General features: G+C 39.1%; 1 protein-coding gene across 3 annotated transcripts; it reads right to left on the reverse strand.

Moving 5' to 3' along the window:
* Window positions 1–4,323: 4,323 nt before the first annotated feature.
* On the reverse strand, window positions 4,324–29,701 carry nr4a3 (nuclear receptor subfamily 4, group A, member 3). 3 transcript variants are annotated; one of them, XM_038291054.1, is made up of 9 exons: window positions 29,339–29,701; window positions 26,621–26,791; window positions 25,884–25,965; window positions 21,909–22,744; window positions 15,709–15,838; window positions 14,340–14,503; window positions 14,055–14,254; window positions 9,794–9,972; window positions 4,324–5,843 (listed from the first exon to the last, which is right to left on the reverse strand). In XM_038291054.1, exons 3-9 carry the CDS (start codon window positions 25,945–25,947, stop codon window positions 5,581–5,583), a joined length of 1,836 nt encoding a protein of 611 aa, XP_038146982.1. In that variant the 5' UTR covers window positions 25,948–25,965; window positions 26,621–26,791; window positions 29,339–29,701; the 3' UTR covers window positions 4,324–5,580. The 3 variants fall into 3 exon arrangements, with proteins under 3 accessions (XP_038146982.1, XP_038146983.1, XP_038146981.1); XM_038291055.1 differs by lacking the exon at window positions 29,339–29,701 and adding an exon at window positions 27,420–27,599; XM_038291053.1 differs by lacking the exons at window positions 25,884–25,965; window positions 29,339–29,701.
* Window positions 29,702–72,089: the final 42,388 nt, after the last annotated feature.

Here is a 72,089-nt window from a genome sequence, read left to right on the forward strand (position 1 = left end):
TTTCCACATGAGGTGTTCAGAATAGACTATTGACAGACGAAAAACTTTTTTTATCTTAAAAAAAAATGTATATATATATATATATATATATATATATATATATATATATATATATATATATATATATATATATATATATATATAATATATATATATATATATATATAAAATATTAAATAATATAAATATATAAAAATAAATATAAACAAATATATATATATATATATATATATATATATATATATATATATTTGTTTATTTTTATTTTTTACAATTTTGATATAATTACTGCTCTAAGTAGGTTGCTCTGTCAGCTAGAGGCATGTCTTACAGTCTCTACACTCCATTAATAATCAATCTATATATATATATATATATATATATATATATATATATATATATGTAAAACAATAATTAGATTAATCGGGATTAATCGATTATACTAATATGGGTGTGGGAGTGCATTAGGCTCCAAGGGACTCAGGTGTAGTTTGCTTTAGGCTAATCTGGGAGGTTCATCAGCAGGAGAGAAAGCCAGCAGGGAGTTCTGCTCACTTTGTACCTCCTGAATCTCTCTGTTTTTATGGAAAGGTGTTATTAGCACACCCTTAGAGGGTGCAGGCCTTTTTCACAGCAAAGGCATTGACATGTCGTCGTAGGGGAAACGCAGGTGTTACTAATGAAATTAGAGAGGCATACTTAATACGCAGGTGCTCCTATGTCTAAGTGAGCCTGCAGCACCAGGGACCTGAATCAGTAGTGTCCAATATGTTTCACTCTTGGTCCAGCACAGAGACTTCGATACCCTCTGAAAGAACTTAGCTCCTTTACAGTCAAAGTATTCAACTGGATGAATGCTGTTAAAGACTAAAAATGGAGCTCGCATAATCTCAGTCTGTAGATGAGAAGTTTGTATGCTTTAAAAATTGTTTTAATTTGAGGCTCACGATTTTCTTTCACTCTAATTTCAAATATTTCTCTTTGCATCTTTGTTCTGTTTCATTATCATAATCAATGCTCTCTTATGTCAGATGCTTGCATTGAATTTAGATTTTAGTGCATATTAGGTATTTAGATCTTTTTTAAATGTCTAGGTATCTTTATGTTTAGGGATGTTGATATCACATTTTTTATGTGTTTTGGTCCTTCTTTAATTTTTATTCCCTCCAGTTTTATCTGGTGTTAATCTTTCTGTGCCGTCTGTCTTGTGTATGAAATTTGCTGTGTTGGTTGATTACGCTAGTTGTTTATATCTGCATGTGATTTCAGATAAAAGTGTTTTCCCAACACACAGCCTTACATGTCTGTACTTCTATATGTGTGCAATAAAATCTGCTCTGGGATGTTTATGATGGAGATTTAATTCAAGCTTTTCCCCATTCATAAAACTTCAGATTAAAAGAAAAAAACTTAAACATTATTTTATTTTTTAATTTTTGATTATTGAATTTTGGGTATCTCCTCTGTGACCTAAATCTATAAACGGATTATCTATTTCACATATATTTTCTTTTTTTCTAATGTTGCTGATGTACTCTTGACGTTTATCTCTTTACTCTTCCTCTCACATCTAGACATTTTAGTACTTTGTATAGAAGGTGCAAAAAGCTTTGGGTTAATGTTATAGTAACATAATCTAACCATTTGTGAAAAACCCAACCTTTAGTTTGAACTTGTTTATTTATTGGGAAATTCCCATGTTAAGAAGCAACGACTGTCCTACTGTATTAAGAAATATGTCTTGTAGGACTTTTTACACATCTCTACCAGAAGTGCCAACATTTGATCATACATTGTAAGTCTTTATTCAGTCTGTGACATATCATTTTTCTTTATAAAGCAATAAAAGCTGCATTTGATATCAGGATGGTTTTATTCCAAGGATAATATTACAAATTATGGATACAGGATTAGAGATCCTGCTCTGAATGTGTGTTTGTATGCATAATTATTATGTATCTTTGATAGGAGCTCTAATTAGGGCTCTAGGTATCTGCTACCTGTCAGCACGGATCGATCGGCTGGAAGACTGACGGCTTACGCTCTGTGTGTACGTGTGTGTGCATCAGGCCAATTTCAGGGGGAATTTTGTGCTTCATGTCATCTGATTCTGCCGTAAACTTTAGCAATATAATCCCAAACCGAAGAACATTGTCAGTCCTTTTTCCACAAGAATAATTTAACAAGATAATGCAGAAATTGTTTTGGTCTTATTGCTTTTTTTTTGGGGGGGGGGGGGGGGGGGGGGGGGGGAGGATTTTTAAAGTGCAAAGACAATGAAAATCAGAATAAATATAAAACCTTCCCAGTATTTCTACATAACCTACAAAAAAGATTACTAGGATGGTGTATGATTTTACATCATTTGTTGCATGTTTTGCACCAACAGATAGGGCTCTTCAATTTGAAGCCTAATGCATTTCCTTTTTACCCACTCTAGCTCAGACACACTCATACTGATAGATCTGTTCACTATTTCCCCACCAGCTGTTATCCATCAACGAGCTGTTTGAGTGAGAAAGAGAAAGAGAGAGCATGGTTGATTCTGTGTAGGTGCTCCTGGTGCTGCCAGTGAGTGATGGCAGTGACAGTATAGACGGCATGTGCTGTGAAATGTCACAGTGCCGATCGATGTTGTTTAACGAGGCTAGAGGCTGATCTGGACCTCATGCTAACATAAAGCTCTCCTCTCCTCACTCTTCCTTCCACTCTTCCCTCTCCTAATCCCCGCTCTACTCTCTGTGAGAGCCCAAGAGCCCCTTGGGGGGAAAGGCGAGGCCTTTTAACTGTCAAGAGGATTTTGTCTGCGACAGGAGACGCACATAAACATACAGTGTTTTGCCAAAGTGAAACTCTCTCTTTTTTAGCAAACAAACAAATAAAATAATGTGAAACTGTGAAATAAATAGAAAAATACACTATGTTTTACTTTTCTTTAAACATTAAAAATGCAAAGAATGTGGGGTGCATTTTTGCCCCTCCTCCATCCCTCTACCCATGAATGAAAATCTGTTGCAATCAGAGTAGAATTTAATCTTGGTATAAATACAGCTATAAATCTCAGAGTCTGAAAGGTTTGTTAAAGAACATCCGTTAATCAACAGCATTATTGAAACCAGGGAACAATAACTGCTACGAGATCTTGGTTCTTATTTTTAGCGGTTATCATGATGAAGCAGGCATTTCAAATTTTTAAAATCTACACAAGCTTCTTCAACAGTGACTCAAAATCATCTTTCAAAATATCTTTGAATTCTATAGATGTACTGATATATAGGTAATATTATTATTTTTTGTACGGCACTTTGACCTGTCTTAAAAGTGTTTGATAAATAAGTTCATGCGTATCCCTTTTTCCTAATTAATAATCCCCCAACCTTAACCAAAAGGTCTTTGATCTCCAAGGCTGGGCGTGGAGAGGATTAAACCAGAGAAGAGACCTATTGGAAGAGACCCAGAGATTTACAGTTTATGAATCTGTTGACCAGATTACCAATCTGTCTAAAGTCTGCTCTCAGTGGAAAGTGGTGAGAAAAAAAGCTGATATTGCAGAGAAGTTTTAAGAAGTCCCTTTTAAAGTCCACCACATGTTATAGAGCAGCTCTGGTCAGAGCCAAACCTATTGTCAAACCTGCAAATCTCTACAAGCAATAGAAAACATACACTTCACATAACTGAATCGGCATACAAATGATGAAACACAGAGGTGGCAGCATCATTCCATTTGCCCAGAAACTTAAACTTGTCTGAGATTAAAACTTAACTGCAGAAAGCTTTATTGTATCAGAGACACTGATTACAACTATGTCCAACAATTTTTAGACCTTTATTTGTAATAAATGTTGAAAATTATTTATCCTTCCCAGGACATAATTACACATTAGCTTGTGTCTATGATAACGGAAACAGGCACATGGGTGTGTTGGAGGAAATGCAAATAGTTGAATTATTTTCTATTTGATAAGAAGTTGAAAAGGAATCAAAACACAAGACGCAGTGGGTCAGAATAATCAGAACTAGTTTATGATTTCAAAGTGCTGAACAGAAAATCCAGTGAACAAAAGAGGGGAGAAAATATATATAATATATATATATATATATATATATATATATATATATATATATATATATATATATATATATATATATATATATATATTGAACAGGAAACTCAAACCAAAGAAGTACATTGAAAAAACAGCAAGTCTTTTTCTTTTTCATTTCTCTTTTTTTTTTAAAAAAAGGAAAAAGAAAATCCACGAGTCGTACCACAATATTTGAAAAAGCTAAAAACACTTCAAAATATTAGTTTTTTTCATATATATATATATATATATATATATATTTATATTATATTTATATATCTAGAATTTGCTTCGATCGTTTGAAAACTGCTGCTGTGAGGGTGTGAGTGGGAGGTGGAGGCCTGGGGAGATCCCCGTGCAGCACACACAGCTAGAGCCATTTTTTTGAAATGCGATGGCAGCTCTCGGCAGCTTGCACCATGATCCAGACCTCTTATGCTAACAGGCACCGGTGCAGCCTCCATGACAGAAATAAAAGAAAAAAAAAAGAACGAACGTGGAATGTTTAACCCCCCCCTTCCCATTGATCGAACACCCCTGGCCCAAGCAGGCAGGGCGTGTGTCTGAGCTTGTAGCCCTTCTTTGTAAGCACTTTAAAAGCCAATCTGTGACCATGTTCATTCCTCCACAGTTTTACCCCAACCTGTGATTTCAAAATGACAAAATAAAAAAAAATAAAAAAAACTGACACAGAGAAGTGGGTTCAAGTCAGGGTGACTCGGTCATGGGCCGCTTAGTGCACAGGTTCTCCTCCGTTGCCACATGGAGACAGCACAGAAAAAAGTCTGTATTAAAATAATTTAGAGTTTGAGATTAAACCTTCCCTCCTCCGTGTCTTCCTTTTTGTGGTGAAATTGCACTTTGAAATTAAGAGCCCGCCTTGTTAGCCACTTCCACATGTATGTGAAATATTTTTTACATGTTTCTGTCTGACCTCTGACATTTCATTACACTTCAGTATGAAAACAACCCTCTTCCTCTTATCATCAGGAGCTAACTTGAGTCTCACTGTGACATCGAAACTTTCTGTCCCACTGAGACATGACCTTTTCTTAAAAAAAAAAGACGTCCTGAAGGAGTGAGGCCACAACTCAGCTCTAAAGTACTCATAAACCGTGTTCTCTTTTTGCAAATCGAGCTGCCACCCAGATGGAGAAAGGAAAGGAGCGAATCATTTGCTGTCCAACTCAGCCCTCATCCTCCCTCCGTAAGAGAAAGAGTGGAGCATCAAATAAAAGGCTGCAAAGTATTTTTGAGTTATTGTCTTTTTCTTTTTTTGTTTGTTTGTTTTTACAGGTGAAAAGCATTTTCGTTCGTTGTCCGATTGGTGGACCCCCACTGAGTGAGATGCTTTCCATTTGCTCTCTCATCTCTGAATTGGTCAGAAGGGAGAGTCTCTTTCTCTCTCGCTCTCTCCTCCATTGTGGAGGCGGGGGTTAAAAGGCCTGAACAGGACGTTGACATGGGCTTCTTGCTACACAGTCAGTCCAAGTCATCAGTAGGGCAAGGTTTCCAGGAATCTGTCGATTGACGGCGGGGGTGGGACGAGGTCTTCCAGCTTCAGGTAGAAGATCCGCTGCAGGCCCTGGGTCCTCTGGGAGCGGAGCTCTGTCCTCAAGCCCAGCACACGGCTCAGAGGAGGCGCAGCTTTGGTGGAGGAGGAGGAGGCGCCACAGCCCAGGTGGTCTCTGAGACAGCAGATGACTTTATTCTGCAGCTCCTCAACACGCTTGGAGTCCTTCAGACCTGTGACTTGATCTGCAAAGCAAATACAGGAGCATTAGAGCTGTAATTTCCTGTCTCTTTACAAATATTATGCTGATAATGGTTTACTAAGACTTTCTACAAACTTTCAATCCACGGGTAACATGACATCTGCACAACTTTACCCCTTTAGTTTTTATCATTTGAAGCCTTTAACAAACTTTAAAAGGTTTTGTTTGAGGAGATCAGACTAAATAGAGCTGAAAAAAAAAAACATTTTGAAGCATTTCTTGATTTTATTCCACTTCATAATTATTTACAATTAAATTAATGATTTACTGCCAACAACGTTCATTTGAAGCTTTTGGTTTAAATGTGACAAAATAAGGGAGTTGAAACGATCCCATTAAAAAAACAAAACAAAAAACTAACAAAAAAAACAGGGGAAAATGGCAAAAATTAAGTCAGCAGAAAAAAGCCCAAACCCACACATATACATACATCAGAGCTAATTTAGGTAAAATAACATTAGCCTCATCTTGTTTTATATTGAATTGCACCTCATTAGCCCGTATGGCTCATGTCCTTAACAGCCTTACGCTGTCTCAGTTGTTGCAGATCAATACCTCGTCTAACCTAATAAGCCTCGCTCCACAAACACAAACACTCACATACCATAGAAATATAGATAACCTTGGAAATAGACACATGCTGTGCATTTGTCATTCATAAAAACTTAAATGAATGCAGGCAGATGCTCAAATAGGCCCTACAGTTTAGAGAATTTAAGACACAACAGTGTTCAACAATTAGCTGATTATTTGGCCTTGTGAGCAGCCAAATTTAATTAGGAAAACACACGGACTCACTGATGCAGGCCGCAGACTCCTGCTGCCCATAGCAACTCCAGTGGCACTCGTATTAGACTTAATGTGACACTAACTCATTCTGTAGAGAACAGGGTGTCCAGCCTGCCCCCCCACCAACACCCTAACACACACACAAACATGGTGCTGCAGGGAGGCTGCCTCTGAGACCAGTCTCACTTAGAGGTATCCATTATTGGAAGTGTATTTATTGTTTGTTTATGTGACTCTTTTGTTTGCAGTATTTGAGGCTGCAGAGTTACTCCAGCAAACCTTCCACTGCGCCTTTCAGACCTCTTGCACTCTTTTTCCCCCCTTTCATTATTTTGCTTCTCTGCTTTTCTCTCGTTCGCCCATTCCTTCTTTCTCTATGTGCGGCAGTTCCCGGGGAGAAATCGATGAGGGCCCTTTCTGCACAGGCCACTCCAAAGTGGTCGATCGCCCGGTGGCCCTGGTGGCTCTGCCGTGGGTATGCGCTGTGTGCTTTACCGAGGTGGTGGAGTGCCACTGCGAACGCCGCGGACGGCGTTCCAGAGCCGTGTCCCATGGTGGGCTGGTCGATTGGGAACAGAGCTAAGTGCTCCCCCAGAGAGAGTGAGAAGGAGAGGGGCAGGGTAGGGTTGTATGGCTGAGGTGGAGGGGGATTTTAGCCACTGCACATTAACATCTCACTCAAAATTTGAGCTTTAAAGAATAGAATCTCAGCACATAATTTCTGTGCATCTTTTGAAGACTTGAAGCCTGAGGTTACATTTCAAATGCATTCTACAGACAACATGATAGTTGTGTGTTTAAGAGGTGCTTCCGTGGAGAAAGGCTCGATTTTTCACCAGTGGACACTAATTAGAGGGGCCAGGTGTGTGGCAGGTGTAGCAGGTGCTTCTGGGTATCGGGTTCTTGTTTCAGGCAGAGTTGCGTGAGAAGACATGCTCACATGTGTGTCTCTGAGCATTTGTGTGACATCAGCAGATACACTATATTGCCAAAAGTATTTGCTCACCTGCCTTGACTCACATATGAGCTTAAGTGACATCCCGTTCCTAATCCATAGGGTTCAATATGACGTCGGTCCACCCTTTGCAGCTAGAACAGCTTCAACTCTTCTGGGAAGGCTGTCCACAAGGTTTAGGAGTGTGTTTATGGGAATTTTTGACCATTCTTCCAGAAGCGCATTTGTGAGGTCGCACACTGATGTTGGACGAGAAGGCCTGGCTCTCAGTCTCCGCTCTAATTCATCCCAAAGGTGTTCTATCGGGTTGAGGTCAGGACTCTGTGCAGGCCAGTCAAGTTCATCCACACCAGACTCTGTCATCCATGTCTTTATGGACCTTGCTTTGTGCACTGGTGCACAGTCATGTTGGAAGAGGAAGGGGCCAGCTCCAAACTGTTCCCACAAAGTTGGGAGCATGGAATTGTCCAAAATGTCTTGGTATGCTGAAGCATTCAGAGTTCCTTTCACTGGAACTAAGGGGCCAAGCCCAGCTCCTGAAAAACAACCCCACACCATAATCCCCCCTCCACCAAACTTTACACTTGGCACAATGCAGTCAGACAAGTACCGTTCTCCTGGCAACCGCCAAACCCAGACCCGTCCATCAGATTGCCAGATGGAGAAGCGCGATTCGTCACTCCAGAGAACGCGTCTCCACTGCTCTAGAGTCCAGTGGCGGCGTGCTTTACACCACCGCATCCGACGCTTTGCATTGCACTTGGTGATGTATGGCTTGGATGCAGCTGCTCGACCATGGAAACCCATTCAATGAAGCTCTCTGCGCACTGTTCTTGAGCTAATCTGAAGGCCACATGAAGTTTGGAGGTCTGTAGTGATTGACTCTGCAGAAAGTTGGCGACCTCTTCGCACTATGCGCTTCAGCATCCGCTGACCCCGCTCCGTCAGTTTACGTGGCCTACCACTTCGTGGCTGAGTTGCTGTCGTTCCCAAACACTTCCATTTTCTTATAATACAGCTGACAGTTGACTGTGGAATATTTAGGAGCGAGGAAATTTCACGACTGGATTTGTTGCACAGGTGGCATCCTATCACAGTTCCACGCTGGAATTCACTGAGCTCCTGAGAGCGACCCATTCTTTCACAAATGTTTGTAAAAACAGTCTGCATGCCTAGGTGCTTGAATTTATACACCTGTGGCCATGGAAGTGATTGGAACACCTGATTCCAATAATTTGGATGGGTGAGCAAATACTTTTGGCAATATAGTGTATATCCACCTGATTGGTGACAAAAAAAATCCCCACGCTTCGAACAAATACAGGAAAAAGATAAGAAACACCTTGCATGGTGTTAACACCACTGTTTAAAATTCTGGTTTTTAAGCTCAAATTATATAATTAAATTTTTTTTTACATATAGTTAACATGATATTTTTCCAGTGCAAATGAACTGAAATAGATAAATCGGTTTACATTCCAAAAAAGGATAAAATGATACATCATTAAAGAACCTTGCAACTAAATATTAGCATATAGTGTTTTATTATTTAGACCTTTATCAAAATTCCACGTCTTAAATTGCAAATATTGCTCTCCTAAAATTATTATCTAAATTAATGAAATTGTTTTCATTACACTTTTTGTTATCTAGACTTGGCTGTTCTAAAACTTTAATCCTATACTAGAAAAATCCAATTTTTTACTTGAATGGATTTATCGATGTTAAGATAAATAAAAAAAATCCAGTTTCATCTATAGCTTTCTTGCCTGGATATATTCAGATCTGTTAATTTCATCAACTGAAAAGAAAAAGTCCAGTTCTATAGAAAGTGACTATAGGATTGAAGTTATTCTGGTGATGCACGTTTCTGTTGGTTTGCCATTTAAATATTTAAATTTTCTTTGGCTTCCTCAGACCAATCCAAGGTATTTTATGAAAAACAATTCCCCAATACAAAAACCGCCTATTTTATATGTTATAAATGAACATCTAATAAATGTTTTTTTTTTTTTTTCATTTCTACTAGGGTACCAATTACAGCTAAAGTCAAACACTATTTTAAATAGTTTATCAAATCTTGCTTGTAAGGGCACAAATTGTAAACTGTATTTTGATATCTACAGTACATAAAGCATCTTGAGTGATTTAAAGGTAGTTATTATTATTATTATTATTTTGGTTGTTACCTGTTAGCAGAACCAGGGCAGAGAGACAGGCGAAGGCAGAAGCATCAAGGTTGAGAGTCTGAAGGTGGGTTGAGAAATCCCGAATGGAGTCCAACCACTCTCCAAACCCACGAAGGCACTGGAACCTGTGTAGCACCAAGCCGTTGCAGAACACCAGCTTGTCCTCTGACAGCATTGATCTGAGAAACAGAAATTGCAAAAAATAAACTACTTGTGAAATGTTTATTTTAACAAAAATGCTGCATTTTCTTGTGATTAATTTCAGGCATTGAGAAGGAAACAATTAAACTACTGCACTAGAGACAAGACACTCATAAAACAGAGACATGCATCATATTAAACTCGTGTATTTTACTAAATTAAAGCACTTAAAATAATTCTTGCATTTCCTTGTTGCAGGGTTGGATGAATGTATAAAGTGGAGGCTGCTCAAAGTATGTGCATGTGTGTGTGTGCAGATAGGTAAACTGTTACAGCTTTAATGTCCCCCGGCTGTGGAGTGCACTGGAAACACAAAGCTTTAATGAGGAAATGAAAAGGCCTCTTGGATGCATTTAACCATCACTTACTCACGGCACACAACATCCCGCTTTCATTTTTTTTACTATCCAACAAAGCAGGAAAAAGGGGGGGAGCAAACAATGAATGACGCATAGGACAGATGGAAGGATGCGGGAGGAAAAAAGAGAGAGAGAGAGAGAGGAAAACAGATAATTGTGCAAATAGAAAGAAAAAATGGGGGATTAGGGAAAAGACCTGGAAGCCACTAATTACAGTCTATGCAAACATTGGTTTAGCAGTTATAGGACTAAGCAGCAGCAACATTTGATTCTAATTATCCTCACTACAGATGAAAAGATTTACCCCCTTAGCCAAAATCACATAATACACACTTTTATACATGCATGAAAAATAGGTTTTCATATCCTGCAAGATTTCAAAAAAAAAATCTAAATCTATATCTAAGGAATGCTTTAGATTTTTATTAGACACCCCTTATTTGTGTTAGCATATGTCTCTGCTATGCACTTTTATGTTATACCCTACGCCCACCATCACAGCATGTCAGAACATAACAGGTTAAGCTAAAATATTTCTAAATTAGTATGTCACTTCAGAATGATTCTGAGGATATCACAGAATTACATAAATGCAGGTATCAAGAAATGAAATTCAGGGAGCTGTGATCTTGTTTTTGACTTTATCCTTTCACACCATCAGCTCTATATGAAAGTTCTCAACAGGAAACTAGAGAGGAACCTCTGAAAAGCTTTCAAAGCTTTCATTCCTCCTCTAACCATGGTGGTTTCTAAAACACAGTGTTCAGAAAGAATAAAACCCTGCATTCTTCCCTTTTATTACCTACAGATCATAGTTAGGGTTTGGCTAGCTAATGACTTCAAGTCAAACTACAGTCCCAAAGTAGGTGCAGGTGCTCGGATTAAACAGAGAATTAAGTGTCCTGCTTCTTTGCTTCCTAAATTGCTGCTACACACTGCTGGCAAGCCGACTGAAAGTTAGCAAAAAAAAAAAAAGCCTTCCTCATCTAAAAGGAAAATAAATTAGACTGTATTTGCAGCAGACTTCAGACTGACTGCGAAACCAACTAAAAAACTATGGATTTTTCAAATCATTTTGCATTTTCGGACAAAACGTTTAGGCATTCACAATAATCATCATCACATCACACTCTAATCAAGTCACAAATCTGCACCGCCTTGAATAATATCCTAGCATCCCTTAAAAGTAGTAATATTATACACAAAAAGGATCCAAAGCTAAAATTCATTAGTCACTACTATTATTTTTTAAGTGTACAAAAAAAAAGAAAACTTTGTGGTGTTATTTGTGTCCTGGTCAAAGTGTTGCTCAGTTTTAACCAGACTGTTAAAAATCGAGGTTGCAGAATGTTCCCTGAAAACTCCCATAAAATTTTCAAATCAGACATGCGTGTAACCCAAGGAGCCAAACTAAGAATAACTGAAACAAAATCAAGTTTGTTTGTCTTTCCTCACAAAATCTGATTGGTGACGATTAAGCTGATGCCCCTCAGCTGAATGTTTGGCTTCATTTCATGGCATTGCCTGGCCTCTGTCTGGTAGTAGCACATGATCAGTGCTACACTGATGGACTGGCAGACAAGCAGCCAGGCAGATGCACACTCACGCTTACACACACACACGCAGCTGGATGTCAGCCACACATTCCACTCCCCCCTGACTACGCTGTCACTATGGTTATCAGCCAATAACCACAGAAACTGTTTGGTGATGGAGGGGTTCACAGTGATGTGGATCCCACAAGAGTGAAGCAAATTTGCTCTGCAGCTCGAGGAACACAGACACATTCAGGGTTTAGACACTCGTTTGTGAGTACAGGGCTGCAGTGCAGGAAAGCATCTTGGTTCAGCACGAGGTCAGGGCAGGAAAGAAGTGATGGGATCTGAGGATTGCACAAAAAGTAAGGCAGCACAAAGTTTGTGTGTGGTTTCCTTTATGCTGTGGGAGTTCTGCTGTTGGGAACCTGAGAAGCGCATGCATGTGTCTGTATGCATGCATGCTTGTCTGCCCTTTAGTGTGACTCAGAGTTGCCCCTCCTGCTGGGACTGTGATGCCACCACCCGTCCTCTACCCACCCTGCACCTGGACCTCAACTGGGAGAAGAGAAACTTCGACATCGTCAGGGAGTCTGAGTAAGCGCGCCTGTGTTGCCTGACTGTGTTGGTCCTCTGCCCTAGACGACAGCTCAGACAAAAGGACGAGCTTGTAGCGCCACCTCCCCTCCCTCTCCTCCTGCCCATAAATTTAACCAGCTGCATGCCTTACAGAAGCAGATCCGTAACCCAGGATCATTTTGATGCAGAGACAGGCCAGGCTAGCAGCTATGGCACCAGCTATCACCCACATGCTTCTACACACAGTACCCTGCCAAAACATTCACACCTTTGGAACTTTTCACATTTTTTTTAGATTATAACCAAAAACATTATTGTGTTATAAAAGGATTTCACGTCAAAGAAGCTGAAATTGTACTAGTTCTTTATTTATTAATTTTGTATAATAGTTCAAGCTGAGTGGAAATGGACGTTAAGCATCTTCGAAGTTTAATGTTAAAAACTTGCAGCAGACTCTAACTTGAATTTTGGTCTGGACTTTGACTGGGCCATTCTGACTCACAAATACCGCTTAACTCTGAACGATTCAATACTCATTCTTCTGCTTAAACTTTTATTTGGTTCTCCTTATATCAGAGTTCAGTCCTCCAGTTTTGCTTCACGAATTTTAGCATTTCCCAGTAGAATACTGAAAAAAATGATCTAAAAAAGTAAATAATTCCTTTAAAAAAATGTATTTTGACCATTTGACCATGTAAATAATATGATCAGCCAATAAAATTCAGATTTTTGTCCTCAATATAAGATAATTAGATAGTATGCTCTTGAGATAATGTAATGGAATTCTATTTTCTTATTATTTTAAACATATATCATCTTACTCCATTAGCAACCTTTCTTACTTGCCTGCTCAAGTCAAGCGATGAGGCCATATTTATGTAGTTCAGAACCATCTTGCAGACTCATTCTCCTAACTCTACAGCTCCTCCAAAGTTACCATGAGCTTCTCTGCTCAGTTGCAGTCTTAATAAAATCTACACAAAACTTCCTATTGGTAAAGGTAAAACCTTTCTCTTTTTTCTGACATACAATTATTATACAATTATACAATTATCATGTTTGTCATTCTCTTAAAATTATCTAAAAATACATTGAGGTTTTTGGGTATAACGCTACAAATGTGAAAAACGTTCCAGCGGTATGAGTGGTTTAACGAGGAGCTGTATGACCCAGCCCCCTTCTTCTTTTAGTCAGCTGAACATGTATTTCCTTCCATAACAACTCTCTTCAGTCACTCAGCTGACCAGCGTTTAGATGGAATCAATGCTGTCAGTTCACAGAGTTTGCACAGTTTTGCACACACACACAGGCCCCTCTGTGCGTCAGATATCAGATGAGCGGAGCGGAACTCTGTGGGCGTAGCTGCTGTCATAGCTAAAGACTCCATTCATAATCTGCTTCATATGGTGATTACTCAGCTGCACTCCTCCCACTTTGGAGATACACCAACACAGGGGCGCACCAACTTTGCCAGCACATTTACACACTCCAATCTGATACCAAAGGGATATAGAATCTCTTATGCTACTTATATTGTGTTAGATAAAAAAAGTATATTCATCCTCTACACCTCCACATCTTTCTTACCTGTATGCAAGTCGCAGAACAAATAGCTCTAAGAAGGCTGAGTCTATGAGCAGGTTCTGATCGTCACGCTGGAGTTCAGTGAAGCCCGGCAGCCGCTCGGCCCAGCACCTCGTGGTCTCCATCGAGATAGTGAGCAGCCTGTAGAAGAGCTGGATATGCTCTGCATCTGAGGTGGATGACGGAGGGTCAGCCGCGCTGAACTGTTTAGAAAGAAAGAAATGATAAAACAAGACTGTACGAAACCAGACTGACCTCTACTAAGCATGTGAAGGTGGGAGTGGGCACCTGGCTGTAGTCAAGGTCTCGTGGTGTGCAGTGGGAGTAAGCCCTGAGCAGAGCAGAGAGCAGGCTGAGAGGGGGAGAAGGGGGAGACGCCTCTGTCTGAAGGGGGCTCTTTGGTTTGGAGGGCAGGCGGCCTCGTCGCCCCTTCAAGCTGTCAGTGCGGACCACTGTGAAGCAGAGAAAAACGAAAAGCAGAATTACATCTTTTTTTTTCTGCCTCCAAATTAGTGACCCAAACCCCTCAGGAGCTGTCCAGCATGAGCATCTTTCTCACACAGATGGCCAGCAGGTGGCGGTGGAGCTTCTCTGCAGGTACATGTATTAGTGAGGCAGAGGAATATGTGCTCTGTGGGTATATTTGCATTAATGTGCTGCTTGCATGTGGGTGGGGGTATTACAGGATGTGTGAGACAGGTGAGAAACCTCAGGGGAATGAGGACATTATGAGTATCACACTGATTTTTCACATGAGAAAAACACTGTACAGAAAGAAGCAGTGAGAATGTGTGATTCTAAGGGTCAGCAATGACTCTTTAGGAAGCAATAAGGCTGGTGTGGTTCATTTCTTTATGGTCTGTTTTTGTCCACAGCATGAATGTCTGTGATGTGGTTCATTACCGACCATCTGAAAACCAGCAGCATTTCCACCTGTTAAACTTCTGCACATTTTGTCACAAAAAAAAAACAAACTTCCAAATATTATTTGGGGGTTTTATGCAATAAAGTAGCTCCAAGTAGCACATAAATGTCGATAGACTGTTTGATTCAGCTGACTTGTGAAGGTTTGTGAAGGACTCAAAGGTTTAGTGAAGTTTGGCCGATCTTGAAGCACAGTGAACATGATAGACAGATCAGAGATCAAGTACCAAAGTTTAAAATCGCATTAGGTTATAAAACAACATACCAACAGAATCTAGAAGAGCTATAGGATTCACAGTTCTTCACTGACAATATGTTAAAAGGTCATTAGGGAGGAAAGCAGTTTGGAAATGGCCACTTGAGAAATATGTAGAAGAACCTGCTCTAGTCAGATAAGAGTAACTTTGAACTTTAGATCTCCTGGACCATGGTCTCCTTATGGGGCAGCGCAGGGTCAGAGAGGCTGATTGGATCAAAGCATAATCCTTAGGTAGAGATATTCCTCAAAAAGACTTGAACCATAGAACAAAGTAGTGACTCAGGATGGATAAAAAGAAATGCTAATCTTATCAGATGTCAAATAAAATTAGAAAATAAAATTATTCCAAACAAAATCCACTGAAATCAGAAGTTGAAATATATCAACTCGGCCATAAGGTTATGAATACAATCAAAAGGCACTAAATTTTGGATGTTTATGCTGCCAACTGCTTTCATTTAGGATGATCCTTACCTTCCTTAACCATGCCCACACTTAGGCACTTCTGAAAGCGGCAGTACTGGCAGCGGTTGCGTCTCCTCTTGTCCACAGGACAGTTCTTGCTGGCCAGACACACGTACTTTGCGTTTTTCTGCACGGTGCGCTGGAATAACAATGAAAAGAAACAAGACATACCAATGATCAGCCTCCAAACACAATCAAAACCTAATATTTGATTTGTTTAATTCAATTTTTCCTCCCCTATCAAAGAGTAGGAAGCAGAAGCTCGCAGGTCAGATTTTAATTACGAGCTGAAAGGCGACGGTGACATCAGTATAATTAGATAAAATTAATTTCCAACAAGCCTCGCCTGCAGCAGGAACAAATTTATTAGAGCCTGAGCTGACAATGGGGGCCAGAGCGCATGGTGTACACATTCAGGTCCCGTGAGATGGGGCGGGGGGGTGGTGGTTTGGGGTCTGTCTGATCAGATTGCCAGTGGAGGCCTGCGGGTCAGCTCGTGGTACCTTTTCAGAACCACACAAGCAGCTCCCCACTTATCTCTGGTTTCTGTTGGTGCCACTTTCTCCTCTCCTGATTGGCCTGTGATGTTATTAGGCAACTTATTAGAGTGAAAACCAAAAAGAGCCACATGGGAGGACTGAATAAACCCAAGGTTAGTTTGAATAATATGCAATTTATTATATCTGAGAAGAAGGGGGGAGGCTGCATCAAGCATGTAACAGGTGGACATTTCTGATATCAGCTGTATGGCTCTATGCCCTGCGCCACATGGGGAGGCAGTTCAATGGGGATGCAGTTGGTTTCCACTCATTTTCTTATGTTTCTACCTGTAGATGTCTTGTGAGATTAATTCAAACACTTGCAGAATATGTGGATTAGTTTCTGCAAAACTAATGGGCCTTTTCACTCTTTATCCTTAAGCTGTGAAATTGAAATTCTCTTTAAAAGTGAATAAGAGCATTTTCCGAGGCTTTCTCCAACATCAGGACAACCATGAATTTAAATAGGTTGGTTGATTTGATCCACCAATATACTGTAGAACTGTATACAAAGCAAGCAACATAGGTCACCATGATAAATAAATTTAGTTTTTATAAATAAACATGCTTTTTAAGAAAATTAGTCCAGCCCAAGCAGCAGTTTGCAACACAAATGATGCAAGGGCACTGCTGGAAACACAAAACTGTGTGAACGGATAGTGGGAAAGCCTATTTTTACTGACTTATTTAGATGTTTACAGTGCAGAGTGACAATTGGAACACTATTATTTAAAGTGCTCTGTAATTATTATGTTGGCACAAACAGGCCACAAAAGCAACATGAGATTGTTAACTTTCAGGGAGTTAATTCTTCAGGGGGGGGATTTTTACAGTAGGATTGGACAGCATGGGATTAAATCTCATTAAATCTGATTAGAGGTATTTTTTTCTCCATCTTTTGGTGCAAATATGATAGAGCAAAGATATACCAACCACCCTAAGACCTTAACTCTAGTTCAATTTCATTTTAAACACACACATGGTTTAGCTCAGACATCAAACAATTACAGAAGATACTCCAAACATCCCCCGCGGTAATCCCTGACTTCACAATGACCGCACAGGCGCTTGTTAAGTGTAACTGCTTTTATTTGCAGACTGTTTACATGTTACACATTATCAAGCTGTGACTCTAGAGCGAGCTGTAAATTAAACAAGTGGAAGACACGGAAAGTGCTGCGGACTTTTTTTCCCCTTTTTCTTTGAACGCCTCTAGAATGTATCAAAACAAATAAATCCAATTAGGAAACGCTCGCGCCACACATGCCCGAGCCCCCAGAGAGCCCAATCACACACCAATTACTCCATATGCTGCGGAGCCGAGGCGTCAATGGACGCCAGGGTCGGAGGATAGTGGTCGCCATGGCACCGTCCTGGATTACGGCGCGCGCTCTCCTTGCCTCGGCGACCGCTGACCCGTGCGCGCGGGGGATAAGTTAGTTATGGCCATTAGCGGAGCTTATAGGGAAAGCAGCATCCGTTCAGGATGGAGTAGGAAGAGCGCGCGGGGTGACGCAGGTTGCCTTTGCATGTCAACAGGGGTTTACACCTTTAACAGCAGGGCTGCTGCAAAAATAGTGGCGCCACCAGCGGGGAGGGGAGAGACCTGCTCCAATATGGACTATATTTCTATTGCCTGATTATGTATTTATTTGTATTTATATATAAATTGTATTTATTTTCTTATCACTCACTCTAGTGTTCTCATCTCTCTTGATATAACAGTTGCAGAATAAGTGTTGAGGGGTGGCATAACCTCAGGGTTAAGCTAAACTGTTCCAACAAGAAAATTAAGGAGCACAACATTCATGTTTTCTAAATGAAGGCAAACTATCCTTTCCTACAGCCTTTGCTAACAGATAGATGCATAGTGCATAGTGGATATAACTATATATGTTTCTGGGGCAAACATCTTTTACATTGTCATTACTTATTTTTTTCTATCAATAATCATTCTGCAAAAAATTATATTTACAAGTAATAATATATATCTACATACATGTATTATTTAACAATTTTTTTTATTAAAATGGTTATTTATCTATGATTTCACTGAAAACTCCTAGATGACTTGCAGAGACACATAATTTTCTCTTTACGCCCTACAACACAAAATCTAGATCTGAAAAGAGCATGAATTATGTACTTATCTTTAATTTCAGTATATTTATGTGCACAATTCACCACATCTTTGTTGTCAAGTAAATGTTAGTATATGGAAAATTAAAATGGTTTGAATATACCACTTGAGAGTACTACTGTTGCTACTGTCTGTATTAGAGGGAAAAAGTGGAAGGGGTGGCCACAGGAGTGGCCAATGATTGGCTTAGGGTGGCCATGGCCAGCCCTGGCCCCGCTTCTAGTTCCGCCCCTGAACAGTTGATCTACCTCATACTTGGTTTTGCTGCAAAATAATTAAAACATCAGTTTAGCCCTCCAGCTTGTAACTTAGCTATCTTTAGCTCTGCTAAAAGTTGGTAAAGTCAACATATTTTGATTGCTATCTGTCAGTCACCACTGAAACTTTCAATTAAGACTATGGACTAGGTCTGAAAGCTGTGCTCATAGGATTCCCTGATCTCTGCTCTCCACAAGGAAGTCAAATGCATTTTTTTTTTCAGTTTTGCCAGTCTAAAGATGAGTAAATTTGGTTTCCCTGCAGTTGATTTGAAGTTAGAGGTTTAAAGAGGTGGGTAAAGGCTGCCTTACCTCTGAACGTTTTCTTATCTCTGACCCCAGGGTTTAATTTACAAGACTTTTACTTCCAAGAAAAGCCTGAGTTTTCATTGATCAATTAAAGTCTGAGTAAATTACCCTCTTGTCAGAGGGGTAGGGCCTCCTCTGCCGTGTTCTGCAGTGACTTTACAAATTCCGTTCAATGTATTTGAGGCTGCAAATACTTTAACCTTCTTAGTTTTCCTTGTGTCTTTAGCATGTGATCAATGGTATAGTGTAGTGCACACCAGGCCAGCAGGGGGGCCCCAAGAGCTCCTGAATAACAATCTAAAAGTATGTTTTCTATGTTGCTTGATTTACATTTGTGCTTTGAAATGGTTTCAGATTAAAAAAGTAACCTCCAAAATGAGCACAAATACCAAAAAAAGCACACTGTGGCTGTTGTGGGGGCTGTATGGAGGCAAGCGGAAGCAGGTTCTAGAAATGTAACGTATTTGGTTCAATTAAAGCCCTTCACAGCTCAAATCCCTATCAGTGTCCTTGTAAACCAACAAAAAAGTTGTTCGAAGCAATAAAGGATTTTATCTGTGCATACTGAACTGCATCTTATTTCTGTGCATGTTGTCCAAGTTGTATTTGCCACTTGAGCGTTTAAAAATACAAGTTCTCCATACAAGCTTGTTTTGCAAACTGCTCTGTCACATTCTGACACATAACTGTGACTAACACACACTCCAAGAGATGTAACAGGACATTTCTCTGCAGCAATCTCAGCTTATAAGTATGGTAAACACAGTAAAAAATGCATAATTTTAAAGCTCTATTTCTTGCCACAAAATGCAACATAAAAACAGCTGAGATGGACTAAATTTTTTATAACTTAAGCTGAATAGATTGACTTCATTACTTGAAAAAAAAACTGCAAATAGCACACATTATTCTGCAGAAAATAATAGAATGAGGGGGAAGAAAAATGCTTAACATCTGAAATTAATTCATGAGGAAATGTGCTTCGAATTGCATTAATAAACTAGCAATAATTTACAGCTAGCCAGTTCTGTGGTTTAATGTGTAATAACTACTCTGAAATAATTAAATATAATCAGGGAGGAATTTCAGGGGACAATAAAACCATCAGGGTAATGGAGGTAATGCGCATGAAAATAGTAATTATATATACTACATACATATGTATACGCAGAAAAACAGGTGGTTTCTCTTACTTGTGCTGTATCCTTGAGTTACATTGAACACAACAAAAAAGAAAATATATGTTTTTCTTTAAGTGTGGTTGCGTGCATGTGTTTTTTTTTTAATGTTTGCATCTTCATATATGTGTGTAGAGGAAGCATAGCAAGGATCGACAGGCTCTGTGGCTGCTGAGCTCTGCAACAAGCATACACTGTCTCTGTCTCTTTCTCTTTTTCACACACACACACATACACACACTCCCTGAAGCCTTTAGCCTGCTGCCATCAGAAACTGTTTTCATTAATTACTAAATAAAAACAAATTGTGTACCTAATTGAAAAGTAGGATAATTCATTTCCACCTACCAGAGGCATTATTCAATTAACTCTATGCCTGTTGTCTTTATTTTTGCTGCCGTAGAAAGCCCTAACAAATTGAGCAGTGTTTTATATATATATATATATATATATATATATATATATATATATATATATATATATATATATATATATATATATATATATATATATAATACTTAAAAAAATATATATATATATATTTTTTTTTCTTGGATTGTATTGGCTGAACCACTTTGTTTCACAACCTCTTTATGCACTTTATAGAAAAATCTGAAAGTGTTTGCACTCTTATGACTGGTGCTCATTGGCCTCTTGTATTAGCGTTTGTCTGGTGATGTGAGATGCGGGGTAGTCAGTTTGAAAAATTGCACGCCTGAATAATCTGAGGAGCTCAAATTTCAAACTGACTCATGTTGGCTGTGGTATTGTGTCACTGAAATGTGGTCAATTTCGCTGCTACAATACTAACAAGCAGAAAGTTATCTTTGATTTCAAGGAGGAGTCCTTTTTTCCATTGCACACTCGCTGCACTGCATTAAAGACTGAGAGCAAGGACTGGAATCATCCAGTCCTTGCTCTCAGTGCTCTTGAAGAAGAGAAGCCAACACACACTCATGGGTAAATGCAGGCACTTTGCCCACTTGGTTGCTGAGAGAGATGACCCACCTTGTGGGTGTGCTGAGCTTTCACTTTGACTATGAGGATGATCTAGAGAGCGCTGAGAAAGGTGTAAGAGTGGGAGCAAGGCAAGAAAATAGTTTTAAGAGAAACACGTCAGTTTGATGTAAATTCGGAGGATGAAAGGTTTGATGAGGTCGAGGCGGTTGGATAGAGAAAAATAAGATGCAAAAGGCAAAAAAAAAAAAAAGTCAATCATTTTATTTCAACAGTTTAGGCCATCTTCATGAAGCCAGACAAATGCAGGAGTAACTAAAGTGCATAGTGCCTTCCCCACCTGTTACTGCCCACTGCCTGTCAGCTGGCCCTAATATGTTTACAGCACTTTTGCCATTCTTAAAAGATCCACAAATTAAGCTCCTTAAACCAATTCCTCTAAAAAAAAAAAATCATCTGGTTAATTTAGATTTTCTATTCATTATAGTTTCTATTTTGCTTTTGTTTTATTAAAAATGCCAGAAAAGGTTCTACAGTGATCCATTAACCTGTGAGAGCATACCAGATATACAGCCCGTGTCTTTTAGATATTCATAGGTACAGATTGAAAAGTAAAGGGGATGGAGTTTTACAGTAGCTGCTCCAAAATGATGGGATACTCATCTGCCATCAATCTTTTGTAAAAGGCTTTTTATATTAGATTGGATGCCGTTGAAGAATGACAATGTATCTATTTCGAATCCCAATTTTTAAACGGACTTTCTTACTTGAGGTAATATTCACATGAATATTCACATGTTTCATCTAAATAGCTTTGAAGAGGTTTTACCTTGAAGAAGCCCTTGCAGCCTTCGCAGGTTCGTACTCCGTAGTGCTGGCAGGCTGCATTGTCCCCACACACAGCACAGGTTCCTTCTCCCTGGGGCCCACGAGGGGGAGGTGAGGGCAGACTGTCCCCTAGTAGGGGGCCACAAGGTCCCAGAGCCAGGGAGCGGAAGGCGAGGCTGCTGCCCCCAGCCCCGCGATGAAGCTGGTACATGGGCTGCTCCAGGTGCTGGCCGTGGGGGTGGGACACTGATGAAGAAGAGGAGGAGGAAGAGGAAGAGGTGCGAACCAGCCCCGCTCCAAGGTTCTCGTAGCCACCGACACTGCCTCCACTGTGAGGAGGGGAGTGCTGGTAAAAGTGCGAAAAGTGTGGGGACTTCAGGGGCCCGGTCTCAAGGCCCGAGCCCATGGAGTGAGGGTGTGACTGAGGGGCCAAGGAGTGTTCGTCCCACATGAAGGAGGTGCCTGGCTGCTGCGTCAAGGACGGGGTGGTGGGAGTGGATGGAGGGGACTGTTTAAAGTACATGGTAGTGGAAGACATGGCCTCCAGAGGCGGGACAGTCGGGTAGCTCTCCTCCTCTTTCTTAATGGCGGGCCTGTGGGGGGGCATCTGGTAGAGGCAGGAGGATTTGGGCTCGTAGCTGCCCTCCACGAAAACGTTGAAGCTCGGGAGGGAGGTGGTGGCGGCAGCAGAGATCTCCCCCCCGCCCAGGTCTAGCTTGGTGTAGTCCTGGGTCATAAGGTCGGAGCTGTAGCTGTCACCCTGGTAGCTGAAGGACTGGCCGGAGTAAGCGGAGCCTGGAGGGGCCGGCCCGTACTGAGCCTGCACACAGGGCATGTCTGTGGAGCAAAGGGCACACAAATGGGTCAGAAATGCATGGCACACATCAGTCATAAGGTTTTTTTTATTCTATAAGACTATTAGGGTGTTAGTGGGGTAAAGTAGAAGCCTATAGCAAGGATTAATATGCAACAAAAGGGTGGGACTTTGAAAACAGATACTGTAGTCAATCTAAAGGGAAAAAAGCAGTATCTATTATTGGCTCATGCACATCAGCCTACAAATTAGACAGTGACTAAAAAACCTCTGTACAGCTCTATTGGAACAGGCAGTTTTTTTTTTTTATCTGGATGCACATTTATTTTCCCCTCCAAAAACAACAAAACAGAAACTTGATAGATTCTGCCACACAGTGCCATTTACTATATGTCATGCTCCTGTGCTGAAAATTCACACAGCAGGAAATAGTGAACCTCCAACAATCACAACTTCCACCCTAACTGATTAAGTCTGAACGGTTAGTCAAGTAAAGACAAGGGAAGAAGCAGCAAGATTCAGATACAGAGCATGTTATTTGTGTTTATGCTGTTTTTGTGTGTGTAGGTTGGCTGGGTGCACTCTGGTTAGTCAGATGGTAAAGCAAATGAGATAACATTAAATAATAATGGAACCCTATGGTGGTGTTGGATGCAACCCAACACACGCACATGCATATACGCTGATAAAGATAGACAGAAACATACTCAGATATTACCCCTAACTGAGGCAGACGCCAGTCGGCATATCTTGAGTTATCCTCTCTGATTCAATTCAGTTGCTGTCACAGAAACAGGCCATCTTTTAGACCTGGCTCGGTTGTCCCACTGCTTGATACTTACTGACACACTACAGAGGGCTGTATAATTCTGTTAATAGTAGACAGTCTGTACTGCCTAATTTGAAACACAAACCATTCTTTGGACTTTTGCATAAAAATACACACAAAAATAATCAGATAATTAAGGATTAGGTTAAAAAGCTCAAAGTGTAGCTCTGGTTTAACTTATTTTTCCCCCATTGAGCTAAAGCCATGCCGTAACGAGCCCAAGATTGTTATCAGGAATTTACAGTGGGTCCTTTTTTGTCCTGGAAGTAAGATTTTCCAAGCTGCAGATATTAAATCAATGGCAAAGTCAAAATAGCCATGGGTTGATTACTCAGTGTAGATACACCGCATATAAAGTTTAGTGAAGTAAATAAATTCATATAACATCCTATTTTTTTTAAACTCATTAAACCACAATATCACAGACATTTTGTATAGGACATTTTGTTTTGCTTTTCAATGGATTAAATTAAAAGTAATGCCCCATGATTGCCAGCCAGATACAACCTCCAATAGAAAATGCAATGAATGTTTTATGTCTAAATTGATTTATTAGCACTTTTAAATATGTTCATTTTGTTGTCATTACAATGTATTAAAAGGCCACCATTTAGCGTGGCAAACCTGTTTTTCTACTGATCGATGGGTGTGACATCATAGCTAGATCCGAGGCCGAAATTCCTGAAATGAATAGGACGCAGACAGCGTGGGTGTGACGTCAGCATAGAATAACATGGCGTGTCAAATCTGATCTGTTATTTTAAAGAACAATGAGCCTCATTCCTTAATTTAATTCATACACCTAATAATTCATAATAAACTATTTATTTAGCTAAAGCTGCGTTAGACTGCAATTATTATAAAGATTAATGGTGTTTCTACTAAAAAATAAAATTAAAAAAGTTTATCCATTTCCACCGAAACCCTTAGGATAGGGGCTCCTGTCCTGAACATGTGCCTCCACTACTGAATACCAGCTCAGTCGGAAGTTTGTCGCCTCTATTTTTCTGCCAACCCCGTGCGCCACAGGCGCGCGCTCTGCTTGGATCGTCACGGTTCCACGCGCGTCATTGTAAAATCAGGAACGGGACAAACAGGTCCCGCATGGTTTGCGGTTTCCCTCTAATTCCAGATCACAGCCTTTGACATATTTTTCAATGTGACTGAAGATCCATTTGTTCTTATCAAGAAACCACGAAAATTATAACAAGAGACTTTAAAAGCACAATTATTGTTCAAGTTTGTGTGTTGTATAAACTCTCATATCGATAAATTAAAATATACCTGACAGACCAGCATGGGCTCTGAGTTAATGACTCAATGATAAATACATAATACAGATTTAGAATTATTTACTGATATATTTTTTATCTTACAAATAAATACCAATATATGGCAGGGCTTTTATTATTCAGTACTTAGATATCTAAACCACAAATTACTACGACGAGTCTTTCAATCAGTATGACAGGCTTTTTTTTTTAATTCATGAAATGACTCAAGCCCCATGCCTACGTGTACTTGACGTCATCCTCATTCTTTTACACTAGGAGTGACCATCTCTCAACCCACGTGGAAAAATACGCATGGCGCAACAAGGGCGTCATGACGCTGTTTTTGTGCTAAACCTAAATATTTTTTTTTTCTACTGATCATGCATAAAAGGAAGATGAAATGAGGTGTGATTAGAGCAGAGTGCGGCGGCAAACTTTGAGGCTTTGTTGTGTCAGTAGGTCAAACCCTAGATAAGTATTAGTGTGGCTGCGTGTGCGTGTGTGTGTGTAAAGACTCCCAGCACCTGTCATGTCCCAACACACCTTGCAGCAGCTCATTAAGTTGTCAGAGGAGTTTAAGTTGAAAGGTTTTAGGGCTGACATTGCCTCGGGTGAGATCAAGTGAAAATAAGAAAATTTAAAGATCTAGGTCTCTCTGAAACAGATTAGTAGCAAACGCTTTTGAAAAGCAGATTTTTTTCTTCTTAAAAGCATGCATAAGGACACCTTTTTTCATCTATCGACCACTGATGTCCAGGATGTCAGCATGTGCCTGCGTGAGCTCATTGTGCAAATAACATCTACCCTCATCATAGGGGGAACCCTTAGAACCACTTCCTTTAGGAACACACGCCTATAGCTTCACATAGATCCTCCCTCATTTACATTGGATTTAATTATTATACATTTTTGACAACAAAATGAATTTGTTTATTTGTGTGTATGGTGTGTGTGTGTGTGTGTGTGTGTGTATACAAGCAACAGGACAGACAACCCAAGCAGAGTCAGACAAAAGGGGGGGTGCAGTGTACAGTGAGGCAAAGGGAAACAGTCTCTAACCTCGAGATGTGCATTTCAACTGGACAAACTGCAGCTGTTCCAATAACTGAGCGCGCCTGTTCATTGTCAGAATGCCATAGATCTAACAAATAAAAACATGAAGTTGCACACATCAATTAGAAAGCATTTTTTCCCCCTCATTACTACTAAATAATGAAAACAAAATTGAATTCAAAGGCCCCTTTCACATGAGAACTGTATGTTTTTAACGTGACATTTGCGTAAAATACGCCTGTTGTGTGAAGGGTTCAGTGTAAAGAACTGGAATGAAAGTGTATTTGCTTCTGAAAAGAATACTGATACACCCCACCTAGCACCAATCTCCTATCTTTAATGATTAAAATGTCATTTAACCCCAGCACACCTACGCACAACAACTTTTTTTTTTTTTTTTTTTTTTTTTTTTTTTTTTTACAAATCATTAAACTCATAAAATTCTATATTTCATCAAGGGAAAACCTGGACAAATTGTCAAAAAAAAATCGTATTTGAGGAAATTCTCAGTTAAATCATAATACTGCGTCTCCCATCAAGCACAGCGCAAAAAGAGAGCTGTCACTGCAGAAGGCATCAGCTGAAGGAATATGTTCTGTATTGTTCATTTAGGTGGAAAGAAAGAAAGAAAGAAAGAAAGAAAGAAAGAAAGAAAGAAAGAAAGAAAGAAAGAAAGAAAGAAAGAAAGAAAGAAAGAAAGAAAGAAAGAAAGAAAGAAAGAAAGACGTGTCCAAGTTGTTTACCTGGTGAAAGAGCTTCGCGCTGAATGGTGCTGGGTGTCCGGGGTTTGGGGGTTTCGTGGCTGCGGCCGGGACAAAGCTCCTGGAGCGGGGGGGACTCGGCGGACGTGGCACAACAGGGGACCGATCGCCGGGGCTCCGAGCTCGGCTGGGCGCGCTCTTCCGAACCTGTGTCTGCAGAAACACATGTGCAGATTAGTAGAAAGAACCTGAAGGAAAACATAGATAATGACACCCCTGTGCAAGTAGCTTCCATCAAAGCAAAAACACACAAAGAGCAAGGTATGCGTTACTATAATTACCACAATTCGTGCATGCATAACTTCGGATGACAAATTCTAAGAAAGGTATTAAATATCACTCTAAAATTCTAAACAAGGAAATGCACATATTAAAGACAATAAAATGAGTTCATCCTTAAAAATAAGTAATCATTTATCAACTATCCTAACAGATAAAGTGCGCAAAACCAATTGCAGAGACGCACAGAGGCACAGTCTATAGAAACCAGAATCCATGCAAAACCCCTTTGATATCATGCAAGGCAAATATTTACACCCCATTATCAACCACTGATTGATTTTAAGACTAAAATCTATGCGGCAAAGTAAATATTAGGAACCACAACTAAGGTCTGCCGGCTCATTTCAGAACTTGCACTTACGTGGGTGACAGGTTTCATTCTAACACAAAACAAGGCGCACAGCTGTTATTTAAAGATAAGTAGAATGTGCTCACCAAAAGGATGAATTCAAACATAAGAAGTTGGGAAAAAAAAAAAAATAAACAAGGATCTACACACCTATAAAGGTGAATATTTTTTAAAACAGCGCGTCCGGGCCATCACTTCTCCTGTTTGTGATCGCACTCCGCTCAAGGTTCATCCAGTCTTAATAAACTAGATGTTGTGGGAAAAGTCGGACCTGAAACCTTTCAACCAGGGGGGCTCCTGCGCGCGGCGCTCGTCCGGCTCTTTGTCAACTGCAGGAGGACCCACACATGCAGGGGGATTTCAAGACCCGGAGCGCCCCCTTTCTGTCAAATACTGTCTTGTCTCTCTCTCCCAGCTCTCTCCCTCTCTTTTCAAGCAGGAAAAATCAGTGATACGATTAGTTGAAAAACCACTCATTGTCTTCCAGCTTCCTTATTTGCGTAAGTCATAACCACAACCGTCATCGGGATAGTAATGTCAACAATGATAATAAACTTCGCGTCAGCGGCTCAATTTTTTATTCTTACTTTCCTGCCAACTATTGGAGAACAAAAATGCAACTTTGCAATTATTTTTGTTCTTCTGTTGGTAGATTCCCCTTTTACAGTCTCGACGCCTAATTTAACATATCAAATTATAGGAAAAAAAAGTTGTATAACATTTATTTGATTAGAGCTGGTTTGGAACAGTTAAGTCATTATTCAATTTAGAGTATAACAATTTTGCATGAGCTTCCGAAGATAAAACATAAAAAACATTCATGCTTGATAAGAGCCTATAGAAAAAAAGATATTAGTGTTCTTATATTCCATTTTGAGGTAAAGTTTGAAGCGTGCGTAAATGCGCTCTTATCTTAACCTGTGTCTAAAGAGCGCACTTTTCCAAATTAAAACTAAGACTAGTTCTCAAGTAATTCTCAACCCGCTTGTATTTTGTCTTCGAAAGTCATGCAGAAGAGCGGATCAGGCCCCAATAACGTGATCATCCACCGGTAACCTAGAGAACGACACAAGCGCCACAAAACACGCGCCCCGGAGCGCCGGTATGGGCCCCGGTAGCCCCTCACACCAATAACCCCGGGCAGACAGGGGGGCAAGAGAAGGCTTCCAGCAAACAGAGGGAACATAAAGGAGAAAGGGAAAAAAGAGGAATATATGAGTACTGTAAATCAGCCCTGAGAGGGGAGGCTGTCAGAAGTGTCTGCCTCTGTGCTTAAAGTGAGCTCAAGCTTAGTGAGAGTTCCATCAGGAATGCCCCAAAGCGCAAAAGATATAGATCACAACGCAATGTCAACACATGTCCTCGGGGAAAATTAATTAAGGTGTAAAAAAAATGAAATTGACAGTGGTTGTGCGTTGTTTTCCATAAACAAGTGGAATAATGAGACTGACCCTTATTTTAATAAAAAAAAAAAAACTTTTTATGTTTTTTAAGCAAACCTATGCTTTAAGCAGTTTTGGGGAAAACCCCCTCATATAATCCTGTTATTTTCTTTTTTAACAACACATTCAATCGTTTTATAATAAAATAAACATAATTGAAAACATATATCCATATATATGTAAATCTGAATTTGAAATAAAAGAGAATAAAGTCTTCTCCCCTAGATCCCACATGAATGTAAGCTGGACTATTCTCCACTCAGACTCATTTGTGCGTCTGACTCCCCTCTTCATTGTGCCATTGAGTAAGAGGCATCTCATTTCCATGACAACCAGAAAGGATATGATACCTTCCCGGCGCAAATTAAAATCGAATTCAGCCTCACTTGGAAACAACACACAAAGAGAGATAGCACAGAGAGCAGTGCGCGTCCATGTAGCAACAGGTTATATGCTGAGAAAGTTGTGAAAAAAAAGCAAAAACAGGATACTGGGGTTTGAGTTTAGCATGACATGCGGTTTACTTAATGCGAACGCAAACACGCACAGCTAATAGGTTTGTTCTCTACAGGAAAAATCACCTATTGGAGACAGAATGTGAGCGATTCATTCATTCAGTTTACTTACTGCTTTGCTGTAGCGGTTCCGTCTTTACATGTGGTTATAACCTCACATTAAGTATCCCCTTTTCCATCCAGAATAATCACAAAAAGTTGTAATATTAAAGAAGTAAAAAAAGGTTTTAAGATATTCTGAAGAGGCACGAAGTCATCGGAGGTAAAAAGAAAAAAAAGTTTAGCGATCGTCTTATTTTCTTGTTCTAAAAAAAAAAAAAAAAAACACAAAGAAGTTTGTTAAAAAAAATAGAATCAATAAAAAATAAATAAATAAAGTAAAACGCTCCGGACAGCTGAGCGTTGTCAGTGCTGCTTTTCGGAGTTGTAATGCGGCTTTGTTTATGTGCGCCGTCTGAGGGGAGAAAGTCAAATACTGCATTTATGAGCGCTCTGCCTCCACATTAGAGCTCCTGGTATGCGCTACGTCAATGTGACGCCATGGGAGAGGTGACGTCACTCCCTCTCGCGCTCTGTACTGTACGAGACACATAAGCCCCGAGCGCGTATGCCAGAGAGAGAGAGAAAGAGAGAGAGGGGTAGAGAGAGGATCATTCAGACAGAGAGAGAGATACACAGAGGCGCTGTTGGTTTGATGGTTAAAGGACAGGAAACTGAGGGGGATCCGCCGGGTGAGCAGCTGCCACAACACTGCAATCTGTGTTTTAAATAGCTTCATATGATTTTCTATCGTTTCAATTTTCGGTCAGATATTTTTTTAAAAGATGACCCTAAAACTTCCAGATTACCATGACTTTCATCTGATCGTTTTTCTAAACTTTATAGCAGATGCTCATGTTCCTCATTTGCAACATTAGAGAGGTTAAGAGAGGTCACCACAGACTGAAAATGTCTCTGGAACCACTGAGATGTAAAAGATGAGCAGTTTGCAGTCTTTATCAAATAAATTTAAGGTAAATTACCATTTACCACATAAAGTTTTCTCTTAAAAAACAAAAATACTTTTAAAAGGAGATTAATAAATTTATAATAAAAGTTTACTGAAAAAAATACCCTTGAAATCTCCAGGATTTTTGTTGAAAAGTAAAGATTTCATTATAAACTATAATGAAAGTTTATTAGGTGGCAAATTAAAGACTCAATAAATGATTATGTTATGTTTTCATAAATTTTAACATATATGTTGCTGTATGCTGTACCCAGACAACTGTGCTCAATAAACTCAGACGAGTCACATTACGACTAACTATTTAAGCACACGTGGTTTTAGTCAGAATATAGATAATAATAGATTTGTGGATCTAAACAAAGCAGTTTGGGCAGTTATCTAACCCAAACCACCACAGACGTTCACACCACAAAGGGGATTTTAAGCACGATAAGACAAAGTGGATGTTTTTTTTTCTTTTTTTTTCACAGCATCACGAGTAAAGGAACATCAGTGGTGGAAGAAACATTTAGATCACAGATATGAAACAACAGACATCCACAGGGGCCGTCGCCCACAGCAGAACAAGACAGGCGAAATGACACGACACAACCACAAACCAGTCAAGTAATATTCGGTTTGCTGTATGCCTACAACTGTGGGGCCTCACACTTTTAGTTTTTATGTTTCAGTGCGGCCATTTTCTAGTCTTTCTTGAGTTTTTTGTATTAGTATGAATTTTACACAACTGCCTGCAATTAAATGTATGTAAGAGGGTTGACTTTGTTTGCAGCAACAAGGAAGTGTATTCCATTTCATAAATGACCAAGTGGTGTAAATGTTACCTTCCATATACTCAGTTTATTTACTTTGTTGTGAAAAAAAAAGTCTCATAATGTTTAATTTTAGCTCCCTGAACCTTTAGCTATTTAGTGTATAGATTAAAATTGTTCAGGTATTTAACACGTCACCCCAAAAAGCTTTTTTATGAAATATTATGATCCAAATAGATGACCTCACTCTTTTCTGCGACAGAAGCCCTCAAAGGAGGATAATCTCCTAGGATCTGGCTGCAGTTCACCATTGTCTGTGCCAAAGCACGTGCCAGATTGAAATGGCCAAAATTCAAAACAGCTTCAGGAGAAAATGAGATTAGTTTGAGTTTATTTTAGAAAGTGGGACATTTAAATCTGACGATGGCTCAGTGCTGACATTCCTGATTATTTAAAAATAGCATTCCCTAAAGTTTAAGGAGTTACTTACCTTGTAATACTCCTTTGGCGCTAGTTTCCCTGGCCGGAGTGCTTAAACAGCCCAGGTTATTTTTGTCTCTGTAAAAACTACCCTAATTAACTGATAATTACATTTTGAAAACTTTACTTAATGCATTGCTAACTATCAGTTAAATATAAACAACAACTGAAGCATTCAGAAAATGTTTTTTTAAAATCAATAATAGTTTTTTTTTCAAGCACTTCAGAGCTAGTCCTTCTGTGTATTCAGTTTAAAACATACATGTAAAAATAACAGACTACATACAAAAAAGTACTCTGTACATGATTCAGCATTGGAAACTGACGATAGCAGAACTATGGGGTAACATGGTAATGTTTCGAAAATAAATGATCTATTTTTGCTGATTTATCACATTTATGAATCACTCTTTCCTAAAAAGAATTTCATAATATTATGTAGATTTTTCTTTCAGTTTACAACATTGTTATGTCAGTTAAGAAATACAATTATGCTTCTTAAATATGTATTTGTGTAATAAATCTACAATTTTTTTTGTTATTCAATATATAATAATAATATTTTCTTAATGTATTTTTTCAGATATAGGATTTTTAAACAATTTATTTAATTCCTTTAGATTTTTATACACATATGTTACTTTTTTTTTTTTTTTACATAGATTTATGGTATTGCCTTCATTCTGAATCATAATGATTATTTTTATTCTGAAAAAGAGCAATTAAAATGTTCACTTTTTTTTAGGCAATTGTGGTTTCTTTGTATTCGTTTGAATAGATTAGAATTTTATTGTGTTTGTAAATTTAAAAGATTGAACTGATTTATAAATACTTAATTAGGTCACTTGTTCACAAGATGCCAAGAATTTGATAGCCGTTATAAACGGAGAGGCATTTTCATTCAGCGTGCCCAACAACCACAAAATTAAACGTTACTGCGAAGTATGTAAACTGTACTTCACAACCGCCAATCACGAGTCGCGTATTCTTGGGTCAACGTCCTAATTCTAACCAATGACGAGCCCCAGGGGGCGGAGCGCTCCTTGACGCACTGAGACTCCTGATTGACGCAAGCCTCGTTGCTAAATTTAGCCGATTACTGTCCGACGGAGGCAGGGTGAGACAGTAGAGAGCCCATTCATTGTACCGGGGCGGGTCCGACTATTTTAACGCCGCGATTGTGATCCTGCCAAGCCAAATATAGTCGTAGACAGGTATTTTTAGCCACAAAGCGTGTCCCCGTTTTCTCATTTGGCAAAGCTCGGCGTAGATTGTAGAGGCTGAAATGAGCCTCGGCTCTGAAAGTGTGAAGCTGTTTTTTTCTCGGCTGGATAGTTTTACAGTCAGCTGATAGCAGCCATAGCCCAGAGGGAGAGGAGCTGACAGGGGTAAATCCCTCTAAACCACATAGGTTTGCTCTCACTACGGGGATAAGGGTGGAAAAGAGCGTAGATCCGAAGATAAATAGCCGGGGCACGTCTTCACACAGACACACTTATCAGGTTTGTAAATGTGATGGCTTGCAGCTTTGCACAGCACTAGTGCTCTCCACACTACTAGGCGTTTAGAGTAGCTTCACAGCACCGCTGCTGCAGGGGAAGCTGCTTGCTCTGAGCTGCTCAGAAAAGGCGCACTTTGGAATTGGGCTGGAGAATAACCACCTGCACTGTTCTGTCATATGGACGTTTACAGTTTAATCTACTGTATAAACCAAAGTAATCAACATTTAAATATTTAACAGACTTTGACAAAGCCTTGCAGCAAGAAGGTTGCAGTTTCGGGGTCTTTCTGCATGGAGTTTGCATGTTCTCCCTGAGCATGGGTGGGTTCTCTCTGGGTATTCCAGCTTCCTCCCACAGTCCAAAAAAAAAAAAAAAACATGACTGTTAGGTTTATTGGCTTCTCTAAATTCTCCTTAGGTCTGAATGTGTGACTGGTGTGTGCAGGGTGTACCCCACTTCTCGCCCATACACAGCTGGTGATGGGCACCAGCACCCCTCAAGACCCCACTTGGGATTGAGCGTGTCAGAAAATGGATGAATGGACTTTGACAAAGCTTCTTTTTGTCTGTTATTTCACAAAAAGCATCTCCTAACTATCTATGAGTCCCATCTGTCGTATAAAGACCTTCTATCCACTTGAATTCTTTACTTCTCTTCAGTAAAAAACGAATTAATTTTTTAAAATTCACCCTTTCAACCCCCCATCTGCATCATAAACTGAAACACTACTTGTAAAATGATTCTTTAGTGCTAACTAATAATGCTTTATTCCATCAAAATATGTATACTTGTACGTTTTTCACCTTTTGACAAAATAAAAATAATTAAAAAGTTTTATCAATTGTTTTTTGTTTTTGTTATTATCCAGAGATAAGTTCAATGTTGAACCTGAAGCAGGATAAGGCAATCCCATAGCATGATGCCACCATTACTACTTTTGATGATGGGGACGGGTTGTGTAGGTATTGTAGTGGCAAACTGGAAACTTTGACACCACCAGCGGTTCTTCCACTTAAACTGGATCTCCACAGTTTTTCCCAAGTCACCATGAATTATCATTGTTTGTCAGGAAATTTAAAAAAAACCAAACAAAGCTGAAAGTCGACTCAAGATTGTCTTTCAGTCACACACTGTGGAAAAAGTTAAAGAAGGTAGCACATTACTATTTCAATCTTTCGACATTTTCTTGCAATTGAACTTAGCACGCCTTTATCTTTTTTTTAGACCTACAAACCTTATTGTGATATTAATGTAGTTCAATATTGCACACCCCTTTTTGATGCTGCCCTGGGTATCTGCCCACACCGCCCTTGTCAAAACCTGCTTCCTATGGTGAGGTACGTTCCACTTTAAACAGAAATGAGCTAAAGGAGGTGAAACTAAAAACACAAATTTTCTACCTATGCATCAAAACACTCACACTAATGCAGACCCTTCCAACTTCCCAGTGCTGCAGTTGCCATGAAACATGCAGGAAATCCTACATTCCTCTTCTTTTGCCAAGTTTGTTTGTGACACGGTCACAGGGTGCAGTAATGAATACGTATATAAACACCAGTCATTCATCCCTATTGTGCCACAATTAGCTGCTGGGCGTGCTGATCACATGCCGCCAGACGTCAGGGATCCATGGGGCTCATTTATTTGTGATTTAGACTTACCCCCCTCCCCCCACCACCAGAAACACACACACTTCTGTGCTTAATTTCACATCAGTTTATTTAGCAGAAATGCCTCCTTTGGTCAGAGCTGGTTTATTCATCAAACAGGATGGGTAATGTTGCTCCTGTTGTGGGTCAGTGTTTTTAAGCTCTTGGAGCAGTTCTTATCACCAAAAGTCTTCTGTAGATTATAAATTGGCCTAATTTCATCAGCATGATTTTTAGAGCAGAACATATCCTATAGGCACAGATCACAAGTTCCTCTTCATGTTCCACATCCTCTCTCTGTTCTCCCACAATTATTAGCCGACGCTTGGGTCATCAAAGGGGCGAGCTCTGATTTATTTACAAAAGACGCCTTCATATGTTGCATTCCTGGTTTTGTATGGTAGTTCCCTTTTCCTTATCTGTCATGATCCAGCTGTTTGCAAACTGTTTGTCCTTCAGAAGTCTATATGGGGCTCATCATTCTTCCTCTTGTCATCTCTATGTGTTAAAAAAATGATTTTTACTTGGCTTCTTCTTGCTTCTCTTGGTCATCAGCTGCCCTGTTTGTGACTTCCCCACAGTGACGTGTAATCCAGATTAACCTGCTCTCTTATTCCACCAGACATGGAAGTGATTACAGATTATGACCGTGTTCCTTTTATTAGAATCAGATGTGTGGGTAATCAGCTGCGTCCATCGTGTGTCAGGTGACTCACTCGCATAGCTCTCAGTTTTTCACACAAACAGCTACTTTAATTTTTGCCTGCCTTGGGAGGCAGGGCATTGATTTGCATTCATTTCCTGAAAAGTCAGCACACACTAAAACTTAACCAATACAGGCTCATGCAAAAGATCAACTACCAGTTTTAGTCAAAGAGGCAGAAACCCTGTCTACTTTTAAGGGTAGGCTTAAAACTTTTATTTTTGATAAAGCTTATAGTTAGAGTGGCTCAGGTTATCCAGAGCTATCTCTATAGTTATGCTGCTATAGGCTTAAACATCTGGAGGACATAGGGACCCCTATTTCATAATTCCGCTTCACTCTATCTCTATTCTCCCACTCTGCAGAATCTGTTAGTTAAATCTCTGACGTTATGCTCTCTCTGCTTTTTCTCACAGTAGCTTCGCCTCTTGGCTGTCACACCATCCTGGACAGAAATATCAGCTGCCATCCACACCTTTGTTTAAAGATGTTTGAGATCAGCCTGTTTTTCAGTGTAGTCCTGTTTCTCTGATTGTGAATGGCTGGATGTGCTCTCTTTATCCTCTGACATGGGAGCTGGCTTGAAGGATTTCCTTGATAGGGCCGCCTTTTAAAGTTACCTTTTGCATCTTTGCTTCTTTCTGTATGTGTACTGCTGTCTCCTTGAACCCCAGTCGGCCTCAGCAGATGGCACTCACACTGAGCCTGGTTCTGCTGGAGGTTTCTTCCTGTTAAAAAGGAGTTTTTCCTCTCCACTGTTGCTACAAGCATGCTTAGTTTGAGGGATTACCTTCGAGTTAATGAGTCGATGCAATCAATTCGTTTTCCTTAGATAGAAAGATGAAATAATTTGACTGTATTAACTGGTGAACTGTAAAGTACCTTGAGATGACGTGTTGTGAATTGGCGCTACATAAATAAACTGAATTGTGCTGAAATTAGCTAAATCCAAACTTGTGAACTTAAAATTGATTTTTTTTTTCACTCTGGAGAACCGTGCTTTTGTTTTCCTGTATTTCAGTGTCAGTTTGCTGAACTAATGTAATACAAAAACAGGAAATATAAGCCTTGAAACCTGATCTGTCATTGTGGAGAAGTTTATATGCTCTGCTGCAAATCTGTGTCAGTTTCATGGTCACTTATCTTTAAAATCTCCCTTTCTCTTGGAATCTCAAACTGTTTATTCTCCCATGGCTACTATTTAGACCATAACGAGAAAATCATAATTTCATGGTGGAAAAGAAAGATTATTTATTGCTTTCATCTATGGCTTGTTCAATGCACGTTTTGAGGAATCACTCTTATTTTGCTTTCTTCATCATCTTTTCCTTGCATCTGTGTCAGAATAAAACACAAGCAGAGTGAGATTCTGCAGACTTTTTTTGAGAGGTATTTAATATACACAGGCTTGTCACTGTTGTTTGAATAATAGCAGAGGAAGTTTGCTCTGTTGCTTAAAGCCTGCTAAGTTAATGTGTGTGAAAGTTGTCGTTTATATGCAGTAATGGATGGCTCACTGCCTTGCAGAATGACCAGTAAGTTTTCCTCTTTTTGTTGGGTTACAACAACACCTAGACTGGTTTAATGGGATTTTACTTGATTTACCAACATAAAACAGTGCAACTTATTGAAGTGGAGCCAAAATTATACATGGTTTTCAAAGTTGTTGTGCAAATTAAAATCTTGACAGTGTGGTGTGCATATTTATCCCTTCATATGGCTGACACCCTTTGATAAATTACAGCACAATTTACAGTATCCAAGATACTATCTATTAGTTGTTTGTAAATAGTATTCATGGATAATATCTGAGTATAGTTTTATCTGCATCATGTCACGTTATTCTGCGAAGACCTTAGAGTTTTATTAGAGAACTCAAGTATACAAACATGCTCATGGAAACCAAGGAACATAGGACAGGTCAGGGAGAGAATTGTCAATCCGTGTAAAGCAGAGTTAGGTAAAAAACATCCATCCATCCATTTTCCATCATGCTAATCCCTGCTGGGGTTGCAAGGGGTGCTTGTGCCTAACTCCAGCTATCAACTGGCGAGAGGCAGGGTACACCCTGGACGGTTCGTCAGTCTGTCGCAGGGCAACACAGAGACAAACAGGACAAACACTCATTCACACACACAATCACACCTAAGGACAATTTAGAGACGCCAATTAAAACAGTCACGTTTTTGGAGTGTGGGAGGAAGCTGGAGTACCCGGAGAGAACCCACGCATGCACAGGGAGAACATGCAAACTCCATGCAGAAATTCAATTCAGTTTATTAATATAGCACCAATTAACAACACGTAATCTCAAGGCACTTTACAGTCACCAGATAATACAGTTTTCTACCAATGGAAAACCAGTTGATTGCATCGACTCATTGACTCGAATGCAATCCCTCGCACTAAACATGCTTGTAGCGACAGTGGAGAGGAAAAACTCCCTTTTAACAGGAAGAAACCTCCAGCAGAACCAGGCTTAGCCAAATTTGTCACTGCCAAACAGGAACAGACGAGGCAAAGCTACAATGAGAAAAAGCAGAGAGAGCACAACATTAGAGATTGAACTAACAGATTCTGCAGAGTGGGAGAATAGAGATAGAATGAAGCAGAATGATGAAAGCCCCCTGGGAGGGGAATCAAACCCAGAGTCCAGAGGCAAAAAAAAAAGGAAAAAAATAATTGCCAAATTGAAAGAGCATGAGACAAATGCAAAGCTAACCAATCATGGAACAAAATGTTTACTAGTTAAACTTTTAGTTATGCACCTCGGATTTTTGTAATGAAGTCCTTTTTGTGTTTTTTTTTAATAAGCCATAAGGGGCCACGACAAACATGTTGAAGAATAAAACGGTGGACAGAAGAAGCAGAAATGTCCATTTTGCCCCTATGCTCAACATACTATGGATGTTGGAAAGCTAACATCCTGAGCACATTGTCCCAACAGTGAAATAAAGTAGAGCCCCATACAGCTGATGGGAAGATCGGTGAAGCTAAATACAGGATATTCCTGAAAGAAAACCTTTTAGAACAGAGGTCTAGTCCTCTAGAGCTACAACCTTGAGATGCATCCCTGCTGAATCAAATGTCTGAATGACCTCCTTAACATGTCACTAAATTCTGCAGACATCATTTAGGTCAGCTGGAAATGGGATGCATTTAAAACTTGCATGACAGAAGTTGTTGAGGCCTGGAGTCAGAGTGACTTGTGTTGAAGGATTGGGACTGGACTGGATGAAGATTCACCTTCCGGTAAAATAGTCGCTGGATACATATAGCTGGAGCTATGGAAGGGTTGTTCAAATAAAAAGCCTGTTTCTCTAAAACAACGGCATAAATCTGAATCTAAAATGTTCGACAAGATATGAAAATGTATGTCCAGAAAATGCTTCCCTTCTATATGACTGAGCTTGAGCTATTCTGCAATACTATCTCTAGCTATGCAGAGTTGCAATTACAATTGCAAATTCTATGAACAAAATTCTAAAAACAAAATATAATAAAAATTGTGGTTTTAATCTGAGAAATGAGAAAAAGTTGAAGGGCTCTGAACACATTTGCTATATCTCATGTGTGTGGAGTGTAACCCGCAATTAGTCAATCAAGACTTTTATTTTTGCGGGCCCACTTCCTGTTTTGCCCAAACTCCTCAACTTATTTAAAGCCCCGCCTCCAGCCAGGTTAAACTACATCACCTGTTCCACTGTGATTGTGGCTGGCTGTTGGCATCCTGCTGAACGTTTCACCCTGGAAATAATCCAAGTCTCTGAAACCACTGATTTGCTCTCTTGTTGCTGTTGTGCCTGGGCTGTCACAGCTGATCGCTGTTGGGTGTGCCCCACTCCCTGCTTTAAGGTCGGGTTTTTTTTTTATATGATGGATCAGATCCTCAGATCCTGAACAACTGATGGCGAGCTAAAAAAGGACAAGACCCCTAGGACTCTAGAATTGATTTTTTTTTTCTGTATTTGTAATTGTTTTGTTTGTTGTTGTTTTTTTTTCCTGCCCCTTATTTGTTTCCCTGTTTACAAGGAAAAACAATAATACACTTGCACAAAAACTAAAACAGTTTCCTTGTGTTTTCATTCACACCTCAGGCTCCTTAACGAACTGTTTTTCTGATATCGCAGTTAGCTGCCTAGCCCATAACTGTTACATTCTTTGGCGAGCTAGATAGGAGCCTGATGCTGTGAATGTTTTGGTGAATGTATTTTGTTTTGTTTTGAAACATGGATTTCTTTGAAGGAATTGGTATTAATGTTGCTCATTCTGTTATCGTTAGTGGTGTAACAAACACTCAAGCAGATGATGAGATCATTAATTATTTACGCAGCTATGGTGACGTTAAGGTTTTTACTGTTACTGCACGTGAGAGTCCATTTTATAAAAACCTGGCCGTTGAATTTGTTAATCCTGCAGATTTGGAAAAGCTAAAATCGCTTTTACCATATATTTACCAATCTGAGGCTGCAGACGATGTTATATTTGTTATTAAATTACTCTCAAGAGAGTGCTGTGCCACAACCACAGTGGATACAACCCAAGCCCCTGATTACCTTTATGAACTGAAACGCATTTCCCAGCAGAGTGGACAATCATTTGATGATGTTCTGAGAGGAGTTTTTGAACAAATAAGTGCTCATTTAGGAATAGCGGCTACTGGAGGGGAGCCTGATGAGGCTGATGATGAAGAGACCACAGTGGAAATATTTGCTACTGACAGAGAATCCAGTCAGACTCGGCCGTTGAATCTTTCCTCAGACCAATCAGATCAGTCCACCACCAACCAGCAAAGACCACAAACTCAACCAAATCCAACTACAAACGTGGGGCCGAGAATTTCTCTCTCAGAGAACGATCTAAACCCTCCTGGGGTCCAAAGGGTTGTAGTTGAACACATTGTGCACAGAGATGATGTAAATCTTCAACCTCTGTCTTCCTTTAGACTACGTACCTTCTCAGGAAAGCTTCCGAAACCTCAGCATGAGGCAGATTATGAATCTTGGAGGTCTCAAATAGAACTTTTAAATGCCGATCCAAGTCTTGCACCTTTACATGTTACAAGGCGCATTTTGGAAGGTTTACTACCTCCAGCTGCTGACCTAGTGAGAGGTTTGGGGCCCAATGCCCTGCCTGCAGAATTTTTGCAAGTACTTGATTCTGCATATGCTACTGTTGAAGACGGAGAAGAGCTGTTTGCAAAATTTTTAAACACGCTTCAGGACCATGGGGAACGACCTTCTTCTTATCTGCAGAGACTCCAATTAGCTCTCAGTACAGTGGTGAAGCGTGGTGGGATTCCAGCAACTGAAATGGACAAATATTTGTTAAAACAATTTTGTAGGGGTTGCTGGGATAACGGCTTGATAAACAAACTTCAACTAGAAAAGAAAAAAAACCAACCACCTCCCTTTTCAGAGTTTTTATTAACACTTAGAACAGAGGAAGACAGACAGTTGGCAAAAGAGATGTTGATGAAAAAACATATTCCAGCAGTCAAGCACCGTGTTAATGTACAAGCTCATACCACCAGTGCGTGCTCATGTGGCCATCTGTCAGACTCGGGTGCTATTGAAGACTTGAGGAAGCAAATGCTAAAGCTGCAGAGTCAAATGTCAGCCCTGTTGTGCCATTTTTTTCTGAAGGTGAAATTGCTGACAAACAAAGAACCGATTCAGTCATTCAGCACATCATCGCTCAGTTGGAACGAGGGGAAAACCCACCGCCATCTCTGAGGGAACAGCTCCCCGATCTGCCATTACTCCTGCGAGAGCTTACACGTCTGGAGCTCCGTAATAATGTTCTCGTCAGGAAAAGGAACATTGGAGGTGAGCTTACTTACCAACTTGTACTTCCAGAGGAATGGCGGGCTGAGGTCCTCAACCAGCTTCATGACCAGATGGGCCATTTAGGAACAGAGAGGACTCTGGAGCTGGTGAGATCACGGTTCTACTGGCCACGTATGGCAGTTGATGTCTGCAACAAACTTAAGAACTGTGAGAGGTGCATTCGAAGAAAAGCACAACCTGAGAAAGCTGCACCTCTTGTTAACATTAAAACCACAAGACCACTCGAACTTGTCTGCATGGACTTTCTTTCCATAGAACCAGACCGAAGTAACACCAAAAATGTTCTAGTGATAACCGATCATTTTACAAAATATGCTGTTGCAGTGCCAACACCAAATCAAAGAGCTAAAACTGTAGCAAAAGTGCTATGGGAGAACTTCCTTGTTCATTATGGAATGCCAGAGCGTCTCCATAGCGACCAAGGCACTGATTTTGAATCCCACACTATCAAAGAGCTCTGTCAAATCACAGGAATCCAAAAAATTAGGACCACACCTTACCATCCCCGTGGCAATCCTGTAGAACGATTCAATCGAACACTCTTAAACATGTTGGGTACGCTGCAAGAAGATGATAAAACTCACTGGAAAGACTTTGTAAAGCCATTAGTACATGCTTACAACTGTACCCGAAATGATGTCACTGGATTTTCCCCATATGAACTGATGTTTGGTCGACAACCCCGACTTCCTGTTGACTTAGCCTTTGGACTGCCTGTGTCTGAAAAAACATCTACATCTCATTCACAGTATGTTGAAAAGCTCAAGTCACACCTCAAAGAAAGTTACAAGATTGCAACTGAAAACTCTGAGAAAGTCATGTGGAAGAACAAACTCAGATTCGACAAGCAAGTCACAGCCGCAGAACTCTCAGTTGGAGATAGAGTCCTGGTTAGGAATGTCAAACTACGAGGCAAGCACAAGCTCGCAGACCGGTGGGAGTCGGATGTGTATATTATTCAGAAGAAAGCCGGCACTCTTCCAGTATACACAGTTAAACCAGAAGGCAAAGATCGTCCCATCAGAACCCTCCACCGTGACCTGCTGTTGCCATGTGGCTACCTGTCTCCAGCCTCCAAACCAGAACAAATAAAGCCAACAGTGATTGCACCCGTGACTTCAGAAAATGTAGATCTTCCAGATACTGAAAATGAAGAAGTGTTCTTACCTGATTTATCTGATTATTCCAGCTCTTATCTCACCAGAATTACAACTGAGGTTGACTTGCCTGTTCCTCCATCTACTGTCGCTCCTATGCCTGTGGATCCGCCTGGCCAGCACTCACAAGGCTCCATGGAAGGAATGGTTGCTGAGGAACAGGAAGTAGAGTCTGAACCTGAACCTACTGCTGAACTGGGCTTGGAGCAAATAACTGAAGATGCAGCAGATTCTGCCGACTCGGAGCGTCTCGAGGAAAACTGCTTTCCTCAATCAGGACCCGTCTCTCCCCAGCCAGAAGCTACATCCCCTCCAGAACAAACCAGCATGTTAAGTGATTCTACTGCTTCAGAACTCTCTAGTCCAGATCCTGAACCACCTGTCCGATGCTCGACTCGAACACGTCAGCCACCATCTCGTCTGCAGTATTCGAAACTTGGGCATCCACTTCTGCAAAGCATCCAGTCGCTGTTCCAAGGACTCAGTACAGCTTTTACATCTGCTTTGGAACTGAATGAGACTTCCATGACCTCGGCATCATATGACGGTGTGATGTGTCACCAGCCGCTTGCATGTGCGAGGACGCACATGAGTTTAGGGGGGGAACCTGTAACCCGCAATTAGTCAATCAAGACTTTTATTTTTGCGGGCCCACTTCCTGTTTTGCCCAAACTCCTCAACTTATTTAAAGCCCCGCCTCCAGCCAGGTTAAACTACATCACCTGTTCCACTGTGATTGTGGCTGGCTGTTGGCATCCTGCTGAACGTTTCACCCTGGAAATAATCCAAGTCTCTGAAACCACTGATTTGCTCTCTTGTTGCTGTTGTGCCTGGGCTGTCACAGCTGATCGCTGTTGGGTGTGCCCCACTCCCTGCTTTAAGGTCGGGTTTTTTTTTTATATGATGGATCAGATCCTCAGATCCTGAACAACTGATGGCGAGCTAAAAAAGGACAAGACCCCTAGGACTCTAGAATTGATTTTTTTTTCTGTATTTGTAATTGTTTTGTTTGTTGTTGTTTTTTTTTCCTGCCCCTTATTTGTTTCCCTGTTTACAAGGAAAAACAATAATACACTTGCACAAAAACTAAAACAGTTTCCTTGTGTTTTCATTCACACCTCAGGCTCCTTAACGAACTGTTTTTCTGATATCGCAGTTAGCTGCCTAGCCCATAACTGTTACAGGAGCTTCTGGTGAACATGTTGCACCAAGACGCTGTGACCTCTGTCCTGTCCCCGAGCAGGAGCAAAAAGTGATTGTGTCAGTTTGAATGAGCCTTCTATGTCTGCTGCTGAGGCACCGGCACTAAAGCGCTCTGGTGACACTAGAGAAAGAGGAAGCACAGAAACAGTGGAAGGCTTTTATCTTTATGTCACCAAATCTGCTCCAACTGTACGTCAGAGTGGAAGCGGAGATGGGGAGGAGGTGTGGGTGTGGGGGAGAGGCTTGCTGGCGCAATGGCAGGGCGCTTCAATGGTGGTATTCTTACCCTTTTATGTGTGGACATGCACACATACACACAAACACACCCCGATACACAAAGCTTCACCAGGGGATTCCCCCCAGGAGTAATACAACCCATCACTACCTTATCACACCAGTGCCCAAAGACAGGGGAGGCGAGTGTAGAGAATGAGGTCGCTAAAAGACTCTGGATAGGAAGTGAAAATGCAACTCACCTTGCTTTTGTTTTTTCTTTTTAATCTTTCAATTGGAGTTCATTTATACGAGTGTCTGCAGTTGGGACCTTTGTATGCTGTGTGAGCAAAAACATTCAGAGGGATGACTGTGAATACTGACTTTGACAGCTAAATTACCCCAATTCACTTTTGTAGCCTGACAGGAAGTGTAGCTGGAAACTTGTCCCAACAGTGGTGGGGTTTGAAAGAGTGCGTGACGGGGCGTGACCAGATTATCCCACCGAATCAGTTCTGTTGTCTCTGCTTGAGAGCTTACGCTGAAACTTTCTGTAAGCACCGTGCTGATGGATTTTACACTTAATACACATGAAGTGAGCAGCAGGTGCATGTGAGGCAGGATCAAACGTGGCATGACACACACGGATGTATTGTATATCAAAACACATATGGAGAAAATTGTTCATGCTCTTTCATTTAATGAAAGCAAAATCTGTAATGGTCACAGAAATAACTTCAATCTATGAAAAGTCATAACAAACATAAGATCAGTAAAATTGACCCAAAGAATACCTTTAAATGAGATTTAGTTGATTAACCCAGGCGTACACTGTGCGGTTTTCGGGGTGATTTTCTAGTGGTGCGAGAATCTTTCGATTGAGCCAACTTTCAGCCGGATTGTACGTCGTGAGTCGTGTAGTGTACAGGAGGTTACGACGGGCAATCAGCCCCTCAAGACCACCTCCCGATCAGGAATCTCGAGGTTGGGAGAAAATCAAACATGTTTGATTTGACCGTTGTGGGCAAATCGCTCAGGGCGCATGCGCAAAAAAGGATCCTTCTTTTTATTCTCCCTCTCAAAACACAGCAGCGTGGCGGGGATGCAATGAATGAAATGCAGTTCTGTCTGTAAAACTGACAGACCGTAGTAGCCACGTTTGCTCAGCCATGTCTTTTTTCCAAATACGTCATCGCCTTTTCTTCTTAGGACTTTCAGCAAAAAAATTGCCAAGGCAGAGCGTTTCACTGCACTGAGCTTAATATTCCCCTTCTATTTGTTTGGCTTCCGGATAGACGAGTCAGAGCAGCTCCATCTCACTGCGGAGCTGAGTCTGACGTGGTTTTTAGTCGTGCAGTGTGAGCAGGTAGATCGCATCAGAGTGTCGGGCCGCACATAAATCCTGAGCTGTTGACTCACACTGTACGACAAAAACCCTGCGGTTAGTTGTACAGTGTGAGCAGTAGCTGCGTGCAATAATTGAAAAAAATTGCATAGTGTACGCCCGGCTTTAAAGATTGAAAGAATGTTTTTACATTTTTGAAACTTGCTCAGTCTCTTTTGCCCATATGTGACTCCTTCATTCACTAAGGCATTGTATCTGAGACCTTTGCCAAATAACTGACAAGCAATGCAGTAAGTGGCATTTTTTAGAAGAATATTCCAACTATTTAAAGCTTTTGAACCAGTTGTCATGAATCTCTTTTTTTGTGTGCCAAACTGAGTAAATACTGGGATAGTTCTGTTCAAAACAGTCCTATCTCCCAAATCAAAAGGCCACTTTTGAGATCCTTTGGCTTGGTGGCCGGTATGCTGTTTTCTCTCTCCTCTTCATCTCTTTCCCTGCTCTGGTCAGTCTCATCTCCCTGATCCTCTCCTTCTTGTATAATGTGTAATTAAGCAAGTAGCAAAGCGTAGAAATAATTAGGAAAATGTAATAAGAATGTCTTGTTTAGAGTCCACTGATATGTTAAGTGTGTGGGTGCTTATGGAAAGCATTTAATATGGGCGATCACATAACTTCCATGATATATTTAAAATTATCTTCTGAATATTTATTCTTTGTCAGCGTAACAACTGCTGTTTGCCACTATTCTGTTTGTTCCTGTTTTCTCCTGACCTTGCACATTTCACACACCTTGCTCCTCTCCTTATCTTGCACACCTTTCTCTCTTTGGACCATCAATCATAAAATGTATTTAACTAAATGAATAGTCACAGTTGTACTTGGAGGTTTGGACACATTCACATTAAAGTAAAGGCTACATTCACACCAGTATTTCAAATAACAAGAAACTGAAAAAAATGTAAATAATTACAAATAAATTATGATTTAGTAAACTGAAATATTGATTTTGAATTGTGGTTTTAGACATAATACTATACAAACAAACAAAACAGTCCCAGATTAGAGACATTAGAGCAAGTTGCTCGTGAACATTTCACTAACATGTCCACAACGGGTGCAGAAATCTGATCGAACATTTCAGAAAAACACCTGATTGCAATGATTCCCTAAATATGTTGCTCAACATTTTAGTTTAGGAGCCCAATCATGCTTGTGTAATTGTTTTCTTGTTTGGTTATTTTTAAAATTTATGTTGAACAACAATTCAAAATGAATGTCATTAATTTCATAAGACTTTTATTTAATATTACTTTTATTAATGTCATTTTTTTTCACTGGCAGCTTGACTTTTGTTTCCAACTTTAATAGGAGAGTATTTACACAACTGTACACCCCCCAGCATATATATTCGGTTGGTTGGCCACAACATTTTTGCCTGTTTGTATCTGGAAGTCCCACAGGATTTTAGCTCTGTCAATCCACCACCTTGGGAGGTTGCTCCCTTTTTGACCGGGGCGTCTCCAGTTTGTATTCTGTACAGATGTTTCTTTACACTATACCAGCCACTTGGTAATGACAGTCCATGTATTCATTTCCTGCCAGTATCAGGCACCCTGCTGTGAGATGCTGGATAGTTTTTGGGGCCTCTTTGCATAGCATGTACCTTTGATATTGTCCATTATGGTAAATCTGGGCCTCTGAAACTTTACTAGTCACAGTAAGAGAAACAGGATTACACTGAAAAACAATCCAAGCTCCTACATCTATAAACAAAGGTATTGATGGCAACAGTAAAGCTGATATTTCTCTCCCAGATAGCGTCACAGCCAAATAGGAACATACCTGATGCAGGTTAAACAGCAAACGAGACACCACAGGTAGATTTGTTACAACTACATTTGAATAATTACAGCAATAGTTTTAAAGAAGGATCTTTTTTTTGACTAGGTCTTGGATTAGGTTTCACCTACCTTAAAGTCTTGGTCTCAATCAGAATACCTCAAATTGGTAAGGACGCTTAAGCTTCAACATTAGTGATTGTCATAGTAAGTGCTATCTGAAAAGTACTGGAAGTTAGGAAAAAGCTGGGACGAGGGTGAAGTATGTTTTCTAGCACTTTCAATTAGCACAGGGACCTTTTTTATGATATGCCACGCTCAAAGCTATACAGTTGTCCACAATCTTTTGTGTGACATGACAATGAGGAAAAAAAGGAGGGGTCTGACATTTCACTGTGCATGGCCACTGTGACAGACATAATAAAAAAATATGGAAATCACAATTAATTACTTTTTATAACCTACTGCTGTATTTGAACACCTGCAAAAATCAATATTAACATTTGGTACAGTGGCCTTTGTTTTCAATTACAGAGGTAAAACATTTCCTGTAGTTTTTCACTAGGTTTGCACACACTGCAGGAGGGATTTTGGCCCACTCCTCCACACAGATCTTCCCTAGATCAAATAGGTTTCCGGGCTGTTGCTGGGAAACACGGAGTTTGAGCTCCCTCCTTGATATGCTTCTTCCAGAGCCACTCATTGGTTATCCTGGCTGTGTGCTTTAGGTCATTGTCATGTTGGAGGACTCATTCAAGACCCATCTTTATTGCTCTAACCGAGGGAAGGAGGTTGTTCTTCAAAATTTCGCAATATATCCTCTCCTTAATACAATGCAGTCATCCTCTCTCATGTGCAGTAAAACACCCCCAAAGCATGATGCTACCACCCCCATGCTTCCCAGTAGGGATGGTGTTTTTGGGATGGTACTCTGCATTCTTCTTCCTCCAAACACGATCAGAGTAATTAAGACCAAAAGGTTTTATTTTGGTCTCATCTGGCCACATGACTTTCTCCCATGACTCCTCTGGATCATCTAAATGGTCACTGGCAGACTTAGGACAGGCCTTGACATGTGCTGGTTTAAGCAGGGGAACATTCTGTGCCATGCCTGATTGTAAACCATGTCATCTTAGTGCATTACCCACAGACCTTGGAAACAGTGGTGCCAGCTCTCTTCAGGTCATTTACCATCTCCTCTTGTGCAGTTCTGGGCTGATTCCTCACTTGTTGATTCCTCAGTGTTGTTTCTGATGTCTTTGGACGGCTCTATGGTCTCAAAAGAGAAAAAAAAGCCTGATATGTACTATTTGGCCTATGAAATGCTCACCGTATTATATTTGAATACTCAGCTCTTTCTTTCTCATTCAGCGGATGGCTCCATGAAATGATCTCTGATCTCTGTTTTAAACCAGAAAAATGAGACCAGGCACTTCCCGTCTATCTGTATCCATTCACCAACCAATCAGATACTTTTCTGTATTCCTATGCAATATACAAAAAACAAAAAGAACAAAAACCCTCTGTCATTGCTGTTATTATTACGAAAAGCACAACTTAGCAGTGGTGATTTTTAGGTGTGTGGGTGTAATTTTTAAGATAGAGTCTGGAAATATGTGAATATTTGAGTGTATGAGTCAGTTGGTGTAGGCAGTTGTTTAAAAACGCATTTTATAGAGGACTTGCAGGAACAGGAACATACATTTGTAACTATATGTAACTAAAACAACTTGTGTGATATGGTTGCATTATTAGTGTTAAAATGGTGCAGCACTGCCCCTCTCTGAGGGATTTTTTAAAATAGATCTTGAGATCAGATGAGGCAACTGGCAGAACCCCCTGCTATCTCAGACACAGTTTTAGTCCTCTTAATAGAGGTTAAGACAGTGACTAGGTAGAAGATACTTGCTTGTAGCTTGTAGATAAAAAGTCAATTTGGTGGTTGCTTTTGGTGAGCTGAGATGAATGCACTTAAAAGCAGTGTGATCTCGCATATCATGCACATGTGTGTTTGCAGCTATGGGTTTATATGCTTTTGATAAACGTTTGCCCTTTACCGTAAGTCATGTACTTCTGGGCCTTGCTTTGTTGAGACCTGTGTACTCTCTGGCTGGATGCCCTTGCACACCTCAATTTGTTTCAGCCCTACTCTTTCCACACCCACTCCATATGCCCAGGTATCCATTTTTCTGTGTCATTTTCTCAATTCACACAATATGAACATGTACTGGCTGTTTTATTCTTTCCTGTCATCACTTAGACCAATGTCAATCTAGGTCATACACTGACCACATGAGTTTCTACATGGGCAGACACACAATACTACACACAACAGAGATAAACAAGTGGTTGCATTTCTGCATGAGTCACAGCAGTCGTGGGTAGAGGTGGAAAGTTTCCTTGTTTGGGCTAATCCTCCTGCTGACACTTCTGATGCTTTTATTAAGTGTCTTGTGTGTTTTTGGTCCCATGTCAGTATGATGCGATTTTCTGTTTCAGTCTTTCTCAGTAGATATTAATGGCAGAGTATATATCTGCCTAGTTACAAACAGAAAGGGATACAGCTTGAAATAAAAGCCTATTAGCAATTAATATGTCCATGACTAGAAAATGGAGCTCTGTTTGGACAACATACGTTCAGTAATGTGCAACACTGGTCAGAATTTTATACAAGGGCGGTAAATAGGTGCATATAGTAGTTATTACATAGTTATTGTTAGGGCCTTTACATGATTCATTAACAACAGTTTACATATCTAGATTATTGATAGCACTCCTTATTAAAAGAGGAATTTGGTATGCAATTCAGAGATTAGTTTTGATTCTATCTGATCTTTTGATAGTAGGTTACATATAGGTCACGATATTTACATACTTCTCAATAATAGTTGGTTAAATATCCCTCAGCAGGTTTCACCTTAGCCACAAAACATTTGAAGCCATCCGTACTTTTTTGGCTAATTTCCCCTGCTTTAAGAAGCATTTGTGTCAAAAAAATCAGTTCTCTGCTTATTCATATTAGGTGAAGATGAAAACATTGCAGCTTCACACCTTTTGTTAACTAAAACCATTTTGTTCAATTTTGTAATTGTGCAATTCCTCTGTACATTGCTGGCATAACTATCATGCTTGTTGGGAAGTATTTTTCACAGTTAATGGGTTGAAATCTACACTTTTTTCTCATTGAGGTCACAGATGTCAATCTTTGTCTCACCTTAACACAAATTATCCCTCCGTCGGACATTCTTCTGGTCAAAAGTTAGTTTTGCCTGAAGCTCTGCTTTGTATTTTTGTTGGTCGATTTCTGTGTTCCCCAACTTTTTTTGAATTGTTTGGGCATTTTGTCTTACCATGAGTACCCCTCTCAGTCAAAAGTATTGATTGTCCAAAAGTGGAACATACAATAACTAATTTTAAAATTCAGTTATTGCATAATCAGTATAACAATCTTCTAATTTAAGCATTTAATTCTTAGGAATTTTATTCTTTCCATCTCAAAAAAAAAAAAAAAACATAAATATGTTGCCTGGAAGATAGTAAGGAATGGAAATAAATTTTACTCCCTAAGAAATAAAGTATTTTCCTGTACACCTTGCAATGCACCTGCAGACCACTAGGGGTACGGGTGCTCCCAGTTGGAATCACTGGTCTATGTGATAGGCGATACTAGAATTTATGCAGTTTACAATTGGCTGGACTTTGGTTGTGCCCTGACATCAGAGATTGAAAAATCTTTGTCACAAAGTCCAATCGGTACACAAAAAGGGTCAAATGTCGGGTAAAGTAAAAACTTCAGTACCACTTGAGGTTCCAGGACCTAGGTAATAAAGTTGGTGCCAAGCAACTTTTTCTTAAGACTTGCTGAAATTTTCGTCTCACCTGTTCCTCAACAACCCGTCAAGGCTCTAACTCAAAAGCCAATTCCAAAAGTTTGTTTTATCGCATTTCACAGCAAAACATGAACTTAAGCCTTTTGATATAACCAACACCTTAAAGTTATAAGTAATGGCAACTCACTCGATAAAGTTAAAGATTACAGTACAACTACATTTGTTTTCTGAACTGACTTAAATTAATTAACCTTTATTTAACACTTGTTCTATGGTTTAAGCTGAAGTACAAAAGTACAATGTTTTTGCCATTGCAACTACTGTATCATAAATTTAGAAGTATATTCACAACACATACGTAATTACTTTTTTGGTCTTCGTTTGCTAAATAAAATTAGTATAAAATTAGTATTTTGATCATTTTTTCTTCAAATTCTTGGGGATTTTGCTGAGAGGATTACATAGATAGTAAAAATATATTATCATTGTGTAGGCTGTTTGGAAAATGTATCACGTAAAACATGAAATCCCGCAAAGTGGCCACAAAACGAAAAAAAGACAGAAAAAACTAGATTAGTTTTTTTTTTAGGGTGATTTACATTCATTTTACATCCAAATGTAGGGTAAATGGCAAATCTATACATGTGAAACAAAATTTACATGATGTATCATGCTGTAGGGTGACATTTATTGCAAATAGATAAAAATATAAATAAAAAAAGCTCTTTAGGGTTTTTCCACCAAAGCAGATACCTTTTTTTTTTTGCTGTATATGGATAATTTAAAGAGCTTTATGAAGGAATAAAAAAAATAATTACTTTGTATTCATTAGAAGTAAAATTGAAATGTGACTACCTTTATTATTTCAGAATATCAACAGATTTTGCTAAACTTTGTCATATTAAACATGAATCTTACTCAATATTCAAGAAAAGAAAAAAAAAAAAAAAACAACAACCATATAGTTCACTACTTTTTAATTGTTTGTCTCTCTGCTCAACTGCATTCTTCTCTCCGTCCTACCAGTGCCACAGCAGGGGCTTTGGGAATGAAAATATAAAGAAAAAGAAAAAGTTTGAAGCAATCAACAAGTACTGGTTCTGCAACGAAACCAAATTTGGGGCAAAAAAATCCCCTTTAAAGGTTGCAGACTTAAAAAATGTTAATGAGATGAGTAAAAGCTGATGAAGTGTCTTAGAATAAGACTTTTCTGGGACTCGAGTCTGAAATTGGGTTACCTGAAAAAGTGGGGTAGAGTTTATAAGTAAAACAATAACATTAGAAATTTCAGGTTGCGACCTTATAACGTACTTGTTGAAAGTTTGACATGTAGAATGTTTTTCAAATAGTTTTTTCCAAATTATCCACTTTCTTTATGATTCTCTATCTGAGGTTTCATGGTTTTAGATAAAACCATCACAGTTTAAACCTGAAGATAAATTATTACAAAGAATTACATCTACATATAAAAAGCAACAGCTGTACTGAATACAAACATGACCCAACCCCAGATAAGCTATCATTAAAGTTTATCTTATGTCAACACTAGAAATCTTTTTTTTGTAATACAGATACACATCCATAAATAAACAAGCTTCCATGCATAATATGTTTGAGTGACCAATGGCAGCATCTAATCTGAGACACATTAGGTTTGAATTTAATCACTGTCATGTATGGAAGGATTTTTCTTAAGAGGAGGAACAGCAAACTAAAGTTTTTGCAAAGAAACGTGTCTGTTCACGTCTTTGCATGCTCTGGTAAATAGTTATACACACTTACTTAGGCCGTGTGTGTGCAGATGCTGGTTTTTCTACATATAGTCATTTTATTTGTAAGATGACTCATTACAGAAGGTTATTTTTTTAGAAATCACACTTCCTTCTGATATTCTGAAACTTCAAAATGGGCACTTTCAAGTCTGGTTAACAGAACAGCTGACTGTTTTGTTTTTCCCAACTGTCACACTCGATGCCAAGCAGTCAAATGTTTCAAACTAACAAAACCAAAGCACAGCCTCAAAGTAAGTGGAAGATTTTTAGATTTGTCAGTACAGTTATTACATTTTTGGGAACAAGCTGGCTACTTAAATTTAGATGGGCCAGGAATCAAACCCGGAACCTTATTGCTACCTGCACCACTATGTAGCCCAAGAGAACATCAATTATACCTGAAAAGTTGGGTATTTGATTCTTTTTTTTTTTTTTTTATTCATTGAATTTATATGTTGCATGATCATCCCACCTTTGAAAAAATAATGGTTCAAACTATTTATAAAGATCCCAACATCCAAATTAATGTCCAAGATTAAGCTTCTGCCTGGCAAAGTATAATTTCATACTTTTTAAACCACAGCAACTATTTTCATGTTAATTTGTATTTAAGATGTCTGTCATCAACACAATTTCTTTTTGCCCTATTTACCTTTATGTTTTCTTTGCATGCAGGTGTTTGTTTTGCAAAAACTAATAGTCATCTCATGTGAATAATATCTCAGTATGATTCATCCAGACAGAGGGTACATTTTGTCTAACTGTTTTCATGCTCCATTAGTGAGGGATTGGTAAACTTTAATTATCGCCTTAAATGTGAATGGAAAGTGCTTTAGTAAAATTTGGCTGTATGAATTGTGATAAATGCTGCATTAGAGCTCATAGTTGATGGACTAAAGAAGCAACTTCTTACAAAAAGCTAGGGGCCTAAAAGTTGCTTTTGTATTATGTTTTTATTTCTTTCCACATTTCATTTTCAGTTTTAGGGACATCTAATTGCTGTGTAATTAAGTTTCTATAAATAATGAAGATGCGTTCTTTTTCACTAGTGCTGTTCTAGTGTTACCTCTAATTACTCCAGGTCTTTTTACAGTGTTTCCCTGCATGTGAACTCTGACCAAAAAATGTAATCCCCTGCCGTTTGACACGTGGTGTTTTACAAAAGCTAAGGTGTGGGAATATGTGCATCACGGCAAATTAGTCTGCTGTGTGGGTGCCAGTTCAGTCATTGTTATTCTCTCAGCGGCCCTCTGTGCGCAGAGTGAGGCTCTCCCATTAAATTTTATGCCCAAGATTTCCTCCAGTGAAAGAGAAACGATAGAAAAACCCTTAGTGACGTTCGCTCAGCTGCATAGCAGAGGAGCAAGTATGCAAGCTTGCTGCTCCCTGTAACTGGAATTGCTGACTCGGTGAGCGGAAACACAGCACCTAAAATTGTTTACACAACTCAGTGCTGTTACAGATCACCGAGTTGCCCTTGTAGCATTATCTTCTACAAGGGTAGAAATCAGAGAGAATTTTATAATTCTTTTCTAACATGCCAACTTTGAAAAAAAGGTATCAAAGCAGGCATTAGTTTTGCTCTAGTTGAGGACGTTATTTTATGTATATGCCCTCCCACAGATACTTCTAAATAACCACATCACAGAGTACAAATGCACCTCAGCTTTTTTCATTATCATAGCTTGGGTGAGGCTCAAGAAAAAAAAAAAGGGAATTTTGTAATAATTCCCTCAAAATATTTAGCGGACGAAAATATTGCATAGTTGGCTCAGTTCTTTCTTGGTTACAGACAGAAGTGATCTTAGACTAATGTATACTATGGGTAATATTATATTTCAATATAAACCCCTAGATTTGTAGAAACCTAGTTCAGCACTGCTTTCAAACTGGTAACTTGTAACTTAGGTTTTTTAGCAGCTTTAAATTACAGTAAAGTATAACACGACCTGATCTAGATTACGTTATTATAACTATGCCCTGCTATAGATATTTTGTCCCAGTGGGTCCTTGTGCAGTCAGCTGCTTTAAAGCATAAATCTATTTACATAGATAATGGCCCGATTTTTATACTAGTTGCTATGTTTACATATGTGGCTTAGGTTTTAGTATTTTAGAGGCTTTACAGTTTTTAGCTGTTAGTTAATCACTATTAGGTTTGAATTAGTTTTAAAAGCATTTTTACATATTTTTATCTATCACTTACACAATGTTTTACACACGTTTGAAAACTGATTTGCAAATTTATTTAGAATGATTTGTGCCCCAGTGAATCTTTCATAAAGTTGCGTATTTTATGCTTATTTGATTTCGTAACGAGCTGATAGTCATGTGCTAGGCTACCATATTTATTCTGATTTGATAGGAATTGGTAATAACTTGGCTTGAAAAAAATGTTAATGGTATTCTAGGTAATCAGAGAAAAACAGGAAGAGTGTTTCTTCTGCCTCTTATGTTATAATATAAAGATATATAATAGAAATATCTAAACAAAAATAATGTTTAATAGTATGCTTTTGGACATCACATATACCCAAACACAAAAATAAACAGTTTGTTTAGTCAAACTTACTAGAATCTGAATATTTTATTTTAACAACCATTCATTTTTTAACCTAAAATTTAGTGTATCCTAAAGTTTAGGGTTAACTGAAAAAAGAATTTAGATTAAAAATATGGGACTAGTGACAAGTGTTCAGTGCATAGTAATGAAGCATATTCATTACTTTGCACTGAACACTTGGTTGGGCCTCATTATTGGTGTTATCCTTGTTTACTGGTGCATATTTTCTCACCACACTTCTTCCTTCCACTCAACTTTCTATGAATTTGCTTTCATACAGAATTTTGTGAACAAGCAGCTTCTTTAGCAGTGACCCTTTGTGGCATAACCTCCTTGTCTTTTCGTGTGTAATAATATTGTGATTACATTATATTTACAATTAAAAAGGCAGGTTTAAGATTGATGTGTAATATTTGAATTTTCTGGGACAATGAGTTTAGAAATGTATTTATCTGTACACAATAATCATAAAACACTTCAAGGTTAAAAAAAGAACTAATTCCTTCTGCATGTAATAAACCTATTCATTAATATTAAAATTTTATCTTCTGAAATGACTAGTGAAATATAATGTACCCTTTCACGTTATTGATATTTTTTGAGACATACTTGTGGTTACAGTACATAGATTTCCTTTTTTTTTTTTACAATTTGTCTTTTCAACATTTAGAAATTTTAAACCCAATTTTTTTTTAACGTTTCTTAGCATTTTAATATCTAATGAGCTCTTTGTGACAATATGAAACAATACACTTTTATACTTCTTTTAAAAAATATGTACATTCCAACTCTATAATTTTGTAATTTTTGGATGTATTTTCCCAATATATTTAGACAGAAAAGTTTTTGATTTTCTAATGCCAAAACATCAACAGTTTTGCATCACCCAAACACTTATAACCCTTTCTGACCGATGTATTTCTGCACACATTCAGTAAAAACAGCACAGAAGGCTGAAACTCAAATGAGGTTATTTATCTGGCAGGCACAGAACTTTCCAAACACTACATAACATAATCAAGCAAACATTTAGACAACAGAGTGCTCTTCTAACAGAGTGAGATAGGTGATTCACATCCGGTGAGTAAGAAGATTATTCAGCTGGGAAGGAGGGGAGGAGTGCTGTCTTCATCGGCCCAGTGACAGAGCTAAAGATGCTCTAATTTTCACTCCCACTATCTCCACAGGATCAATAGCGTACAATCATAGACACTGAAATTTCACAGGTACACATGGATGCACCTGGGAGCAGCAATGAGCAGCCGACAACAGCGCAACTGGATTTAGAGCATGTTTAACTCATATGCTGTCATTAGTTAAAAAGAAAATCTCATAACTTGTCTACACTACTCGACAATCTTTCCTTCACGCTGAAAAGCTCAGTTTAAATATTCGAGATGAAATAATTATATTTTATCTTTGTTGACTTGCAAACATAAAATATTAGGAAAACTCTCTTTACAACTGCTCACATATTAAAGTCTAATTTGTTTTGTCCTTTTTATCTGTAGAAAAGTGATTTTAATTTTGCTTACACAACGACAGATTACATTCTACTACTACTCCAAGGAGGATACATGATTACTGATTACAGACTCGTTAATATTGGTAGAGGTCAGTCTGCGAAGGCATCGCAGACAATCTGCGTGACCCGCTTACAGGCAGCAAGGCAAGGCACGGTAAGTTTATATATATAGCAAATTTTAGTAATTGTCCCAGTGAAGATAATGATTAATGATTAATAACCAGAAATGATTTAAAAGAAGAAAAAAATTATGTATTAAAATCATAAGATGATTATAATTATTGATAAAATGATGGATAAGAAAAATAAACTAAAGTTGCACTTCAAACTTAACTAATAATGGTAAGATACACACTCAAAGGCCACTCTAAACAAGTAATTTTTTAAAACTTAGGGTTTCAGCAAATTTACAGTCTTCTGGGGGTTTATTTTAGATTAGTAGCCTAGTAAACTAGCCCCATCCGTCAGCAACCAAAATAATTTTTGCCTGCGAGTTGGTCTAGCCTCGATCAATGCCCCAGGCCCTAAATCTGGCGGGCCAATCACAACGCAAAGATGTGTTTTGAATGTCTGGATGCAAAGCGGGTGGGGTTTTGAGGGTGTGACGACAAAGCTGTGCAACGCTGGAGAAAGTACAACAGTAGCATGCATCGCGGCAACAGCAGCTTTCAATGGAGCGCTCCATTGGAAGTTAAAAGTTCTCTTTCTGTTTCTGTTCTTCAATAAAAGTATGTTTTAAGATAATATGAGGCGCGAATATTATACTTTAAAGCGTCACTATATGGTCCGAAGTTGAGAGGACCGCGGCAACCAGCGGAGCTCCGAGGCTAACGGCGGCCAGGGCTAACGGCAGCCTGTCTGCAGTGCTCTCTTCGTCCTCTGGCATGGGAGCTGGCTCGGAGCTCGTCTGCCTGGCTGTGTGTTTCCTGGATGGGGCCGCCTTTTACAGCTGCTTTTTGTGTCTCTGCTTCTGTCTCCTTGAACCCCAGTCGGCCTCGGCAGATGTCCGCTTACACTGAGCCTGGTTCTGCTGGAGGTTTCTTTCTGTTAAAAGGGAGTTTTTCCTCTCCACTGTCGCTACAAGCATGCTTAGTGTGAGGGATTGTATTTGAGTCAATGAGTCAATGCAATCAACTGGTTTCCTTAGATAGAAAACTTTGTATCAATTTGACTGTTTGATCTGGTTGAACTGTAAAGTGCCTTGAGATGACTGAATTGAATTGAATTGAGTTGAATTGAATTGAATTGCAGTGGCCCTGTCTCGGCATAGTCCGATGGACTGTTGGCTCTGATGCCGATTTTTGACTCAGCTTTGGAAGGATTAGACTTAGGGTTTTTGCTGAAACGTGAGCAGAAAGCTGGTGCACTCCCCCACCAGCTTTCTGTCGCACTTCCTACGATACAGTCAGTTGCGCTTATTGGTCAGAGCGTTGGCCAATAGGCACAGACATGGTTTGAAAAACAACGGGTTTTTCTCATCAACAATCTGTCTCATTCATCAGGGCCAGAATAAATATCAACTTTCACTCCCATTTAGTCTGGTCTATCAGGCTAGTAGATTAGTGGAGCATAATAACTAAAAGCTGCTTCTACATGTTTGATTTTTGATCTTAGTATGCAGACCAGACTTGGGCAATAAGACCAACAAAATCCAGGTGGGTGATACACTGAGTGGGTGATACGCTATTTTGTCTTTTCTCTGAATACTGGGAGACAGTGTAAGGACAGCAGCATCAACCGCAGCTCTCTGATACATTTTTTAGGAAGACCTTTGAAGACACCATTGGTGCTACTGGCTCCTTTAAAAAATAAAAAAACAAACCTATTATAACCTCAACTATTTTGGGAACACGATCATTAGGTCTTCAAAATCTTAAAACATGGGGTTTTAAAATGATCCAAGCACAATATTGGCATCTTTTAATGTCCTACAAATATTGAATGTTAAAATGTTTTCAGAATTTGCATCTTATTTCAAGGTTTTTGATACATTTTGTTTTGTTTTAATGAATGAACAGCAAGCAAACCAAGTAGGATCTAATGCCTCAATAATGACCACTGCCAGCAGATCTGTACCTCTATTTTTCTGAGTATTGCTTGTGTCCTACTGATGTAGAGAGGCTTTCAGAGGCGGCTTTGTTTAGCGAGAGATGATGGGCTTACACTAACCCACTTAGCTGATGTTTGGAGCCCCCCCTCCCACATCACAGTTTCTGTTCCACTCTTTACTATTTATTCTTATCATGCTGCCTTGATGTCACTGGTAAATTATCCTCTCCCTCGGCTGCCCTCTCTTTAAACTCCCCCGCTCATATCTTCCCTTGCTCTGCTTTTCCTCTTCAAGCTTCTTTACTCCATGAGAGGGGAAGTTCCACTCTAGCTTCTATCCAGGAACAGGCCTCCTCAGTGGCCACTACATACTACTGCTGCCATTGCTTTCCACATTAGGGTCTGACATGAGACATCTTTTTAAAATTACAGAAGTAAAAATATATATTTTTACTGTTTTTAATTAGATTTTCAAAGAAATGTTGTGAAATTCTGAATTTGAATTAGGAAATATTTGACAACTGAAATCTCCCTATGCTATAATTAATTTACCTAAAACCTTTCAACAGCCCATCATGTCAATTTATAAATAAAAAATAAAATTCTAAAAGCCCATAGTTTGGCACCCACTTAAAGAAATCTTCATATAAGTGATGCCCGTGTGCAAAGCACATGTGTATATCAGTCAAAATCTTCCTTTTCTCATCTGCTCCTAAAAGACGGCAGCTATAATTGGCCAACTGTCAGCCTTAATGGACAGAAAACACACATAGATAGGAGCTTACTCACATGCATGAATACACAAACTCACACACTCTCAGAAAACACAGAACAAGTCATAATATTCAAAGCAGACAGAAATAGACACAGACTACATGAGGTAACCACAGTGGCGTAAGCAATACCATTACCTCAACAATAATCTTGACCAGTAACCCATCATTGTGAGTCTGTGTGAGCTACCGTGAAGAGCCAGAGATGTTCTTTTTTCCAAGAAATAGACTTGGTCTTTTCATGAAGTATGCCTGGAACCTACACCATTTTAGCAGAGCTCTTTCTCTCCCCCACCTTTTTTTATGAGTCCGTGTATCTGGAAGTCCTAAGAAGTTTTATGTGTTTCTGCGAAAATGTGGAGGCTCTCCTGGCCACCGCTGTGGAAATGCTTTGCTGGCCTGCAGAGTATGAATAGTGGTGGAGACCCTGATAGAAGCACATATGAGTGTTTGGGTGGAGGGCAGAGACAGTTTTACAAAGGCGTTGACCGAGAAAATAGGTGGAAAAATGAAATGAGAACAGTTGTGTTGCTTAAACTTAAATTCAAAAGACATTATGTTTTACTGAGAATCTATTTTAAAATAGCCTTTTTACTTCACCCTTTAGGACTAAAACATCTTTTTAGTAGCAGATTGACACCTCAAAAATATACACAAAGAACCTACATAATTGCCCTTTAAGGCCACGGCAATCCCAACCTTAATTTCAATATGTTAACCCAAAAATTAAAATAGATAGAAACAAAATATATATTTGCTTTGTATATAATTTAGGGATTCCTTTTAGTAGAAATTAAAGAAGGTTTTGCATCCCCTCTTGTGAGCTGGAAGAAATAGAATTTTGGTAGTTGGACAAAATTAATTTTTACGCTTGGCAGAGGATGATCAGCCACATATGGTTTATTAAGTACAGAGTGCAGGAAGAGCCATACTGCGAACCATCAGTGTGGAGTGTAAATCACAGACTCAGAGCTAAATGTACGAAAAAGACGCATTTCTGCACAAGAACAGCTGGAAGAGCAGAGTTTGTCAGCATTGAGTGCGCAGTGCCGGACCATTTGAGGCTACTTTTACCCCTGCGGCTGCTGCCATGGTCCATCGGTGGTCGTGTAGAATGTGCACCACTGCATTTTTATTCAGTCTCGTCCCAAAACTAACACCCATGAGTTGTAATTTTTTCGTCCTCAAACATCCACATTTACCTCATCAGTTCTCGTTATCATGAAAAAAGGAGCGTTAAAGAAACAATTTCATCATCATTATTGACGAAAACAACACTGCTGCTAACACTCCGCCCCCTGCACAAAATTTCTGGTGTGCTAGAGCTCTGCACCTGTGCCTAGCAGCCTTTATGTTTGTTCCCTACCAGTGAATGTGCCACAGCTGTGTTTTTGCTGTCAGTGGTAGTACTGCTAACTAGTCTTCATGTTCCCATAAGCCTCTGCTCTGGGAAAGGAGCTATGGAACGAAGGTTGTACTGTAGCACAGCAGGGGTTTACAGGCCAAGTCCACAGTTTTCTCAAAAATCACTACCGCAGCTTTAACGTTTGGGAAATACTTACAATATGCATTTTGTGTAATCAGCAGTTAAAAGCAAGAAACTAAGCTACTGAACTGAGCTTGGACAAGTAAGGTATCATTTGCTCATGCTATGCTGTGTTTTCAGTAGCCAGTATGCTTTTCCAGCCATGGTTAGGAAGTATGAAAAACAATAGCCCCTTTCCTACTGAAACCTATCAGATGTAAAGCCCCAGAATTTGTAGAATTTGTACTATCCTCATGCTCAAGGGTTAACTGTGGAGTACCACAGGGATCAGTGCTAGGACCAATTCTCTTTACTATATATATGCTCCCAATCGGTAGAATTATTAGACAGCATGGGGTTAATTTACACAGTTATGCTGATGATACTCAGCTATATATATGTCTATAAATCTAGATGAAGCTAACCCATACATAGATTATAGGCATATCTTGAAGAAAAAAAAAAGGATGACTCTTAACTTTCTGCTACAAAGCGGCGCATGTATGACGTCATCCGTGTGCCAGACTGGAGTTGTGACAGGCAGCCCAGGCCACAGGCCACTACGCTCTACCCCTTATATTCATTCAGCTAGCTAATCTGAATCGTTCAATTCCATTTCGAGAGATCATCTGTGTTAGTAAAACTAGACATCTTCCGGGCATGTGAGTAAAACTAACAGCAGTTCAGTGGACAGGAAGAATGAACAGTAGCCTGCCGCACAGATGACGTCATACACGCGCCGCTTCGTTTTTAAAAGATATAAATATAAAAAATATAACGGCGGATGTCTGGGGGACAGTGTTTCGCCTACATGTTATGAATGCTGGCGTACCATAAATGATAAATTATGAACAGTTTAGTTTGTGCCTTCAAGTGGTTGCCCATAGGAAGATGTTACTTGGATATAATCTAACAGAATATCTTCAGAACAGCTCCAAATGACACAAAACTCATATGGGTGAGTAGAACATGATGTAATAACATAAAATCAAGGGCCCAATGTAAAAAAACTGCCATTCCCCTTTAACCTACATCTGAACAGATTTTATAATGGCATGATTTATATAAATTAACTACTTAATACTCATTAACATTTTTTTTCTTTTATTTCAGTAATCATTATGTAAATCTCAGATATCTAGAGCATGAACAAAAACTGTTTTTAGTCAAAATTTGATTTATTAAAGTTAGTCTGAATGTACATGGAATTAATATCTTGACTTTGTAATCATAACAAAATATTCATGTCATATAGAAGCTACAGACAGGAGAGTCACAATATCAGGATTTCATGATGGCTCTTCAGAGGCCGACAGACATCATCCAATTTGTGATCTGTTTTCTTGCAGTGCTGTCAACATACAACCCCGCCAAAATTTTTTTTTATTTATATGTGTGTATAAAGGGGTTACATTTCACAAAAAAAGGTTTACACGAAAAGCTACTCCAAGGAGAATGCATGTTTCTTGTTCCTATAAAAATCATACCAACCATAATTACCTTATTAAATATTTTTCTTCAAACTTTTGCAAAGTTTATATTCAATACCTACATTAACCTGAAATGGAAAAAAAACTTTCCTGCTAAATATTTTGCATTTTATTCTCTCGCAGTTGCAGTTCCTACCACATATCTGATGAATGCTTTATATTTGCTTTTAGCCACTATTAACAAATATCTTGCAGCAGGAAATCCCCAAGCTCCTGGATAGATTAGGTACCAGATCTGCTCAGGTGATCCGATCTACTTGGCCCTGCCCCTGCTGATGACTTGGCAATACAAAAACACCCCTCGTACAAACTGCATTGCACCTGTTTTACAATAATCAAGATTTCAATATATCATTACCTATTTTCTCTATTCTTTTTTTTTCTTTTGGTGACCCAAATTAGCCAAAAACAAAAAATAATTACTCTCAATCTTATAGGCAAGTTCTATACTCTAAAGGGCAGATTATACATCTGCAACCGCACACATCAAATGTCACTTGGGTCTGGTTGCGAACGAGTTTTGCTGGTATGCTTCTGCACCGTCGGTCTGGAATTTCTAGGGACGCACAGCAGTTTCCCACCAAAGCGCAAAGGAGAGCCTATTCGAGAAGTCGCGAGAAATTTGGCGGTCCCGGCAGGAGTGTTTATCTTCCAAAACAGAGATGATGTAGATACAATACTGAGATGGATGTAGAGTTGCTAGACATCGAAGAGGAACAGCTTCTGTTAATGGAGTTGGCAAAAAGACAGATTAACCTTTCGTCTGTGCGCAGCCTTTTGATTGCGCACAAAGACAGATTTGATGGTTGCAGAAGCTATGCGTCAGAAGCATAAATTGGCCTTAAGACTCTGACATTAACAAAGTGACACAAAATGTTTCATTACTGGTATTAATATCTGAGGGCAGGGGAGGGAAAGTTGAACATCTTACAAGAAAATTACTCTCTTGGAGAACAGTTAATCTAATAGTAGAAATTGGATGGTTGTAGTTGCCAAGAAGTTAAAAGTTGTGGCTTAATTTGGGTAACTAACCAAGCAAAAAGAGAGCAACCTTTTATCTACTGAGCACAGCTAGCCAGAGCGCTCTACCCTTTATACTATCGTCTTGCAGTTTTTTAGTTAAAAAACCTCCGGATATTTTAAGTTTTTTTATCGATCAAAGCTCCTGCATAGATATTGAAATGTCTTCAATGTAAAAACAAGATTTAGATAATTTCCCTAAAAAAGAATAAAAAACGAATAAAGAGATAAAAACATCAAAAGCTTATATAGTTCAGTAACTGATAGATTGGATTGTCATGAATGCTGCCTGTTTTTTTTGTTTTTTTTTTAGTGTTTTTTTTGGTTTGGCTGTTACCACTTTCAGCTCTTCCACTCAGCTGATTAGAGTAAGCAGACACACCTGCCACTCACCCAATTACCCTAATTCCTCCCAGCTGGTATTCTTTCTATTCATACCTGCCTCTCTCAGTTATTCTCTGCCAGAAAGTTTTCTCCTTGCCTGTATAAGAATCACTCCAGTAGGCAGTGGGCACAGTCTTCGTTCCTGTGCTCGGTCTGCACTAAATCTTTGTATTTAACAAATATATTATTTCCTGACATGTAGTCTGCGTGACACAAACAAATGGAAAGCTTCAGCTGTCCACTGCATTTGTGTAGCTTTTGTTTTTTGTGGTTCTGTTTCAGATGGCTGTAGTCCTGATTCTACAAGCATCATCCATGTGTGAGTCTATCAAATAATACCCACCTAAGGCTGAGGACTGTCCGGATTCAGCATAGCAGTTTGGAGTTCCTTTCCTATCCTTGATAATGTTTTTACTGTTGACCGTGCTTAAGGTGAAGGGGTACGAGCTACAGTATGAGCAGGAGGTAGGAGCTACAACTTTATGTATTTGGAAGCAGCCTTGATTTAGAGTGTTTAGTTTTAGTTTAGTTTTATTGAAAGGATCCCCATTAGCTACAGCTATGCTGCAGCTATTCTTCCTGGCGTCCTGAAAAAATATATACATTAAAAACAAAACTAAGAATACAACCAATATTTGAAAGAAAAAGAAAATACACAAACACATATAAAAATACATATACAATATATACACATACTAACGTACACATTCTACACTTACACCTGTAAACATACATACACATATACATACATATTCACACACATATATAAATATAAACATGAAGTTATATTATTTTGATAAATGCTGTTTTACATATAATTTGAATTTATTGACATTATTAGCAAGCAGGATATGTTTTGGCAGATTATTCCATTCTTTCATACCTCTAAACACAACAGTATTTTTTATGGCATTTGTTCTTACTATGGGTAAAGTGAAATTACCTTTAGTTGCATGTCTAGTACTGTACTGATGATTTACTACACTGAAAGAAAGATGCTTGAACAAAACAGAAGGAAATTTGGAATTAGAAATATTTCTTATGAAAATTAACAATGAATACAACAATCTATCTTTGACCAACAACCAATTAAGATCTTTGTGCATTAATGTTATATTTCTCCTGTAGCTGCACCTGAGTGCTACACGAGCAGCTCTATTCTGTATAAGCTGTAATTTATTTATATATTCTCCAGTGGCATTTGACCAAACTGCTGGGCAATAGTCGAGGTATGTCAATATTAGTGCTTTCATTGCATAATTCCTAATGTTTGAAGTTAAGAAATTTGCATGTCTTCTCATAATGGATATACCTCTTCCCATTTTTGCAATAATATTACTAATATGTTTTTCCATGATAATCTAGAGTCAACTATTACACCCAGCAGTCTGGTCTCATGCACCTGTTCAATAACTGCGTTGTTAATCTTAATATTAATTACAGGATTCTGATTAATATTGTAATTTTAACTTAAAATCATGCAATTAGTTTTTACAGTATTTAATGCCAGTTTATTTGATTTGACCCAATCTACTACATATTGTAATTCTGTATTTAAAACGGTTTCTAATTCAATTTGTGTACTTGCTGATGTATATATAGTTGAATCGTCAGCGCACATGACAATATTAGCCTTATGTAAAATATATGGTAAATCATTAGTAAAAATATTAAGTAATAGTGGACCCAGACAGCTACCTTGGGGTACTCCACATGTAATTTTTCTGATACCTGAGAAACTGCCATTGAAAAACACTGTCTGTGTTCTATTTGACAAGTAACTGTACATCCATGTGATTGCAGATTGCTCAAACCCGTAACAGGATAATTTTGTTAATAGCAGGTTATGATCTATGATGTCGAAAGCAGCAGAAAAATCTAAAAATGTTGACTTGTGAGCATCTGATAACCACATTTTGCCACACCAAAATATATTTGATATGGATTTATTTTTAGGTATGATCAACAATTTATTTTATTAATGTTTTATATATAGTTGGCTAAAATGTATATTAGTATATTTTTGCAGTTTATATGAAATTATTGAGTTACATCACACATTTTGTTTTTCTGTTCAGAGGAATCATGTTGTGTTTCAAGCATTCTTTGCAGATATGGTATAACACTGTTAGGTAAAACTCCCTTTCATTTAGACATTACAGAGTTTTAGTAGGATATTGAGATTTCGCAGACTTAGCGTAAAGCTCGATAAGAATAAGCAATTTATTCTTATTCATTCTTTCTTATTCGTTCTTTTTTGTTGCTTGTATTTCTCATTCTTTTTAAATCAGCCACTTTGTTCAGAATTATTTGCATTGAGTCTTGTGACAAATCATCTGCCTTAAACCTAGTAAAATTCAACTGTTTCAGGTAACTTTCATTTTTTTTCTTTTGCTTTATGAAGCGTGAAACCTTTAAGGTTTACATCTAAGTTTCAGAAGAAGCGACTCATATATTTGGATATGTGAACATGCACATCTGACGTTTTCATGCGTGCTGACAGGGACTGTCCTTACTTTGCATCATGGGAAGCCCCGTATGAACCTTTGTCCTAGTGAGTATTTGCATGCCAAGTGCTGACTGCAGGCTCTAGTAACCTTTCACTGTATGATTTAGCTCAGATTTGCCACCCTTTGTGGCATGCCATCATAAGGTGTTCTGTTTTTTTTTTTCATTCCCATATTACATTAGAAAGCAATGCATCCTAGGATGCATTATGTACTTCTATGCACAGATGTGTGTTTTACTTGTAGTAGAAACTGTTTGGGAATCAGTGCACTGGAATGTCTGGGCAATACTCCCTGTTCCCCCACTGGAGCAGGCCTTTCACATGCAGCTATCTGTGCAGATGGTAAACTCCCAATGCTGCAGGCCCTGAAATATGTGGCCACTTTCATGGGCTGAATTTGGCTGCACAGGCCATCAGATAATTGATATAATCATTTGAGTTACTCAGTTCTAAATCTGATAAAAACCTTTCTTTTTGATCAGATGTATCTTCTCCCACTTCCTCTGGCTTTTGGGTTCTTTGCTCTCATTTTGTGTTCTATCCTCCCTCTCCCTTCTCAATGTAACTCCAGTTTGACCTTGTGACTCATCTTTCCCACACTGACCACAGCAGCACTGTATGTCCTGCACAGACGCAGCACTGACCTAGACCCTCATAGGCACATGCATATGCTCCTACTACACTTCCCCATTCTCACTCATGCCATTGCGTCATTCTCCTGTGGTGTGGTAAGTTACTACAGAACAGCTGTTTCTCCTTAGTTGTGCTGCAAGCCCGGATGTCAGAGCTTTGTTGTGTGTGATTGACTGACGTCTGAGACTTTTGCATATGTGGGTGATATCATGCAGGACCTTGTTAGCCTTTGTGTTGCAGACAGTCATGATCAAAGTCGTCAGACGTGACCTCTTACTCCTCTGTGTCACACTGACGGAAAAGTTACAAATTAAAAGAGAAAAACTGGAAGGGCATCCAAGTAAGGCCACAAGAGACGTCTCTACGTACGTTGGCACTGATTCTACAAATCCTTAGGGTTTTACTGGAATGATGTGAAATGATTTCCTCTAAAAGAGTTTCCCTTAATTAGTGTTTTAAATGACAGAGAGGAGTGCTGCCTGGTATCATTGAGGATGTTGACAGAGAGGCTTTATCATAACTTTATTATAGCATAAATTGACTGTGGTAGTGTTTAGGGCTGTTCTTACAGAACAAGAAGGCACAGGGTTCAAACACTCGAGGCAAAGGACTTTTCTGTTAGGGCTCTTTGTTCTTCTCAAAACTAAAGGATTTTTCCCGGTGCTCTAGCTTGCAAGATACCCAGTAAAAAACAACAACAACAACAAAAAAAACCCCGTCAGGTTAAGAGTCCACGTTTGTCTTCAATGGACTGTTGTCCAGCTTGTACCCTGCCTCCTAACTGCTGGAAAGATTCAGCATAAACTCTGCACAGGATTAACAGAAAATAGATACAGTATATAAGTAGATATAGATGAGGTTGAACCCAGTCACCTTTACAACCCTCAATAAAAACAGATATTCTAACGAGGGACTAAGAAGAGATTGAGAACTATAAAAGAGTTAGTTCTATTGTAGAGTTCTTACCTGGCATAGCCCAGATTGAAACATGTAGTTCAATTTGAACTCTACAAAGTATTCATCTGGAAAGCCTCATATAGAATGTGTTGAGTTGATTGGGTTTCTGCCTCCCATGTCCAGTTTTTAGCCAATCGCAGCAGCAGTAGCAGCTATGATGTATCACATTCTTGATTTGTTTCACAACTGCCAGAGTTAACTGATAAATCAAATTCTTACCAAATCCGGTCAGGAGGAACGCACAAAAACCTTCTCATCCACACAGGCACGAATTGCGTCCTTGTTTTTCAGAAAGAAAACCAGGGTATTCCAGCTGAAAATGACTTAGCCATGTTTGTTTTGCTTTAGCCTTCTGCATCTAGTTGACATCATACATGCCACTGCATTTATTTTATTTTCATATGATTTCATATAATTTCTTTACATTTTTTACTTAAGAAATATGTTTTACCTTGAGTGGTCTTTGGCTGGTCCCCTATAATTCCTTTTTAAGCATCAGTTTAGGAACTAAAATATTCTTTCTGTCATTTTTTGAGGACATTACGATCTAAAGAGAAGAGCCTTTTCCTGGTCAGACTTTGTAATTCAGTGAAAGGGTGGAGTCAAAGTAAAAAAATATGCTCTCCACGGAGACAGAAGGGGTCACCAGTGGCTGGAAGATGGAGGGGATTTTGATGGGAGTTGCAGGGAAGTGAGCACCCATTTGGCTGGCGTTTGACTGGCTGCTACTGTATTTAACTTTAATGAACCAAATTTTATTGTTGCAGCATTGAACAAAACACTGTTCATCAGTAAAGGATATCACACATAACCCTGTGGGATATGTCCACTTTATACCAGGATTGCATCTAGCTACATGTTTTCCCCCCCATTTTTCTTTGCATAATAGCTCAAGTTTGGTTAGATTGGGTGGCCATTATCTATATTTAAAATTGTTCCTTCCCAGATATTCACAATTAGATTTATATTTGAACTTATAAAAGGGTATAAACATGCTCTGTCCTAAACCATTCATTGCTACATTAGCAGCATGCTCAGCATTGTTGTTCTGTTGAAAGGTGATTCTTGACCTTTGTCCAATTTTTAGAAGCACCTACCCAATTTTCTTCCAGAATTTACCTTCATACAGCTCAAGTGGTCTGTTCAGGAATTATCACCGGCTTCATTGTCACTATTAAAGAAAAGCATTACTGAAACCCCTATGTTAACTCTGCCAAGCTATTTTTTTCCCTCCCATTACCTCTTTTGCAAGTAAGTCAAAAATTTCAGTCTTTCATTTTTTTTTTTTGTATAGTGTATTGTGGCAGTATTTAATTGGCAAATTTATGGCTTCCCTTTTCTCATCCTTTCACAAAGATGGGTAAATTTGTCAAACTTCTTACACACACACACACACACACACACACACACACACACACACACACACACACACACACACACACACACACACACACACACACACACACACACACACACACACACACACACACACACAAAGTAAAAAAAACAAAACGTTATTGAGCTCTTTCCATTTTAGGATGGAAGTAGGTAGCCTAAGTAATCTAAATAAAAAAAAAATGTTTTTAAACTAGTTCTATCAGGCAGAAATTATCTTGTGTGAAAAACATAAATTAGATAATACTTGAGAGATTTATAACTCATTTGGGAAATTTTCCTTTGCTTTGGATTAAAATGTTCCCAGTTTGTGTTTGCAGGTGTGTGTGTGTGTATGTCCAGTCATGGTCACCATGGAGAAGTCCTACTAAGAATCGTCATGACAACTCCAGCCATAGACAACTGTGTTATAAGCCAAAACACGTAACCGTCTCCTACGCATCAGTGCCGTTCACACATACGCTTATCCACACACACAAGAGACGCCCACAAGCACGACGACGTATATGACAGATTTTGAAACCAAGTGTCAAAATAGAGTTACTTGTTTATGAGATAAAATTAGGAGAGTGTTTATCCTGCACAGATGGATGGTTGAAATGACAAGTCCTGAAGTGCTGCTACTTTTAAATCTGTCAGAAAGTTTTATCTCACTGGAAGGAAGGCAAAAGATTATATTTTTAAAAGGAAAAAGATGCTGGGAAATAAATTTCTTGAAAAACGTGAGAAACATCAAAACATGCCGTTTTGAAATAAAAGTAGCAGAAAGTGGCTGTGGGCGATAAAGCCCTAGGGATTCTTGCTACCAGCTCACAGCTCACCCTGATCACCTCCAACCACACACACACACACAATCTGCAGATGCACAACCTAATGGTCAAGAAAGAGCCAACCTCCTCTTCAGCTTCTGTATCTGACCCATTTTTATGTGCAGGCTGCAGACACTGTCGAACAGCCCTGCCGCGCAGCCCTCCTTGTTTCCATTGAGGTGGAAAATTCTGGTGAAGTGGGGAACAGAGGGGTGTGGGAAGGCAGGAGCAGTGGCAGATGAGCTTAGGGCGGAGGAAAGTATCAGGTTGAGTGAGTATGTCCATTAACTCCCCCAGAGGTGCGCCATAGGGGGGTTGAGGGATTTGCCCCTGCACTTGTGCTAAGTGTGTTTGCTGACGAGTGTGTGTGGTCATGTGTTAGTGGAAAGGTGGAGTTCTGGATGAAAACAAAAAACATCCTATCTCACTTTCCATCTTGTGTCCAGCATCCAGAACATCAGGGAACCCTTCCAGTCTGCCTCCTGCCTCCTCTTCTGACACTACTTTGAGAGAAACCAACTCTCTGCAGTGTTTACATTTTTTGACCTCTAACCGTGTGTTAAAGGGATAATTCCGAATTCTTAAAGTGAGCTTCTGCTGAAAGTTTACAATAATTAATTTGTTAGTTTCTCATAATTCTGTTTCGAATTTTATTGCATTGAAATTCATTGGAAATTCTGGTTATTCTGTGTTTTCTGTTGGTTTTCTCTGTTTGTGTCTACTACTCAACAGGCCCTGAAGTTGATTCTCATTCCATAATTAGGTTAATCATTTCCTAATTTCTCTGATCAATCTCATCTGGGTATACCTGCGCTTTCTATCATTTGCCAGTCCTTATTACACCTTTCTGCTTTCTACTTGATTTTCAAGTGTTCATATTCTTTCACCTTTGCTAGACTCACTTTATATGTAATTTCTCTTTTTTTTTCATTAATACTCTGACTAAGAAACTGTGACTAAGAAACTAAGAAATGTGTACACCACTCCCTTTCAGACTTTTTCCGCTTTTGATTTTCACACTTAAATATATCTGATCTTTAAATACGTTGAATTTGAGATGTGAATAAAAATAGAAGTTTTCGAATTCTGATTTATTCCTCACCGTTGCCACGGTTTTTCCTTTTAGTAAAAATGAAATGCTTTCTGGTTTTGTGTAAATTGGCCCAAAGACCTGTTTAATTTTTGACTCATTGCATCAAAAAATCAGTTACATTTCCTTACTAACATGAAATAGACAAATATATTCAAAGGTCCTGATGAAATAATTTGAAGAAAAGGTGTTTTTATTATCGGGCTGGAAGGGTTTGAAAGTCCTTTCTAAGACTTTGAGTCTCTAGCTAACCACAGTGATGCATTATCTAGAAAATAGAACAGTGGTAACTCTTTATACCAAGGAGCAGAGAGTTTAACAAATTTACTCCATTAACTACTTTTAAAACTACAGCTAGAAATTAAACTGATTATGAAGGGCATTTTGTGGAGTTGTAGGGTAAAAGCCACAGCTGACTTAGAGGAAAACAAGTTAGGCCTGCATTTGTCCAGGAAGCATCATTAAGGTCCTCGAGACCTTTGGGAGAATATTTTTAAGCCTGTTGAAACAAAGGTCAATTGTTTTTGGAAGGGGTCTACTCGCAAAAAGTATTAAAGCATTTTAGGTATAGATCACCATTTGCTGGCTGCTATGTAATGCCTCTGAGTCTACTTTGCTGATTCAGGACCAAAAAAAGTTGCCATAATTGAAGGAACAAACCATAAACATTAGCTCATCCATTAACGACCGTTAGTTTGACTGCATGTACCAGGGCAATGACTCAAAGCATCAAATCCATCACTGGAGGACACAAATACCACAATGGATGGTTTTAAAGCTGCCTGATCAAAATTCATATTTAATGCTTATTGAACATAATCATTTCTTCTCCAAAA

This window comes from Cyprinodon tularosa, unplaced genomic scaffold (assembly GCF_016077235.1).
Source record: "Cyprinodon tularosa strain WSP-4 unplaced genomic scaffold, ASM1607723v1 ctg291, whole genome shotgun sequence".
NCBI classification, from domain to species: Eukaryota; Metazoa; Chordata; class Actinopteri; order Cyprinodontiformes; family Cyprinodontidae; genus Cyprinodon; species Cyprinodon tularosa.

What these genes read in the sequence shown, in the direction of transcription:
- nr4a3 (XM_038291054.1), bottom strand. Translation starts at nt 25,947, where the DNA reads ATGAACAGGCGCGCTCAGTTATTGGAACAGCTGCAGTTTGTCCAGTTG. An exon ending in GAGACCTTGACTACAGCCAG is followed by an intron (nt 14,255 to 14,339) that starts GTGCCCACTCCC and finishes CTTTCTAAACAG; the next exon opens with TTCAGCGCGGCTGACCCTCC. An exon ending in TGCCCTGGTTCTGCTAACAG is followed by an intron (nt 5,844 to 9,793) that starts GTAACAACCAAA and finishes TTTGCTTTGCAG; the next exon opens with ATCAAGTCACAGGTCTGAAG.